Source organism: Bidens hawaiensis, unplaced genomic scaffold (genome assembly GCF_021521415.1).
Source record: "Bidens hawaiensis isolate Kalapana, Puna unplaced genomic scaffold, B.hawaiensis_p1.1 tig00013567_1, whole genome shotgun sequence".
Classification (NCBI taxonomy): domain Eukaryota; kingdom Viridiplantae; phylum Streptophyta; class Magnoliopsida; order Asterales; family Asteraceae; genus Bidens; species Bidens hawaiensis.
The window spans coordinates 167,970-240,058 of NW_027492151.1; the positions used below are offsets into that span (position 1 = coordinate 167,970).

General features: G+C 36.7%; 5 protein-coding genes and 1 pseudogene across 6 annotated transcripts; all 6 read left to right on the top strand.

The window, feature by feature from the left end:
• The first annotated feature begins 5,903 nt into the window (after nt 1-5,903).
• Nucleotides 5,904-11,144, top strand: LOC143544470 (DNA replication licensing factor MCM2-like; annotated as a pseudogene). The gene is made up of 15 exons (XR_013137257.1): nt 5,904-6,275; nt 6,581-6,759; nt 7,442-7,596; nt 7,689-7,875; nt 7,960-8,179; nt 8,268-8,616; nt 8,688-8,879; nt 8,988-9,160; nt 9,249-9,437; nt 9,529-9,645; nt 9,773-9,857; nt 9,957-10,109; nt 10,191-10,316; nt 10,399-10,821; nt 10,908-11,144. The product of XR_013137257.1 is annotated as a DNA replication licensing factor MCM2-like (transcript).
• Nucleotides 11,145-12,800: 1,656 nt separating this feature from the next.
• Nucleotides 12,801-15,163, top strand: LOC143544436 (uncharacterized). Its single transcript, XM_077036548.1, has 2 exons — nt 12,801-13,117; nt 14,623-15,163. The coding sequence occupies exons 1-2, from the start codon at nt 12,801-12,803 to the stop codon at nt 15,041-15,043; spliced, it is 738 nt and encodes a 245-aa protein (XP_076892663.1). The 3' UTR covers nt 15,044-15,163.
• Nucleotides 15,164-42,060: 26,897 nt separating this feature from the next.
• On the top strand, nt 42,061-43,637 carry LOC143544454 (xyloglucan endotransglucosylase protein 2-like). Its single transcript, XM_077036561.1, has 3 exons — nt 42,061-42,373; nt 42,903-43,096; nt 43,199-43,637. Exons 1-3 carry the CDS (start codon nt 42,083-42,085, stop codon nt 43,596-43,598), a joined length of 885 nt encoding a protein of 294 aa, XP_076892676.1. The 5' UTR covers nt 42,061-42,082; the 3' UTR covers nt 43,599-43,637.
• A 5,648-nt stretch (nt 43,638-49,285) lies between these two features.
• LOC143544438 (putative protein S-acyltransferase 7) lies at nt 49,286-55,169 on the top strand. Its single transcript, XM_077036549.1, has 6 exons — nt 49,286-49,338; nt 50,660-50,810; nt 52,614-52,796; nt 52,877-53,203; nt 54,052-54,285; nt 54,783-55,169. Exons 1-6 carry the CDS (start codon nt 49,286-49,288, stop codon nt 55,167-55,169), a joined length of 1,335 nt encoding a protein of 444 aa, XP_076892664.1.
• Nucleotides 55,170-58,527: 3,358 nt separating this feature from the next.
• Nucleotides 58,528-60,863, top strand: LOC143544462 (DEAD-box ATP-dependent RNA helicase 21-like). Its single transcript, XM_077036568.1, has one exon. It carries the CDS (start codon nt 58,553-58,555, stop codon nt 60,620-60,622), a length of 2,070 nt encoding a protein of 689 aa, XP_076892683.1. The 5' UTR covers nt 58,528-58,552; the 3' UTR covers nt 60,623-60,863.
• A 3,626-nt stretch (nt 60,864-64,489) lies between these two features.
• LOC143544468 (retinoblastoma-related protein-like) lies at nt 64,490-70,193 on the top strand. Its single transcript, XM_077036572.1, has 18 exons — nt 64,490-64,600; nt 64,698-64,802; nt 65,687-65,829; nt 65,921-66,017; nt 66,123-66,169; nt 66,269-66,467; nt 66,563-66,629; nt 66,705-66,884; nt 66,968-67,161; nt 67,249-68,092; nt 68,182-68,344; nt 68,449-68,521; nt 68,608-68,784; nt 68,878-69,000; nt 69,093-69,237; nt 69,663-69,775; nt 69,852-69,967; nt 70,040-70,193. The coding sequence occupies exons 1-18, from the start codon at nt 64,514-64,516 to the stop codon at nt 70,191-70,193; spliced, it is 3,027 nt and encodes a 1,008-aa protein (XP_076892687.1). The 5' UTR covers nt 64,490-64,513.
• Nucleotides 70,194-72,089: the final 1,896 nt, after the last annotated feature.

The window sequence follows — 72,089 nt, forward strand, 5'->3', positions numbered from 1 at the left end:
CTATCATGTGTTTGGTTGGTTAATATGTATTGGAATTGGAATTTTCTTCATTCTTTTTTTTTTTGTGAAGAACGAGGGAAACGGCGGAAACGTTTTAGTATTTCACATTTTTCGTTTTTGATTTATATTTTGAGTTATGATTTTTTTATTAATTTTTTCGAATTTTTTTTGGAGGGGTATTTACTTTCCATAACAATCCTTATAAAATAGGTTGGATTTTAAAATTCCACGAAATGTGGGATTTGATGGGATTTAGTTTCCATTCCCATTCTTTCATTTAATGAAATGAACATATCAATTCATAGGATTTACAATCCTATTCCTTAGAATTCCTACCAAATATTTGAAACGAACAGGACCTAATTGCCCCATTCCAGCCTCCAGAATGTTTAGTCCTTAAAAAACATCAATGTCTAATATTACCACCTATGATGATTGATGATTCTCTTATAGATTTTATTTACTGATAATTATAATTACTAATGTTTCAAATGACAAGATGTAATTGTAGCAACCGTTCATATAGAAAATTCGTTAAAAAAAGACTTTTAATAAGAATTACAATACATAAACAAAGAAAACAGTAAACCTGTAAATAAGAAAAAAAAACTTTTCAATAAGAATTACAATACATGAATGCAACTTATAAATTTATAAACAGGCTCTAAATTCCAAATCCTTAAATAACACAGTTTTAGACTTAGTGTAGCCTAGAGATGAAAAAAACACCGAACACGGAACTGGGCTTTTTATACCTGGCTTTTACAATCCGAACCCGTACCTGATGCTATCCGTAGGGTACGAATAAGGTATAAATTTGATACGATCCAAACGAGTAGAAAGAGAAGAAGCTAGGGAAGAAGAGGAAATTTTCTATTCAATTGGATAAAACGTGAATTACAAACTGGAACGGAATATAACAACCAAACAAGACAAGTACACAATTGACCCTCTAACTATTGACTAATACCAAACTAGTCCTTATTCTTTTAGTACTCAATTATTACACATCAATACTCCCTCCTTAAGCACGACTTGACCTCAAGGAGTAAATCTGGGAACCTCAACTGCAAGTCATCCATAAATTCCCAAGTAGCATCATCCATATCTTTACCCTGCCATTTAACCAACCCACTTAGAGTAGCCCGATGACCACGCTGCACCATCCTTCGATCAATGATCGCTTCAGGTAACAAATGGAACCGGGAATCAGCAGGAACAGGAACCACAGTAGTGGGAGGCCCAACAGCCGGTTTAAGAAGAGACACGTGGAAAACAGGATGGATCTTCACATCAGATGGCAGATCCAGTTTATAAGCAACCTTCCCAACCTTTTCAAGAATCAAATAGGGCCCAAAGTATTTTGGGAGTGAGCTTGGAATGCTTATGAAAACGACCAGTGCTCTACATATATGGTTGTAACTTCAAATAGGCCCAAGAACCAATCACCAGTTCCCTCTCACTTATATGTTTATCAGCTTGCTGCTTCATGCGGTTTTGAGCTTTTAACAAAGTAGCTCGCAACAGCTTGATAGTCTCTTCACGATCAGTCATAAGCTCATCAATAGATGCCACCAACGAATCTTTTGGAACATAAGGAACATGTAAGGGGGGTGGATACCCATACAAGGCCTGAAATGGTGTCATCTTTAAGGAAGAGTGAAAGGAGGTATTGTACCACCATTCTGCCAATGCCAACCATCTGGCCCAAGTACTTGGCCTATCCATCACCATACACCGAAGATACTCTTCAATACAACGATTAACTATTTCAGTTTGCCCGTCTGTTTGAGGGTGGAATGCAGTAGACAAAGCAACATTAACTCCTTGTAAAGCCATAAATTCCTTCCAGAACCCGCTGACAAAAATAGGATCTCTATCCGAAACTATACTCACTGGACAACCATGTAGTTTGTACACAGTGTCTAAGAAGAGTTGAGCTACATCCTTGGCAGAATAAGGATGACTCAAGGCAGCCAAATGACAATACTTGGTCAACCGATCCACCACTACAAATATAGTATCCTTGCCTTGCGACTTTGGTAAACCACCCACAAAATCCATGGAGATATCAGAGAATACCCACTTAGGAATAGGTAATGGTTGTAACAACCCTGAGTGACCTCCCAAAGCAGATTCATGAAACAACTGAACTATTTCCATCCTTAAAGCTTCCTGATTTCCCACCACCAATTTAGACTTCCTTTTAAGCAAGTGGCCATCCCAAGTGAAATGTTTAACATGTTCACCCCTTGCAAGCTTATCAACAATAGCTTGCATATCAATATCACCCACTAAGCTATCTTCCAACTTTTGTAATAACAAAGGCTCCAAGGTAGAAATAGTGATGTTGAATAGAGTTGACCCTTGCACTCTAGACAAGGCATCAACTACTAAGTTCTCCTTACCCTGTTTGTATAAAATTTCATAGTCGTAACACATTAGTTTGGCCAACCAAATGTGTTGTAAGGGTGTGGTGATCTTCTGATCCATAAGATACTTCAAGCTCTGCTGATCCGTTTTAATAATAAAACGACCTTTAGCAGAAGCATCAATCTAGATAACAAAAGTTTTGTCAAAATTTGGAAGACCAAGTACAGGTGCTGTAGATAGAGCCAACTTCAAACTATCAAATGCTTGTTGTGCTAACTCACTCCACTTGAAAGCATCCTTCTTAAGCAGATCGGTGAGTGGTCTAGCTATGGTTCCAAAGGCTTTTATGAACCTTCTATAATACCCAGCCAGGCCCAGAAAACCCCTGAGTTGTTTCAAATTTAGAGGTGGAGGCCAATTCACAACAGCCTCAGTCTTGTTTGGATCTGTACTTACCCCTGCACTGGAAATTATGTGTCCCAAATATTCAACTGCTTGGCCCCCAAACATACATTTAGAACTCTTAGCAAACAACTGATTGTCTTTTAACAGTTTCAAAACTTTCTCAAGATCCTTCTTATGTTGTTCCACATCATTGCTATAAACAAGGATGTCATCAAAGAACACTAAAACACATTTCCTTAAAAGTGGTTTGAACACATGATTCATCAGGGCTTGGAAGGTGGCAGGGGCGTTCGTAAAACCGAAAGGCATTACTAAAAATTCATAATGGCCCTCATGTGTTCGAAATGCTGTTTTATTAATATCATATTCACACATCCTCACTTGGTGATAACCGGATCTCAAATCCAACTTAGAGAAAATAGAGGAATCACCCAACTCATCTAAAAGCTCCTCTATTAAAGGTATTGGAAACTTATCCTTAACTGTCGCCTCATTCAGTCTCCTATAGTCAACACACATGCGCCATTGACCATCTTCTTTCTTAACAAGGACCACAGGGGGTTGCAAACTCACTACAACTATCCCTAATCACTCCTGCCTCTTTCAATTCCATCGTCATTTTTTCTATTATATCTTTTTGTAATGTGGGGGTAGCGGTAAGGCCTTTGACAAAATAGAATATGATTCCCCTCTTTCAAAGGAATCTCATGATCAAATGACCTAGAAGGTGGCAATGAAACAGGTAATGCAAACACATCTTCATACTTCTTAAGAATATAATCAAACACCTGTAACTGATCTGTTTGAAGTATCTTAGAGTTAGGGACAGAATGTTTATTAGGATCATGAATTAACTGCATACTGAATAATTGTGTTGAGGACAATTGTGCAGGCTTGTGCAACATTTTTCCCATAACTTCAGCAGTACACAGTGAAAATTTATTATTTTCTAATCCCTTAATCTCATAAACTTGCCCATTGATACTAAACTTCATAGTCATTTCATTAAAATTCCACAATATATCATTGAGCAATAGCAACCATTGAATTTCCAGAATCATATCATAGTTTTTCAAGGGAATGAGTAATACCTCAGCTGTATACCACTTACCTTGCATGCTCCATTGAAAATCGGGACATTTCTGGTTGCAACTCAACTGTTTACCATCAGCAATAGTCACATTCATACCCTTAACCTCTTGAATCTGACATTGCAATTTCTTTGCCAAATCAACATCAAGAAAGTTGTGAGTAGAGCCAGAATCAATGAGGATGTATAACTGCCTTGTTCCCATTGATCCTTGCACTCTCATTGTGGCAAATGAAGGAATACCCATAATAGCATTCAAAGATATCAATGGCTCTTGTTTCTCCTTTCCAACATCCTCCTCTTCATAATTACCATCCTCATCCACCTCAACTATAAACAACTGTTTCTTCTTACATCTATGTCCTGGTACAAATTTCTCGGTGCACCAAAAGCATTCACCCTTCTCTCTTTTCTGTTCCAACTCCTTACTAGATAACCTTCTAGTGTTACTATTAGAGCTACTGGAAGCAGGTGTAGCAGAACCTATAGCTTTCAATGGCAAAGGAGCATGTAATAGAGGTAATTTGCTAGAATTCTTAGGTCCCAATGCCTTAGAATCATTCCACTTATTACCACTAGAATAGCTAGGTTTATTTGACCAGCTCTTAAAATCAAAACTGCCAAGCTTATCAAACAGAGCAATCATATTCATGTTTTGAATTCTAGCTAAACCGAATGCTTCGTGTAAGGTCCTAGGCTTAAACATCTTAACCGAACACTTAATCTCTGGTTTTAAGCCTTTAATGAATAGACTAATAGCATATTCTTCTGGAATTGTTACCTTGTTGAGCAATCTATCAAAATTTGTACAGTAATCTTCAAGTTCACCATCCTGGTAAAGTGAAGCTAAATTCTCCATAGCATCCTCAAACATGGCGTTTGAGAACCTACTAGTTACAAATCTGGCATACTCTGGCCATGGGTACTCTGCCACTGTCCGACCGCTCGATCTCAAGTGTAACTGATGCCACTGTAATGCATCTCCATCCAAATGAATTACAGCATACCGGAGTTTTAGATTCTCAGGTGTTTCATCAATTGCGAAGAAGTGTTCACAACGATAGATCCATCCTTCAACATCGGTACCATCGAAACTAGGGAAATCGATCTTACCGAGCCTCATAGATCTGAAATTCGTCCTTTCCGCGTCGAATGATTGATTAACTCTGCTCGATGAGGCGTTGTTCAGAGTAGTCTGTTGCGAAGTCATTGCTATAATCACAGCAGTCAATTCCACTTGCTGCTTCATCATTGCTTCCATCATAGATCTTAGATCTAGAATTGCCTTGTCATGAGCCTTCAGTGTGGAAACAACTTCCTGATTCCGAGTCGACATAATCAACGGAACAAGCTCCGAGAACCGATAGCTCCGATACCACTGATACGATCCAAACGAGTAGAAAGAGAAGAAGCTAGGGAAGAAGAGGAAATTTTCTATTCAATTGGATAAAACGTGAATTACAAACTGGAACGGAATATAACAACCAAACAAGACAAGTACACAATTGACCCTCTAACTATTGACTAATACCAAACTAGTCCTTATTCTTTTAGTACTCAATTATTACACATCAAAATTTTACTACCAAAACCTGTACCGGGAACCAAATCCAATTTTTACCCGGTAATACCCAAAAACCGGAACCGGGGTTTTCAAGTACCCGATACCTGAAATTACCTGAGAAATACCCGGAAACTACCTCAAAAAAGTGCCACCTTTTAAAACCACAATCTATACCTAAAAAATATCAACAAAAAAAACGAAAAATACCCGAATATAAGGTTTTTTTTAATACCCGAAAATAAGGTATTCAAATACCAGGAACCGAATCCAACCAGGTATGGCCAATATCAATACCCTAAATCGGTTTCAAACCCGAAATCAGGTATTAGAAAAACCTGGTGTAGTGTAGCCCATTCGTTTGGGCCGTGTACCCATTAAACACCCACCTACTGGGCCCAATCTGATAAGGCTCCATCAACAATGGCGCGAAATATTCCCGCCAAAACTCCCAGTCGACCCAAACCCTAACTAAAAGGGGGAATCACACTCACTCATACTCATACTCTCACATCACTAACACAGAACAAGAGAAATGGCGGGAGAAGATGCCAGTGGAGCCAACAACAACAACAGCCGTTCGAACCAGTCTCCGTCATCGTCAGACCAAGGCGGAAACATAAACTCCAGCCAGTTCAACGGCAATCCGCCGTCCACACCGGACTCACCTACCTCCGCTGGATTCAACACGGATCAGCTTCCGTTCAACAGCCGCACGTCGGAAAACTACTCCGATTACGACGACGACGAGGCCGCCGTTGATCCGGATATCATTTACGACGAAGCTGAAGACGCTGGAGATGAAGAAGGCGAAGGCGAAGATCTGTTTGATGATAATTATATTAAGTAAGTTGCTGTTGATAGTTTTTATTTTTATTATTATTATTTTAAGTAAGTCGCTGTTAATAGTTTTATTATTATTATTATTATTATTATTATTGTAATAATAAAATTAATTATTATAATAAAATTAAGGAAGTTGCTGTTAATAGTTTTTATTATTATTATTATTATTATTATTATTATTATTATTATTATTGCTGCTAATAGTTTTTATTAATATTATTGTTATTATTTTTATTATTATTATTGTTATTATTATTATGTAGGCATGAAGAGTTATGTATTTTTTTTTTGTTTTTGTGATTTAGTGATTACCGGAGGATGGACGAGAATGATCAGTACGAATCGGCTGGGCTCGACAAGTCACTTGAGGACGATAGAGACATGGATCAAATTATGGCGGACCGGAATGCTGCGGAGATGGAGTTAGATGCTAGAGATGGTGTTGCTTCTCAAAGGTAACTGCCTCATTTGCTTCATGACCAAGGTCAGTTAATTTTTGTATCATCATGTTAACCAGATTGATTTAATTAGGACTGTGCACGGTTTGGTTATTAGCCGAAACCGAAGTCATCCCTTAATCAATTTTATTAAGGTATATATACATGAAATGGAGGTATAAATACATGAAATGGAGGCATGTTATATGAAATACAAGAAATGTAGGTATAACCAACTGTCGGTTGACTTAGTTTTTGATGAAGTGGTTTACGGCTAATTTTAGTTTGGTTTTGTTGGTTTTTGGTTCGGTTATTGCTCACTCCTAGATTTAATGGCTGCATCATTCACTTTAGTATATTAGTTGTAGCTTATTTGATTTTAGATATGGTTGATTGGTTTCAAAGTTTACTATGCCCTTTCATCTAGAAGTGGTAGAAAGAGGAATTAAGTGTGTTATGTGTAGCTTAGTTTGACTAATTGCTGATTTCTATGTAAGTGGAGTTGTATTACTTGTCAAACATGCTTTGAAAGTTTAGTATACTCTTTAGATGCATTTCAGATTATCTAATGCAAATATACAATGTTTTGATTATTGTTTTGTGCTTAGAAACTTTATTTTCATGTTGATTTGTATTCTTTATTACATTTAAAAAGTGGTAAAGCCCCAATGGTTTGTTAGTTTTAAAAAAATATATGATCAAACTGTGTTTTCATATCTGTGGTTACAGATACAGATGATGATAGCCACAGGCCTTCAAAAAGAACCAGAGCTAATTTCAGACCTCCTCCTAGTCCAGCATTTAGCAGTGGAGGTGGAGTTGGTGGCGGTGGAGGTGGTGATGACCCGCCCACAACTGATCAGACAGATGATGATCCATTTGAGGTAAAAGGTCTTACCTATTTCAGATTGTGTGTTTTATTCATCAAGCAGCAGCATTTCATCGTATAATTTGTCATTTGGCTTTATTTTTGTAGGATGATGATGATAATGATGAAGGTGAGTTTGAGATGTACAGTGTTCAGGGAACACTAAGAGAGTGGGTTACTCGAGACGAAGTGCGTCGTTTTATTGCCAAAAAGTTCAAGGAATTCATAGTCAATTTTGAAAACCCAAAGACCCATGATCATGAATATCTCAGACAAATTAATGAGATGGTTTCAGGTAAAGCGTCTCATTTTTGTTATATATTCAAACAAGCTCTCCTTTTGATGATTGTTACATGTAAAAATTTGTCCATTTTTGCAGCTAACAAGTGCAGCCTGGAGATTGATTATAAACAGTTTATCTTCACCCACCCAAATATTGCCATCTGGCTGGCAGATGCACCCCAGTCTGTTCTTGAGGTTATGGAGGAAGTTGCTAATAAAGTTGTGTTTAATATACATTCAAACTACAAAAGAAATCACCAGAAAATTTATGTCAGAGTTACCAACTTACCTGTTTATGACCAAATTCGCAACATAAGGTATCATCTTTTTCTTTATTACCTGGAAGCTGGTATGTTATTAACTAAAATACATGCATTTTGTAAAATGTTTTGCATTTTGTTTCAGGCAAATCCATTTAAACACTATGATTCGCGTAGGAGGTGTTGTGACCCGAAGATCTGGAGTTTTTTCTCAGTTACAGCAAGTGAAATATGACTGTAACAAATGCGGGACCATTTTGGGACCTTTTTTCCAAAACTCGTATTCAGAAGTGAAAGTCGGTTCATGCCTTGAAATTGATCTTATTCCAGCATTGTAACTTATACCCTTCCTGTGACAGACTATATACAGGAATTATCAGAAACTTACCCTTCAAGAAAGCCCTGGCATTGTTCCAGCTGGTAGATTGCCACGATACAAGGAAGTCATACTTTTGAATGATCTGATTGATTGTGCTCGCCCCGGGGAAGAGATAGTAATATTCTTTTCATTCGTTTCACTCATATCAGTAAACATATTAACATTTTATGTTCTTATTATTTCCAGGAAGTTACAGGAATCTACACAAACAACTTTGATTTATCACTGAATACCAAAAACGGGTTCCCTGTTTTTGCCACAGTTATTGAAGCAAACCATGTTACAAAGAAACACGACCTGTTTTCAGCCTATAAACTTACTCAAGAAGACAAAGAAGAAATTGAGAAGTTGTCTAAAGATCCACGTATTGGAGAACGGGTATGTTTTTAACTTTCTGTAAGCCTGTTTAAAAAAATTGTTAGAACATACATTCATGTCTGTTGGATAGCATCTCATTCAGTATGGATTATGTGTGAAAATGATCAGATTATCAAGTCAATTGCTCCATCAATCTATGGCCATGAAGATATAAAGACTGCAATAGCTCTTGCAATGTTTGGAGGTCAAGAGAAAAATGTTGAAGGGAAACATAGGCTGCGTGGAGACATTAATGTGCTGCTGTTAGGTGATCCTGGAACTGCAAAATCTCAGTTTCTTAAGTAAGTTTTTGTTATAATTTTTTTTCAATAGTCGAATTGTATAAAGGCCAATTTTAGTTTTAGTTTTCTTACGATTTCTGTTTTGAAGATATGTTGAAAAGACCGGCCAAAGGGCAGTTTACACAACTGGAAAAGGAGCTTCTGCTGTTGGTCTTACAGCAGCAGTGCACAAGGATCCAGTCACACGGGAGTGGACCCTTGAAGGTGGGGCTCTTGTTTTAGCTGACAAAGGGATATGTCTGATAGATGAGTTTGACAAAATGAATGATCAAGACAGGTAATTAAGTCTATCTGCTTGTTTACGTGATATGGATTTATTTTTAATGAAATATATATTATATCTAATTTGGTCTTTTGATCTTCATCAGGGTAAGTATCCATGAGGCTATGGAACAACAAAGTATAAGCATATCTAAAGCTGGAATTGTAACTTCTCTTCAAGCTCGATGCTCTGTTATTGCTGCAGCTAATCCAATTGGAGGAAGGTGAGTTCTAAACTAATATTAGTGAAATTGCATAATTATTCGAATATCTTATTTTGCTTTTTTACATTCATTGTTGTGAATGAATTCTAATACTTGGTAAATGTTTTTTTTTTAATTTTTTTTGCAGATATGATTCCTCTAAAAACTTCTCACAAAATGTTGAATTAACAGATCCAGTTGTTTCCAGATTCGATGTTCTCTGTGTTGTGAAGGTTATATCTAATTATCTATATCACTCAAGCTTCTTTTTTTATGTTTTTGTGTATTGCTGTAGACTGTAGTTAACATGGAAGAAAAACTGTTTAATGCAGGATGTGGTGGACCCTGTAATTGATGAGATGCTTGCAAAGTTTGTGGTTGATAGTCATTCCAAATCCATCCCAAAAGGTGCTAACTTGGATGACACGTCAATTAATAATTCTCAGGAAGATAATCTGGACACAGCCGCGTTAGCAGATCCTGAGGTATCTTAATCATTTTGTTAATACTCTTTGGTTGACTTTTGGATCCGGATGACAATTGATAGAATTTTATTTCCCTATCAGATACTTTCTCAAGACATGTTAAAGAAGTACCTTACGTACGCCAAGTTAAATGTATTCCCAAGGTTGAATGATGCTGATCTGGACAAACTCACTACAGTTTATGCTGAATTAAGAAGAGAATCATCGGTGAGTTTTGTAATAAAAACATTTTAGGTCAAGATAAAAGGTTGTACGCTTGTACTGTTTATTAACCAAGTGACGTGTGCAGCATGGACAAGGAGTTCTAATAGCTATAAGGCACATAAAATCAATGATCCGAATGTCGGAAGCTCATGCTCGAATGCATCTCAGGCAACATGTCACTCGAGAAGATGTTAACATGGCCATTCGTGTTATGCTCGAGTCGTTTATTTCAACTCAAAAATTTGGAGTGCAGAAGGCCCTTAAAAAGGTAATACGGAGCGTGGGTTTTTTTATATGCATTGGTTATGTAATCAAAGTTTTAAAATTTAAATTTTTAACGGTGCAGAGCTTTAAGTCATATATAATACACAAGAAGGATTACAATGAACTTGTGATGCATGTTCTGAATCAACTGAAGAAAGAAGCACTACGTTTTGAACAGATACTTCCAGGGTCTAGACAAGAGATTACACATGTTGATGTGAAAGTGGACGATTTGCAAAACAAGGTACTTGTAGTTTTTTTTGTATTAAATTATTTTTGAATATATAGTGAGGCTGTAGAATGCGTGACTGATTATGCGTGTGTTTGCAGTTGTTGGAATATGAAATTACTGATCTTAAACCATTCTTTACAAGCACGGAATTCATGGGCGGTAACTTAGAGTTGGATGAAGAAAGAGGTGTGATAAGGTGTCATCTTGTAAGATGATGAACCAAGTGATGTTTGTTTGGGACTTGGTGTTAATTTGACAATTGGAATTTGGAAGAAGCAATTTTACATTGTTGAAAACTGATGGTCTTTATGACAATTGTATCTTTTGTGATGCAGTAACTGTTTACATCACATGTCACATTTGTTGGTTTAGAAATAGATGTTTTTGATTTAATATTACATAGGGAAGCCACATCAGCATAAGATAACGTCTTAAAACCTCCGGTACGTATAGTCTTAGCAATATTACATATTTTTTAATTTCAAACTATATAAAATAAACTCTATTTTTCTTTCAAAGTAAATAAAATTGATAACCTACAACCCTTAAAATGTAAAAACTAACAAAATTTAAATTTACCGTTGGTGATCAGTTACTCAAAAAAACATGTTTACTTTGATTAAATGTTCCAGTATATATTTTATTGTGTTGTTTTATTATTTACATTATTATGTTTATTGAATAATAAATATTAAGTAAATAAGAAAATGGAGTAATAAATAAATTAGTTAAAATCATTACACTTGATTAAGGGAGGCTTTACTAAATTCATTTTTATTTATGTAACGCTAATATGACATTCTAACTATAAAATTAGTTAAAATCACTATACATAGTCTTATGCTTTACAGATGAATGCTTGGCTTAGATTATGCCTTAGAAATTAATAACTATATGTTTAGTACTTAAGTGTGATAAAGCTACAAGTAATTTTTTTTTCTTTTTAATTATTTGAAAATTTTCTTTTTTTTTCCTACAAGCAAAGAAAACATTAGAGCAATGCAAAAAGAGCAAATGAGAATAGATAATATTGTTTGTCTTACTTCGTCATGATGTATTTATACCGATACTCTATAAAGATAGGGTTTAGATGTCATTGTCATGAAAGTGGTGAGCGTAGAAAATAATTTTTTTGACACGTTGCCACATAGGCATAATCATAAATCGATCCCCATGCTATTAAGGCTTGTTGGGAATTGATATACCGTGGATGTTGGTTAATGATTCAAATCAAATCTTCTTATTTATTAAAATCATTTATAAATAAATACAAACAATTATCTTTACACATCCCTAAATTACCTTTTTTTTGTATAAAAGATATATTAAATGTAAAACATTTGATTAACTTAAAAGTTAAAAGCGCTGAGTTTCTTAAATTAGTCATTTAACAAGTGAGAGAGCGAACCTTGGAGCAACTGGTAAAGTTGTTGCTTGGGTTTAAACCATGGAAACAACCTCTTACATAAAAAAATAGTGTTGGGTAAGATTGCATACGGTATATCATGAAGCGATCCGACCTCTCCCGGAAACCTACGCAAACACGTGAGCCTAGTGCACCGAGTAGCTTTTAACATGTGCCAACTAAATAAAATAGAATAGATAATAGAGGTGCACAAAATACCCCGTTCCGTACCCGACCCGGAACCGGTTCCTACTCGTACCCTACACGCTGGTAGGACCTGGTATAGGATTTCTCCCCGAAGCCGTACCCGGAACCAAAACCGACCTGGACCCGGTGGAACCGAACTGGAAATACCCAGTCAAAACCCGTCAAATATCCGACTATACCCAAAACCGATTCCTGAAAATACCCGGTTTGTGCACCTCTAAATTAGATAGTGCAAGAACAATTGGGCCGTTTGTGCATCATTTAAGCCCACACAATGACACAACTACTGGGCTTTCAATTCAACCAGTTTCTACTTTCTTCCTTCATCTTCAATTCATCTACCAGCACAGTTGACTAGACTCCATTTCGTTGACCACACATGGCCAGTAGCCTGAACCTACTATTAACCGCCGCGGCGGTTGTCTTACTCGGTGTGGTTGCAGCGTTGAAGTTCAACGGTTCACCATCTGTAAACAAAGAATTAATCATCGAGTTCTTCAAGCACGTGTCCGATCGATTAGGTAATTGGGCGATTCCGGTGTACGTGGCGATCCACACCGTCTCAATTGCTCTGTGCCTTCCGTACGCAGTGTTCTTCGAAGCCGGTGCTTCGTTGTTATTCGGATTCATTCCGGCTTTGATTTCTGTCTTCTCGGCTAAAGTTCTCGGTGCTTCTCTCTCGTTTTGGATCGGAAGGTATATATTATTATTGTTATTGTTTATTCATGTAGTTATTAACAATTAAGTGTTTCTGTTAGTTAGTTTGTTGAATTAGTTGCAAATAAGTGTTTGATTTCAGTTCATTTTGCATAAAATTGGAGTTTCAGTTTGTATCCCTAAATCTATGCAGTCGATGTCATCGGTCCTTCGGTAAAATATCGGTAGGATATCAGTACTGATAATATTGACGGTATTGACCGAATATCACTGATATCATTGTTTTATGTCTTAATTATCAATTTTTAGTGTTCAATGTTAGTGTTTTAAGTCTTAAACAATCCTACTTGCCGCGATTGTTAGTGTTTTGCAAGTTGCAAAAGGTTAATTTCTTAGTGGTAGGAGATTGTGCTGAGTTGTTAGTGTTAAATTGCTATATATACGAATTTTATATGATATTAAAATTACCGGTATCGGAAATTTTTCTGCATTAACTGCTTAATCCTAAATTTTAGGTCATAATTATTAACAAAGCATGAATACTTAAATAGAAAGTTACTACTGAAATTTAAAACACAGATTATTGCTGTTTAAACCTTTGAATATTGAAATTTCAAAATGTTTCCAAAGTGTGGATGCATCTAAGATTTTTTTAGTAAGTATCAATGATTGTGGATTGTTGTGGATGAATTTTATACTGTTTTGTTTCTATTAGGGGCGAGCATATATCCGTTTGGTTCGGTTATTCCACTACACTGAAGCCGAAAATCAAAAATTAGGTTTTCGCAAAATCATTCACTGAAGCATATAACCGAAACCATTTCAGTTAGTTTGTCATTTTCGGCTCGGTTAATAACCAGGACCAATCTTGGGCTAAAATTTTTTGCTTAGACATGAAATGGAGTTAGTACACTAAAAAACCAATAACCGATCTTCGGTTAATTGGTTTTTCGGTTAGTTGGTTTTCCGTTAATTCGGTTCGGTTTTGGTTAACGGTTCATTTATTGCTCACCCCTAGCTTCTAGAATAGGTGCATGATAGAAAAAAAAGGAGCTAAATTTCTCTTGTAGTGTTCGTGTATAGATTTTGGAATTTTAACGAATATTTAATAATTAATAAATCTTTGATGCTTTTAAATATTGAAGTAAAGCTTCATGCTTATGAAGCAATAGTATACGCATGTATGCGAATGCGATATGCGTGAGATATCTTATAAGGGCAATCTAATATTTTTACAGGCTTCACTTAGATATAATTACCTTTACTAGGTGACTTGATCTTGGATAATTTGTGACTTGATCTTTGTTTTGTTTACTTTAAAATATTGCAGCCATATATGTGTTTTTTTTCTCATGTACATGAGCTTACATAGGGCTTATTTATCATTTTAATGTAACTGTAAACGTTTCTAACAAGAATAGAGCTGCTCGGATGCAAGAATCATAGCAACATTTATGCTTTGTGACAATAATGTTACTTTGTTTCTTAAAAATATTTTCTTTCTTTTTCTGTAATGATATTAATGATGTTGAGGTATCTTTCAGGCTTGTTTTCAGAAGCTCTAGTTCTGCGACACGGTGGGCACATGACAACAAATATTTTAATGTACTTTCCAAGGGAGTTGAACGTGACGGTTGGAAATTTGTTCTCCTGGCCCGTTTCTCACCCATACCATCATACATCATTAATTATGCATTGGCTGCTACAGATGTCCGGTTTTTAAAGGATTTTATGGCTCCAACTGTCATCGGCGGCTTGCCTATGATCTTACAAAACACGTCCATTGGTAGTCTTGCTGGTGCCGCTGTGGTTACCTCCACTGGGTCCGAGTCAAACAAGTCAAAGATCTGGTCTTATGTATTTCCCATATTGGGCATTTCATCTAGCATTCTTATTTCTTTGAGAATCAAAAAGTACTCATCCAGCATCTCAATTGATGATAAACCTGTTGACAGGACAAGATGACATGGTTAAGTAAATTATTGTTGTACTTGGATGTTCTTCAATCCTTAAAAACAGTTCAAAGTGGTAGTTGTATTTGTAACTTCTAAACTTTATGACTGCTGCCTTGTTGGCAGAGTGACATTATATGCATCTAAGCCAATGTTGTAAAAATAGATTTAAAAGTTATGAAAGTTATGTCGCCGAGACGGGTTTCTTTAACTCCGTTTAATTACTAAGAATCGATCAAAGGTGGTCAACCTCAGCTAGAATCGCATATGGGCGATGAATTCGGGCCGATTTTGACATAAAAGAAATAAAACGTAATTCGTATTTCTATAATATTAAAGTACAAATATCATTTTTTTAATTAATGATTTGCAATTTTTTAGAATAAGTTATTATTTAAATATGTATTTCTCTTCTTTATATTGATATTCACATATTTTTTTATAAATATTAATAAATTTATGATCTTTCACATATATGTAATATCCAATTTTTGTTTTTATACATATCATGTCCGAATACTCTCTGTGTACACCCAACTCTTCAGTCGACCGTATAGGATCCGTCTAGCGATTTTTGCAACCTTGATCTAAATATATTGAAAAGTCAACTAATGCAAGTAGAATAGGAAGGTGATTTATACACCAATATTTAATGCGAAAGGAGGGAAAAAAACATCTTTCACAAGTTAAAAAAACATCGTTTTCTCTCTACATACATAATTTTCTATCTACATACATAATTATAAATCCTTATGACATCATTTATCATTTTCTTTTCCATGTACTATTTAATGTTTAAATTCTTTATATTTAACATCAAGTCATCAAGTTAAATGCTCGGCCTTATAAACATCTTTAAAAAGTCAACTAATCTAAGTAAAATAGAACAAGTTGTTTTTAATTGTGGGAACCATCTTAAATATATATAAACGAAACCTTTAAAAGCTCTCTGGTTATCTCCCGCCTCCTCACAAGCCATCAGATTTTTCATTTGTAAATGGAGGTCTCTTATCGTTTGACCCGAATTCATATGTATGGGTCTCACCGAACCCAGATATTCATTAAACGGGTTATAATATCCCATTAAATTAAAAGTTAATCTCACCAAAGATTTGATATGCAAATCCCATAAAATAGGGTTTGGATATACTAAAAATTAATATCAGATTAAAAAAAGATATTATTTATAATTAAGAAATAATTTTATAGCAAAAAAAATACGCGGGTTATGGGTCTCACCAAACCCGAATAACTTTTAAACGGGTTATAATATCTCATTTATTTTTTAAACTTTTTTATCATGAAACCCTAATTTAATTTTCCAATATGGATTTAGTTACATTAACGATTATTTTTTCTTTTAAGCTTAACTTAAATGAAAAGTTTCACAAAATAATATCCAAATTACAGCAAATGAACATAAACGAACAATATAAAATTAAGTAGATAATTAACTCAATGTTTCATTCAAAAATGAACATAACCCAACATAAATAAATCAAAATAGGTTCAAGTATAATATTAACTTCTTATAATAAATAAACTAAAATCCAAAAAAATACATTCACAATATTATAAACGAAAAATGTAAGGCAATCCCCGTAATACGGGGAATAAAAACTGGTGTAATGTATATTATGAATACACATGTGTAATTAAAATTTATTACATGGGAAAAAAAATTCAAACCCAAATAATGGCTAATTATATTGTCTTGAGCTATTTTTCGCTAGACTTAAATTTACAATTTACTGGCCCACTAAAACTGTAAAAACCGATTACCCAAAACCATCATAACTTATCGGTTACAGCCATCGTTATTAACTGACATTTCGGTTATTATTATGGTTTTGGGCCAAAACCAACCTAAACCGACCAATACATACCCCTAACTACGTGTATTGTTACGCTATTTTATTATGTTAATTATTATTATTAAATATAACTAGAAAACCATTACGCCTATATATTTTGTCCCTGGTCCTACTTTCTAGTTATCACATTAATATTTTTAGTTTGGTGGGTTGCACAAGGGCATAGTAACATGGACTTAAGTTCAGGATGAAACCTAATAATGGATTAGGTGTTCATTAGTATCGTGGGTGATGTGATCTATCCTTACCCTATTCGATAGAGGTGCACAAATCGGATTTTTCAAATACCCGGCTCGGGTATGATTGAGTATTGGAAAATCGGATATTGTCAATACCTAGGTCGGGTTCGGGTCCGGTCATTCTCTCTAAAACCATACCATATTTTCGGGTTCGGTCGGGTATCGGACTAGGTATTCTAAAACTGTGTATTTGAATTCCCTATTTTCGCGTATCGAAAAAAACCTATTTTTGGGTTTTTTTGGGATTTTTTCAGATTTTTTTCGGGTATAGATTTGATTTTTAAGGGGTTACAATTTTTAGGGGTATTTTCGGGTATTTTTCGGCTAATTTCGGGTATAGATCGGGTTGAAAAACCCGGTTTCGGGTATTGGAAAAACCCGGTTCCGGGTATGGAACCGGTTCCGATTTTTGGGTATTACCGGGTATAAATCGGGTCCGGTTCCGGGTACGGGTTTTGGTACTGATATGCATACCCTATCCGTACCCTACGGGTAGGGTCGGGTACGAGTTCGGATACAGTAGAAACTCTATAAAATAATACACTTGGGACCACCAAAATTTATTAATTAAAAGAGTTATTAATTAATCGATAAATTAATATTTTATTAATTTATAGTAGAATGTTCTGACCCACCCAGAAGAAAATGTAGTTGCACAGTTGTTGACTGATGAATAAATTATTGAAAGCGTTATTGGAATTAATAAATATGATATAAATGAAGAAGATGATGAAAGTTCTACAATGGAGCCCCCTTCGCGAAACGAAGCTATTAAAGCGGCAATCACATTGAACAATTTCTTGTTGAGTTGTGAGAAAACAACACCAGAAGTTCTTACCATGCTAAGGAAAATTAGAGACGAGATTCAAGGGGAAATTCATTTCAACAAAAAACAAAAGACAATTGAGTCATTTTTCAATAAACCTTTATAAATCATTCATGTAATATGCTATATATAAGGAATTATTAATTTATATTTTATATGGGGTCTAAAGAAATTATCAAAAATGTATTATCTTATAATTTTAGCGAATTTTTAATTTAGCACCCTATCCCCGAGTCGGAACCGGCAAAAAATATTATCTTAGAGAGTTTATTAAATAATCGAGTATTGATTTATCGAGTTTCTACTGTATTAAAAATCCGGGTATAAAAAACAAGCTCCAAGTATTTTTCAGAGCTAGTTCCAGATTTAAGTTTTTTGTGCACCTCTACTGCTCGGGTGCTACATTGTGCTTTCTGACGATGCGAAAAGATTGCTTTTACTATGTGTGTGTAATAGTAACTTCACCAAATTTAAGAATCAAAAGTGTTTTAGATTAAAACTAAAAAAAGAATATAATAATAACAAATAATTTAATGAAATTTAATAAAATAACTTTTTACATAAAAATGAAAAATAATTATAAATTATCCGATTGGCTGATTTTAGACTTTTTAAATACACACACAAAAAAATGAAACTTAACATACAAAACATGCAAGTGAAGAGAAAAATCCGTGCGATGACAAAGTCGTGGTTATTGTGAATAAAGTAATTACATTATATCAAATACGAGTAGAAACCACAACTACACTATTTAAATATGAAGTGTGTCGTAATTATTATTATTATTATTATTATTATTATTATTATTATTGTTTTGTATTTTGTTATAGCGGAAAAATAAGTACTTTACAAAAATTTAACTACTATATTAAAGCAATACATAGTTTTTATATTGCATTTAACTAAGCTATTTATATAGGATTCCACCTTAAAACCGTTTAAAATTATAATTTACACATAATAAGTTATTTAATTTTAATACTATTACCATTTATATAATTAGGGTTAAGTCATAATAGGAAGTATACTTTTTGTAGGAAAGATAAGAAGTAATCTTGTCCATTAATTTTGAATATGGATGGTTGAGATTAGTTTAGGGGGAGATCAAGTGTGAACACAAGGTAAAAGACGTAAAATGAATAACATATCTGTTGACTTTCTCTCTCCACATGCAAGGCACATATCAAATTCCCTCATCATTTTAAAACGTCCATAACTTTTTTTTACGACATTTTATTGAAAAACAAATTCACCATAATAACGAGTGTCTTTTTATCTTTTATATGAGTATCATATTGTAATATAAAAATTAAAAAAAATTAGTGGGTTTTCTACAAATTGTGTGTTTACCGAATTGTGTTTTACAAAAGTGTGTTATACAATAGTATTTTTTATTGTGTTTTTTTTTTCATTGTGTTTTTTCCATTGTGTTATTTACATTGTGTCATACAATTGTGTTTTTATCATTGTGTTTTTGTTTCATAGTGTATTTTTCCATTGTGTTTTTTTTATTGTGTTTTTCATAGTGCTTTTTCGGGCTTTTACGGCGAGGTGGTGGCGGTGGGTGACGGTTGTGGTGGCGGTGGGCGGTGGAGTGGTGGCGGTTGTAAGAGATGAGTGAATATGTAATTGGGTTTTATGTAAGTGGGTTTTTGAAATTAATTTAAGTGGGTTTTGAGATTAAAATAAGTGGGTTTTGATATTAAAGTATTAGATTAAAATACCCTCCTTCCTAGCCTTCTTAGGAAAATCAAACTTCTTATTTGAACCTAATCCTATATATTTATTAACAAAGTTGTAAATATAACTTTAAATGTTGTATTAAATAAGGCTTTTATATATTTATAAATTATAAAATTTTATTTATAATTATTTATGTCTTATGAATCCATAAGGTGCTATTATGTCTATTATTAAATTTAACTTTTTTTTGTGTTTTTTAACCATCCGTATATTACACGGGCTATACCTAATATACAAATAAACAATTATGCTATTGTAACTTAATTACAATTATACCATCACGTGTCTTTTCTCTTTCACCACGTATGTTTGTATAATTGTATGTTAAACCTATTTATAGATAAGTATGGTTTAAGGTAGGAGGGTGATGATTGTTATTAAAAATAATTAATAAAAATGAAATTTTTTTAAGTAAAAAAGTTTATGAGGATAATAGATGTCGGCAGATACAGAAGAAGTTAAAAAGTGAGATTTGATTTGGAGATATCCATCCAGACAGACATGGAAAGGGCAATATCATGTTACATGGGTTGGATGCGTGAATCTTTGAATCAACCAAACTTTGTTTTATTTCTGGTGGGGAAATAATAATAAAGCATATTATTATTTGGAATAATAAAGAAATAATATAGTTTTCCATTTTTCAACGAGATTCCGTGATGTTTATTTTTGTTAAAGGTGAACTTGAGATACGATGTGACAGAACCCATAAATATCCATCCTTATACTATTGTTAATACTTGCATTAATCGGCTCACACAGCAGATTAAGATTATTAAATGTTATTAATGTTAACCACTTAGGGCAAATAAAGACAACTAACTTTCAACAAACTGGTGGAAGAAAGTTTGTTTATTACATAAACGAATGTGAACAAAGAATTTTGTATTTTTTAGATTAACTAAATGAACAAACACGGTGAGAGGTCATGTTCGTTCAATTGAGTTTGTGAATGTTCGATTTCAACAAACTATTTCGTTTATTAAGTGAACGAATGTGAACAGAGAATTTTGTATTATTTAGATTAACTAAATGAACAAACACGATGAGAGGTCGTGCTCGTTCAAATGAGTTTTTGAATGTTCGATAATGTGTTCGTTTGCGCCCGCTTATATTTGTAAATATTTGTTTGTTTATATTTGTTCATTAAAAGTTTTTAATATTTTTTAGTGACTTTTATAATCTTATCATAGATTTAAGCAAGTTATTAACTATAAGGCAAATATATATGAGTTTGATGTGATATTTATATGTAAAGATTAACATATGAATGAAAATGTTAAAAAAAATTAAACATAAAAATAACTCCAACACAAACTTGGTAGCCATACCTTTGACACTTACCATTATCCACTTATTAGTTAGTCAAATCAAATAAAAAATTGTTTGTCGGATTGGAATTTATAGGTAATTTTTCAAATATGCATACACACACCAAACTTCATATATAAAGATTTCAATTTTGATTGAATACGGATTAATCGACGACTGGTTAGTGGGTACCGACCGGTAATTAATTGGAGATTAATCGACGTCTAAGTGAGATTTTTATAACCATAAATATGCATAAATATTTGAGAGGCCTAGATAACTCTTTTATGGTTAACTAGGTTATAACCCGTGTAATACATTGGCCGGTAATAAAACAAAAACAAATTAATATAATAGAAAAAATAATTACAAATATTTTCAATTCTTGACGTAAAGTTACAGCTTACATACCTTTCCCATCAAAAAGTACTATTAACTGATATAGATCATGATTTTAGTTGGCATAAATGTCTTTTTAACATACGTATATATCAAACCGATTACCAATTAATCATCAAATGCAAAATTGTTCAAGATTTTGTCTTTTATAGTAAATCCATGACATTGATAGCCTTTCACCTACCAAAGTCAATAGGGTAAAAAGTTAGCATTGACTAAAAGAGTCAATTCATCTAGCAAAGTCAAAATAACCATAAAGACAATTGTGACTTATTTATTTATTTTACCTAAAAGACGAATTTCACCTTGAGAGTGTTACCGATATCAGCATGTGCATATGCTAATGAATCCATATAGGGATGCTTGAAAGTGGCTCCCACTTCACCTTTGATACATATTAATTATACATAAAAAAGAGTCATAGCATGTTACAAACTAATTAAAAGTCTTGCAATGGATCAAAACAATTAACATATCTTAATAATAATGATATATTTCTCAAACCAAGTGGTACCAAAAAAAGAAGCAGTTGCTAGTGCACAACCGTTTGGATTGTCAACAAAAGATTCCTCACAATTGGAACAACCTTTCCTTACCTATGTATTATTTAATAACAACATTGCTTAACTATTTAATCGATTAGAGTGAATTTAATTGTTTACGAATATGTCACATTGGTCAGTTTAGTTCAATAAGATATGATGATCTTTATATCAATGGAACAACTAAAATATATACCTGCTCAAGTAAATCACATAAAGATATAAATGATCCAACTGTAATGCTAACATATACATGCATTGCCCGGTTGACCCGCTAGCTAAATCAAAGCTGATAAGACTAAAATCTCTACATTCACTATAAGAGAAAAAGAAAAAAGCAACCCATTCCTTAATAAACAGGTTAACAATGTTACTTCCATCAAAACTCAACCAAACTTGTTATTAAATAAAACTCATAATATGACAAATACTCGTTTAAAATAAACTCCTATTTACCCATTTTATTATATTTGTAGTTAACTTCCAAAATAATATGATTATCAAGTCAAATAAAGTAATACAAATTACAACGATTCAAAATACTTAAATTTCATTACGATGCATTTTATTAAATAGAATATGTAAAAAAAAACATTTTATTGTAAATGCTACCTTGTTGGTGTACATTGAGAACGCTTTTCATTATTCAAATTGAGAACATCAAAAAGCTGAAATGACCTAAAATTCAAGTAACATAAATGTTAGTTATATTAGGCTACTGACTTTTTACTGAAATTAAATCATAAAAGCTATACGGAATGAATTGTCACATATGGAATACAAAATATTACCATGTAGCACCAACTCAAAGAAAACTCAAAATGACCTACAAATTGGAATGTCTGTATTTTGTCAAATTATCAATAATATTTCATCACGATGTCCATAAAGAAAACTCAAACTGACCAAGAAATATAGTATAAATGCTTTATATAGTGAAACTGTGATCAACAATAGACAAAAACCAAGCAAAAATAAGTGAAAACAAATATTGAATCTAAAGTTGAAACATTTCATATTCAAGGAGCACCCATGAAGCAAATATCAAACATCAAATAAATTGAGGGAATTCTTATTAACAAAGAAGGCATGTGGTTACGAACATACCTTTTAGATGTTCGATTTGGTTGACGAAATCCGCCAGTTTCATAATATAATGTTCAATTTGGTTATCAATCAAATAAGGCTTTAATGACATAAATATAATGCTATTACCTGGAGATTGTTATTCAAAAACTATTCGAATAGCTTTAGATTGCAGACGAACCTAACCTGAAAAATCGATTTAAGGTCTTAAATCTTGGAAAAAAAAACGATCGATAATAAAAAAACTATTACGTGGAGATTGATATTCAAATCGATTATGAAGACTTTATATTGCGGACGAACTGATCATGAAATTTTGATTTAGGTTCCTACTGAATAAGAGATGGAGGCTAGCCCAAGATCCATATAGAAAACCCTATTGGGTTACTGCCTTATTGGTAAAAGAGCGTGTTTTTGAATTTGAAGGATTCAAATTACATGTAGAAAGAGTGGAAAGTCATGTGTTAAAATACAACATTTTTTGTGAAAAATTAATTACAAAAATTAGAAATTGCTATGTGACACTTTCAAAACTTCTTGTTAAATGAAAAAAAAAAAAGGAAAGTTGTTTAAAAACCACTCATTTATTAGATAGGTAGATAGATGTGGTGTTCTGTATGGAATATGGATATTTTCGTGTTCTCATAAGAAAAACATCAGTAGCACTTGGTTTGGTAAAATATGAAATAACAACAAAATAAAATACCCAAACCTTTACCATAATACCGTTTTCTGTTAATAGTTTATTGTTAAGAGATTCTACCCAAATGGGATTTTTTTTTTATTCCATAAAACTAAGGGGCCTTGCCTAACGTGTCAGAAATCACAAGTAGATATTTTCAAATAAAAAACAGTGCAAAAATAATTTGACAAACTTATAAAAATGTACATTTTTAGAAAACCTAGGAAAAAAAATAAAATATTACATTTTTAGTAAATTCCAAATTCTATCCACGTATTATGTGTCAACTTGCTTAGTTACTTAATAGACTTTTAAAAAAAAATTGTTTGCAGTATTGGTCTAAAATTATTGAACATTTAATGTTTGGGACATGATTGTTTTTTTGGATTTTTCACTGTTTCTTCATAAATTTTTATAAAGAAAAGGAATATTAAACAATTCTTTCATTAAAATCTTAATCGTTTGAAATTGAGTTATATATATATAAATAGTATAGCAACATTGTAATTTACTGATTTTTTACATGTATCCAATTACTTAATCTTCTTTTTTCACTTCACATCCTGCTTTGTTTCTTCAAACTCTTACATCTTCTAAATTGCAATATTAATCCTATACTTGGTCGGATGCTCTGATAAAGTCTACAACTAGTTATTTTATTTTCCTAATACACAACATATCATTTAAAGTTTCAAGAAGCAACAATAATATCGAGTCTTAATATTATACATAACCTCACATCGTTTCTGAGATATGATGGATTATTTTATGTGTTAAATGAGTTTCATAAAATCACCCATGATGTTGTAAGTATAACCTTGGTGCTACATATTTTGCTACATATGATGCTTCATTAGCGCATAAAGCGAGGCCCAAGATCTTTAAGCCTTCACAAACCTAACACTTTCTGTGAATCTTTAATTCACTTTCATAAATGTTGTTATAAATACGAAATCTAGTTAACATCCTAACATTTCATGTACGATGTGTCGGTCGATGAGATTTATATTCAATTTTAAAATTAATATGTAGCATACATCGAAGAGTTTTTGGATCTCAAATTTCGTCTTAATCTCATCAACAATTTTATATGATTATGTTACCACCAAAAAGTCAATATCCCCTTTGTTATTTTAAAATTAATATTTTTTTTGAACGACCAATCAAGAATTTATATAAATTACGAAACGCCGACCTAGCAAGATGCTAGGCCGAGGAAAACACCAAAACACCTACAAAGTCAACAATCAAAATACATCGAAATTAAATACTCTCCACCTCTCCCACGTAATGTCCAACTTGTTAGACCTATTACAAATCCACAAGAAACTTAGTGCTTTTATTTCACAAAGTATGTTATTGACGCTCGCCTCCTTCCTTTCGAAGACCACCATATTTCTCGTTTTCCATAGGCACCACACCAACGTTAAACAAACCGCATGGAACAACTTAGCTTTCCGTTTGGGCAATCGGTAATGTTTGTGAAGCTCTAAAATGTCACGAATGGATAAAGCAAAGAACGGTGGGACCTTACACCAATTGGCGATACAATGCCGAACCGCTTGAGCAAATCTACATGATATAAAAATATGTTCCGTCGTTTCCTCCGCCTCGCCACATACCGGGCACCACATAGAAGCAACCACCACGTTTCTACGAGCCATCTCTCTTTTATATATTCATTTTGATAAAAATTAATATTTTAACTCTACTTCTAATTTTGAAAAGTTTATTACTTGGAGTTGTCCTTAAATCAGTTAAATGGAAGGGAATATAAAGAGAATATACCAACAACGATTTTATTTTCAATCTAGGGTTTGGTCTAACCCCTTTGACCTCCATGAAAAAAACTCACTATATTGGTTGAAATATGGTCAACAAGTACTCAAGTAGTTTACATAGAAGATGGTCCCTATGCTATGAACACGAGTAAATATTAAAGCTAAAGTCTTCTTATTGGTTTGTACTTGGTTTGATGGGATATGTTATTGGTACACCTTTTGGTTATCCACACACCCTACATACGATTGTATAGGGGTTATACGATCGTATGGAACCCACTTGAAAGAGGGTGTGTATAAGTCAAAAGGTGTGTGGATAACCCGAGCCTTGATTAATTAACAATACACAAACGCATTTGGGTTTTTGTATTCTACCCATTTTTGGAACACATGATATATATACACCTATTACATACATATATTAGTTTATAAAATATTTTTATTTGCGTTTTAATATTTAATACACCTATACATATAATGTTTAAATAAAAAGATTTTTATCAATCGAGTCATTAAATTTATAAAAGGTAGCATCTGAATCATTTGACATGTTTCTGAAACTTACCTATTAAAATGCTTCATTTACCATTAAGACTTGTTTTTTTAGTGAAACAAACACACTGTATCACTGACCGATTAAGATGCAGTCTCTCAACGGAATCATTAGTAGGCTACTGAACAGCCCCTAAGTTATAATCTATCACATTAGTTAAAATGTTATGAAGATTAAGATAAGCTTGATGAAAATACTAGTAATTGTTACTTGGTATAAGTTTATGGATAACATCACAATATGTAATGTATTATTTTCTTAATTGCAAATTTGCGATTACCTTAACTGCAATTTATTTTTTAAGAGATAAAATGTCTGTAGTTTGCGAATCATATTTGTAGACCATGCAGAAGAAGAGGTGGATTAAATGTTTGTAGTCTCTAATAAGAAAGGTGTTTGTTTTATTTTAACTTATGCAAACTGCAAAAATAAACTAAAATTTAAACAAAGCGATTTTTTAACCTTAAACGAGTCTTTTAACATTGAAATTAAACCTAGGTCTTTTCAGTATGAGTTATCAAAAACTTTAGAAATTGATTTTAACTTTCAAATACACTAAAACCTAACGATTAATTTCAATCTCATCACGAGAAAAATTTTAGCTGATAAAAAATTCAAAGGTTGTTAATTTCACTTACAATTAATGTCGAAGTTCGGAAGAGACGGCATGTTGTGGCAGTGGCGGAAAGCAGTGAGGCCGAGAGGTAGCGAAGCATGATACAATAAGTTTATGCCTCGAGTGTTGGATTTCAATCGGTGGAGTAGGTGCTATGGAAGGGCGACACTAGTGGAGGAGAGAGGGCTGGTGGCTAAAGTTGAGAGACCGTAAAGAAGAACGATGATTTATGATCGTAAAGAAGAACGATGATTTATGATGTTAAAAAGGATAAAAATAGGATGGGCGGGACCCATACTAAGAAAGGTCCGTGCATATGTTTTTGAATGAAACGTTTATGAGAAAACAAATATTTTGTAAAAGCTTATGCCTACGTGTCTATGTGGCGCAGATTGAAGAGCTCCCACGAAACTTTTTTTGGCTAAACAAACACCACATTAGTATCGGACTTTACTTATGCGGCTTGCATTGCAGCATAATAGGATTTATATTTAAAAGTAGTATGGGAGAAAAGGTTATAGTAAACAAAATATAAATAATCGTAGCTATACCTTATTGGCAAATAATAGTTCTAATTTTAAATTTGGCTGGTGGCAGTACCAACTAAAGGGATATTTGTTTTTAACAGACCGTGGATGTTAACTCTGTTGGTGATTTGCTGACGTGGACCTTCTTCTCCGATCGCATCAGCAAATTACTAACAAATACACATTTAGTTGAGATCGTCACCAGCCAAGTTTAAAATTTAGACAATTATTAGCCAATAGAATAATATTTGGGATTATTTAAAACCAATATTTATTATTATTAGTATATATCATAAATTGTGAGATAATAATGCAATGTGACTGTCAAGTGTCAACTAATCACTTTTACGTGATCAAGTATTCAAGTGGTTTCCAAATTAGCAAATGGCTCAAATATGATAAAAGAATAAGACACAAACCTAATAAATTGAAACAACATTTCAAACAGAATAATTTATGTAAAATTTTTTTTTAATATTTATAGAACATTTTATTTTTAATACATCTTAGCGGTTTTTTATTTTTTAATAATAAAAAACCAATATTAACAAAAGTATATTATTTGCCTATAACTAATAGCGTCAAAGAAATTAAGTTAGTTGATCAATTCTAACATTTTATTTTAAATTAAAAGTAATATTAAAACACATCCTGCTGTTAAAAAAAAAAATAAAAAATAAATAAATAAATGTTAAAACACATCCAAGTGATCAAGTCAAAGTTTTTGACTCTTTAAGTCAAATTTGTTTCATTTCTTTTCTTTACCAAACAAACTACCTACTCTCTTTCCTCTGTCCTTCCATAATATTAAATATTTTTATCCACATTTAATAATTGCATATTGAATATACTAAAGTTGTTGCATAATCTGTTTATTATAATATATAGTAAAACATTTCATCAATAATAAACTTTACAAAATCATGGGTAAAGGCCGATAAAGTTAAGTCTTTCCCCTAATGACGGACGAATGGAGGCATGTGATATATGATATTTCATTATTTCTTTTACTTGTTTCTCGCTTTTTTATATATTCTGTCTCATATAAGTCGTTTCACATCTATAAATATTTTTTTAAATTTGACAATATTTATAAAAACATGCGTTCAAAATTGTCGATCTTTGTGTACACATGCATTTAGATTGGTGGATCCTTTGTAGGCGACCATGTTGCTCCTAGTAAATTGACGTTTAGATGCCAATCAACAAGTTCTATATCGATGAACTAGATAGTGTGCGTGTAGTCTCACTCGTAGTACATATGATGATTCGACAAACATTATCTTAGTAGTATTTGTGATATTAGGGAAGACTAAATACAAAAACTTAACTTTAAACATAACCGCAACAAGCTCATAAACACGTATACATATTGCTTTAGGTTTAACAATTAACAGTCTAGTCTCTCTTTGGTATTTCAACAAAAATTTGATAAACTTTTATAAACTATCAACTATCTACACCTCTGTCATGAATTTAAAATTGGTTCAGAAATAAAAGTTGTCCATATTATTATGGATAAAAGAAGTTAAAAAAGTGTTTGATATATATCAATCAGTGTTTGAAGAGGTAGGTCCCAGCAGAGACCAGTTGGTCCCGCAAGACTCACCTTGAATAGGGACGTCTGCGCAAAGGCCATCTGCTCCCGCAGGACCCACCATGCTCATAGAATCTTACGCGCAGTACGCAAGCTGTACACGCAGGGAAAGCCTCCCAATGGTGAAGTACCCCGCCTGTTCCCGCAGTTGCGGATACAAGCCATCAGGGAAGGCTACCCGCAGACAGCAGGGCTACACGCACAAGGCAATAGCTACTTCAGTAGTCACATGAAGGAATGAGCAAGGCGGGAACAATCCCGCCAAAATGAGCCAGTCCGTATGATTCTGAAAGATCTTTTGTACTATACCTACCAAGGTATGGATAGGACAGACGATCTGACCAGAACAACCCATGAGCTAATCACAGGGTGACAGCTCACCGACAACAGTACGAGGAGGAGCACCCTCTAGTACTGTTTGTCACTATTAGCCGCTGCCTACTCACCAACTCTTACTGAGGAGCGTGCGTAGCCTACAGTTGGTAGAATAGTGTTACTGTTGGCCGTAACCTATTCACCAACCAGCATGGCCTGCGTATAATCCACAGTAAGTGGGACGTGCATAATCTACAGTTGGTGGAATAGTGCAGCCGACTTTGTTACTGTTGGCCGTAACCTATCCACCAACCAGTATGGCCTGTGCATAATCCACTGTTGGTAGAACAGGAATACTGTTCAGCCGGCTGTACCTTCTAGGAAACCTACCTTCGGCTATAAATACTCCAACTTCTTGGAATGGTAAGATCATCTGCTATCCAGTTATCTAGCAATCTCTTAATATACTCTTATATTCAGAGCAATCTAGTCTGATTCTCACGCCGGAGGGTGGTCACAAGGAGGAACCCCCCCCTTCTCAGTGACGAGCTTACGGTGTTTGTTTTGCAGGTCTCCGGAAGAACAGCCTTCTCAGCTAGATCTCATCCGTGGGAAACATTACTTAAACCCCAGATTATCTATAATCTGTCCAGGGTTCACTTAGTGTTTCTTCATTGGCGCCATCCGTGCATAAAAGCTAGAACTATTTTAGTTTTTTCACAATTTCTGAAGAAATGGTTAACGTTACTCCGGTCCAAAGGCCAGTAACCGACCAAGAAACCCCGGTAACAACCCCAGCAACTGGGGGGAATACCGGCGGTTATACAATCCTTACGAACACTACCCCGACTACCAAAGCCGGGGCAAGTGCAGTAAATATTCCACTGGGGTTCACCGACACCCAGTTGGAAAAACGAAGGGCCCCTCGCCAAACACTAGATCAAGTGAAGGCGTGGGCCGAAGCACGGCAAAGAGAATTCCAAGCCGAATTGGATGAACGCTTGCGTTCAGCTCAACAGGCTGACGAATTCGGCAGTACTCGCCAACACCTCAATATGAGCAGTGACGGCGAGTACTCAGATGACGAGTTGGAGTCCGATACCGACGCAAACCCTCGCCATAAGGCGAAAGGGAAGCGTAAGGAAACGGACGTCCAACCAAAAAGGAATTTTGGGGAAGCTTTTAAACCAATCACGGAGAGAAACCCGCGTGACTTCTCCAAAACCTTTAGACCAACTGCTACAAATGCAGGAAAGTCAAAATTCGCAAGGGACATTGCGGAAGCAATCGCCCCGAGAAGTGCCAAACAGATGTCCAACATTAGCACTTATGATGGTCTATCCGACCCAGACGACCATTTGAACAGGTTCATTGCGGGGGCTACCGTCAGCAACTGGACGGAACCCACGTGGTGCTACATGTTCCAGATGACTCTGGTCGGAGCGGCCAGGGCATGGTTCGATCTTTTACCGATCCACCACATATATGACTGGGCGGACTTTCAGAACAAGTTCAGCCAGCACTTTAGCCAACAGAGGAAGTACACTGAAGAGCAGTGGACGATCCTCAACTGCGTAAGAGAGGAGGATGAATCTTTACTAGACTTCATCACCCGCTTCAACTCCAAAAAGCTAAGTCTCGGCAACATAAGTGAGGATCTGGTTCGCGCCGCCTTCATCCAAGGCGCCGAATACCCAGAACTTATCCGCACATTGACGGGTAAGGATGGCATGCCATCAACTTGGGATGCCATCATGACGGCGGCAAAGCGCTTTGCCGAGACGGAAAAGCAACTGGGAAGGGATCTTCCCCAGAGTACACACCTCTACACGCAGAGGACAAGGGAGAACAACGTTAGGACCGCCCGGCAGAACAAAAAGAGGAGGCTAGGTATTTGGCAGTCAAGGGTAAACTTTGACACCTCATCCAGCTCTCGCCCTCTTGTTGGCGGAAGAGACAACACACACCCTTCAAACCGAAAACACCGGTGGACGCCACTCACGAAGAGCGTCACGGAGATATTTGCCACGGAAAAATTGCCATGGCCAAAAGCCCCATTGATCCGGCAGAAACCTAATGCGGATCAAAGCAAGTCCTGTGATTTCCACGGGACAAAGGGTCATGGTACTGAAGAGTGCACATCCTTGAAAGACATTGTTGAAGCATTTGTCAAGGATGGACGACTTGCACATCTCGTGGCATCAATCAGGAAGGGAGGAAGGAATGACAACCGGTACAGAGGTAACGGACGAAAGCCCGTCGACATCAGCATCAACATGGTTCATGGCAAGGTCGGAGGAAGAAAAAGACGAATGACAGAACCATGCGCGTGGAAGGAAGCTGAGGTGCGCTTCCCGCGAGTGCCAGGAGGCCCCAGCAAAGAAGGCCCCATCGTCATCAAAAGCCAGCTGGGGCATTACATCACTTCCCGCACTCTTGTTGACAACGGCGCTTCGTCAACAGTGATGTACAGGCAGTTCTTTGACAAGCTGGATGATGAAGACAAAGAACGCCTGGAAACGGTCTACGCTTCAATGGAAGGGTTTGACGGCAGTACAGAAACCCCCCTGGGTATCCTATCTTTCCCCGTCACTCTTACAGATGGAAAACACTCCCGCACAGAGGATGTGGACTTTGTCGTGATGAGGAAGCCACACCACACGTACGACATCCTCTTCGGGAGAGACGGGATGGCAAGATTCAACGCCGTGGTATCTTCAGTCCACGGCATGATGGGATGGCCAACAGCTGAGGGTGTGGCGATGATCACTGGCATTCCCCAGGTATGCATCGCATCTGTCTCATCTAAACCCAAACCAAAGATGGCTAAACCAACCATCACCGAACCGGAAAAATGGGCCTTCAATGGCAAATACCCCGACCAGGCCGTTACCATTGGACCAACAATCGTTGATCCCACCCGCACCCTACTCAAACGCTTACTGCAGAAAAACGCTGACATCTTTGCGTGGGCACCAGCTGACATGACTGGTGTACCTCGAAGTAAGGCGGAGCATAAGCTCAAGTGCGATCCGGCTGTCACGCCAGTCGTACAAAAGCGCAGAGTAATGGGGCCTGAACAAACTAACGCGTGTAGAACCCAAGTCAAGGAACTCCTTGACGCAGGCATCATACGCATTAGTAGATATCAAACATGGGTTGCAAATCCCGTAATGGTACCGAAGAATGACAAACAATGGCGCATGTGCATAGATTTCAAAGATTTGAACAAAGCATGCCCCAAAGATTGTTATCCGTTACCAGAAATTGATCTTAAGGTGGATTCGTTGGCACCATTTCGCCTTAAATGCTTCCTGGATGCGTATAAGGGGTACCATCAAATCCACATGGCCGTAGATGACCAGGACAAAACCGCATTTCGGACGCCCGATGGTACATTTTGTTATAAAATGATGCCATTCGGACTTAAGAATGCAGGGTCCACATACCAACGACTGATGGACAAAGAGTTTCATGCCCAAATCGGGAGAAACTTGGAAGTCTATATGGATGATTTGGTCATCAAAAGCCCCGAGCCAGAAGCGATGTTGAAAGACATTGAAGAAACTTTCAACACGCTTAGAAAGATAAACATGAAGCTCAACCCGAGCAAGTGTTCATTTGGGATGGAAGAAGGGAAGTTCTTGGGAGTCATTGTTACTAAAGATGGCTTCAGAGCGAACCCTGAAAAGGTCGAAGCCATTGTTAAAATGGAATCACCTACCACCATCAAACAGGCTCAGACACTGAATGGACGACTAGTCGCACTTAATCGCTTTTTGGCAAACCATGCGGATAGGTCGTTTCCTTTCGTGTCAACATTGAGAAACTGCTTAAAGAAAACGCACTTCCGCTGGACACCAGAAGCGGAAGCAGCTTTTCAGGAGATTCGGTCACGCCTGATCGAACTCCCAACACTTACAGCACCACAAGCGGGAGAGGAGTTAATCCTATACCTTTCCGCAACAGATAGAGCAACCGGGGCAGTCCTACTAATAGAACGAAAAGGCATCCAGATGCCAATCTATTATGTTAGCCGTGTACTAACAGACGTAGAAACCCGATACTCTACCCTCGAAAAATTGGTCTTAGCACTTATACACGCTTCACGCAGGTTAAGACGATATTTCCAGGGCCACCCAATCACCATTCTCACCAACTTCAAACTCTCAAACGTTCTAGGCAAACCCGAATTATCGGGACGTCTAGCCAAATGGGCAATTGAATTGGGAGAATATGCAATTAAGTACAAGCCAAGACCAGCCATAAAAGGCCAGGTCCTGGCCGATTTTATTGCAGAAGTCCCCGCTTCGCGGGAGAAAGAGTGCCAGGAGGAGGCTCAACCCTCTCCAGCACAGGACATCAATGATGTCTGGCGACTCTACACTGATGGAGCAGCCAATAACGAGGGTTCAGGCGCAGGGTTAAAATTAACCAACCCAGCAGGCCAAGAATATACTTACGCTATTCGGTTGGATTTTCCAAGTACGAATAACGAAGCCGAATATGAAGCATTCTTGGCCGGTTTGAGAATTGCGCGTAAAATGGGAGTGAAAAACTTGGAAGCCCACGTGGATTCCATGCTGGTGGCCAACCAAATAAATGGGACATACACGGCTGTGAACGACACAATGGCCCTGTACCTCGCCCAGGCAAAAATCCTTATGTTTGATTTTAGTGATTGTAAAGTCATACACGTCAAGCGCAGCGAAAACAAATCTGCGGATGCGTTAAGCAAGCTTGCGTCACTAGCCTTCACCCACTTGGGAAAGGACATCCGCATTGAACTCCTCGAAGCACCATCAGTCCCGCAGAAGGAAATTTGTGTCATCCAAACCGGTACAGAAACGTGGATGACACCAATAATAAATTACCTTGCAGCAGGAACACTACTAGAGTCAAAAACACAGGCAAGAAAACTACGCTGTAAAGCACTGAATTATCAGCTCGTCAACGACATCCTTTACAGACGTAACTTTCTTGGCCCACTCTTGAGATGCGTGGACAACCAAGATGCCGACTACCTCCTAAGGGAAGTACACGAAGGCATCTGTGGAGTACACGCAGGTCCTCGCGCTGTTGTAGCCAAGCTAAACAACGCGGGATACTTTTGGCCGGGGATGCATACGGATGCACTGGCATACATCAGAAAATGCAAGTCTTGCCAACTTTACGCACCCAACACGCACCGCCCGAAGAATGAACTGGTTCCAGTCACTTCTTCATGGCCATTTCAGAAGTGGGCCATCGATGTGACAGGCCCATTTCCTACAGCAGCAGGAAATGTTCAGTTCCTAGTGGTAGCCATCGACTACTTCACCAAGTGGATAGAAGCAAAACCTTTAGCCCAAACAACCGCGAAGCATATCAAAAAATTTATTTGGGAATTTATTATTTGTCGTTTTGGACTTCCACAGAATTTGGTGAGCGATAACGGCACCAACTTTGCTGACAAGAAGCTACAACAGTGGCTAAAAGAACTTCAAATTACCCACACCTTTACCTCAGTGGCACACCCGCAAGGTAATGGTGAGGTGGAAAGAGCAAACAAGAGCATCGTCGATGGCATAAAGAAAAGACTTTTGGAACACAGATCCGGCTGGGTGGACGAGCTTCCGCACGTCCTTTGGGCAAACAGAACGCTGAAGAAGGCCAGTACGGGAGAAACCCCGTTCAGCCTCACTTATGGCACTGAAGCCATGGTCCCGGTCGAAATTGGTCTACCCTCGCCAAGGGTCCTGATTCAGCCAGAAGACAATGATGCGGAAAGACGGTTGGATCTTATGCTAACCGAGGAACGCAGAGACTTAGCCGCAGTGCGTGAAGAGAACTACAAACGACAAATGCAAAAGTACTACAACACGCGGGTAAAACTCTGCAACTTCAAGATAGGAGACTACATACTGCGTAACAACGAGGCTTCAAACCAAGAGCGCCCGGGAAAGCTGGCCCCGGTTTGGGAAGGGCCATACATTATCAAAGAAGTCCTGGGAAAGGGCGCATACCGGCTCGAAAGGCTCGATGGCACTCCCATCCCAAGAACATGGAATGGAGCTCAATTACGCAAATGTTATATGTAGATCAATTCCAAAACTTGTAAAGGCCTAGAGCCACTTCTAATGGAAATGATTCTCCTTTCATAATGTGTTTACCTTTATCCTTATGAACTTCCCACTGGTGACGGTATTTACCGCATAAACGGGGAGAAGTAAGTCGTTACGTGTGGAAGGCGGCAAAACCCGCATAAACACAACGTTAAAAATATGGGAAACCTACACGCAGGTATGATGTAAGTAAAGTTTAGCCATCCTTGTAAGTGCAAGTGACGGTCTTACCCGCACAATCACAAACAACGAAGCAAAACTTCAACCTATCATCTACCACGTTCAAAGGTTATCCTAAAAAAAAAAAAAAAAAAAAAAAAAAAAAAAAAAAAAAAAAGATAAGGAAAACCTACACGCAGGTCAGATAAGGGTAAAGTTTTGCCATCCTACTAAGTGCAAGTGACGGTACTACTCGCACAATCACGAAAGAGGAAGCAAAACTTCACGCCTATTATCAACCACGTTTAAAAGTTAACTTATCCTCAAAGGATGAGGAAAACCTACACGCAGGTCAGATAAGGGTAAAGTTTTGCCATCCTACTAAGTGCAAGTGACGGTTCTACCCGCACAATCACGAAAGAGGAAGCAAAACTTCACACCTATTATCAACTACGTTCAAAGGTTAACTTATCCTCAAAAGATGAGGAAAACCTACACGCAGGTCAGATGAAGGTTAAAGTTTAGCCATCCTACTAAGTGCAAGTGACGGTTCTACCCGCACAATCACGAAAGAGGAAGCAAAACTTTAACCCATTATCAACCACGTTCAACAGGTTAACTTATTCTAAACACTTGGAAAATTGCTAATTTAAACTAAGTATGCAAGTCATAAGTTTATAAAGCAAGGAACCCAAAGAAAGAAATAACAATCTTATACGCAAAAAGATTTATATTTCACAAATAAATTATTACAAGAGTGGCCGGGTAACTACCCGCCTACGAAAAGAAAAATAAATACATCCGTACAAGACTATCCTAGCAATGGGAAGGGATCTTCGGGATCAAGCTTCAGGGCCGCTTCCACTTGGACCCGCTCCATCAGAGGAACGGGGCGGTTTAAGGAAAGCTTTAATGATAGCAAACCCATCATCAGCAGCAGCTACTTGGTTCACCTTCTCCACCACCGGATGCGGGAAGGCGGCGTATTGATTTACTGCTTGGTCATATATGGCTTCGGTATCTACATTGTACAAAGGGAAGTTGGATGGCGGGACGCCTTTCTCAACAAACCCTAGACCAAGCAGGAAACCGACCCGTTCCCCATCCTCGTGAGAAGCGTTGAGGGCTGCGCTCATTGCATCATCATAAGATGTCTCTGAGAAGACCCGATGCACAACCTACATAAGAAAATATACAAGTGTCAACACCCTAATTACAAAGATAAGCGTGAAGACATGAAGATAGACATACCTGAGACAACGCTTCTCGAAGAAGCCATTCCTTGGCAACCAGAGCTTCTTTAAGGGCGGCTTGAGCTTGGGTGCAGGCGCGTTCGGCTTCGCTTTTGTTAAGTTTGGCAAGTAGCACTTCCTTTGCGGCAGCCTCTTCGACGCCCTTAAGCTTCCGCTCGGTGTGATCAAGCACGCCCCTCTGGTCCAGGATCTCTTGAAGTTTCTTGGCATCCTCCATCGCCAAGGCATCATGAGCACGTTGGAGAGCCTCCAATTTGGCCTTGAGCACCTCGTTCTCCACGCGTAAAGGCTCAGCAACGGCTTCAGCCTTGGTGGCCCTCTCGGTTGCGTTCCTCGCAGTCTCCATAGCCAGCCGAAGCTGTTCGTTAACAGCTTGGGCAGCCTTGGAGCGGGCCTCGAGTCGCGTTTGAACCTCAACCGAGAGGGCCTTGAAGGCCTTCTCCTTCTCCGCAGCAGCTGCGGCCAACTTTTGGTTCTCCTCCCGAAGAGCCCGCGCTTGAGATACTTCCTTGGCGCGAGCTGCTTTTAACTTGTCGTTTTCACGACAAAGCAGCTCGACGCGCGGCTGCATCCGGGCTTGGAGAACCCGAAGCTCATTGGTTAGCCTACCCTCCTGGTAGCTAGCCATGGCTTCCCCCAACGCACCATGGGGAGCAGCGTGGCGAGCCCATTCCACGCACTCCACAGGGGTACGAAGGGTTGTTCCTCGGCGTATGTTCCATCGCGGAACATACACTTCATTGGAATCCGAAACTGCAGAAAACAAAAAGCAGTTAGGAAAAGATGAAAAAATATATAAGTGATAAAGGGCCAAAGGAACCCTACACACCTGTAGGGTCAATTACAGGCCGATAGCCGCCGAACCCATCACCGGAACCCAATGGAAATCCATCCAAGAGGTCAGGCAGATGGGAAGGTGGCGGAAAGATGCGAGAAGCCCCACGCGTACCTGAGGGACCGGCCGTCGTTGCCGGGGGCATAGTAGCAGCCGCCGCCGCGGTCGCTGCCGCAGAATCCGCGGCAAAGGTAACCGCCGGCTCTGTGAAGGATGCTGTAAAAATTGCACTCACAGCCGGCGGTGACGTCATCTCGGCTGGAACAGTCGGCTCAGAATGAGCAACTGAACCAGCGGAAGCAGGCGCAGGCGCCTGGGTCGACGCCTCAGGTAGGCTGACCAAGCCTACCGTCATTGGCGGAGAGGTAGTACTCGGCCCCTCACCCTGGAATGCGCCAACATCCACACCTGCGTAAAGAAGAAAGGTGTTAAAAGACTTGGAAGATTACATTACGAAGATAAAAGCCAAGAGTTGTACTTACGGGTTTTCTTAAGCTTGAACGTACGGACGGGCGGGGACGAACCCGATGGAGCCGGTCTCTTGATGCCGGTCACCGTCGTCGTCATTGGTTCTCCGGAGGTAACAGTCGTAGCCTCCGGAACAGTGGTCTTCTCACCACCGGGGTTCCCCGCCACCTCTTCACTATCTGACTCAGTGTCAGATAGGAGCACTGGATCGGCTGTGGAGGCCGCCTTCTCCTTCCCTTTCCCGCCGGCAGCCCTCTTCTTCCGCACTAACGGAGGACCATCTGCGGATTCCTCAGAAGAAGACAGGTCAGGAATTCCAGCAGCGGGTACAGCACTGAGGGGGGGGAGGAGAGAATAACGCCTTACCTGGCCGCCGGTGGCTCAGGATCTCGTGGCCCAGCGGATAGACCTCCACAAACCGATCCGCTGTTTGCTCCAGGATGGGCAACTCATTCTCGTCAAGAGCACGAGTACCCACCCACACGGGATCGTCAGCTTCCCGCGGGTACAGGAGCGACTCCAAATTGTTCCCCTCTGAAAGAAAAGAAACAGTTAGAAGACAAACTCATATCAGCAAGAAAGACAAGACATACCATAAGGAGTAGAGTTCAAACCGTATTCGAGAAGGATGGGAACCTGAGACGCCTCCTTCCATACCCGGCTCATCCCCAACATCACCATCCCGGACTCCGCAAACCGGTAAACCGGAGATTGGACCCGGGATATCTTTGCAAACCATTCCGCCTCCTGGTAGTTGGTGGCGTGGTGGCTCGGAATGGCTTGGCCATTTTTAAACTTCATGGCAATGGGGACGGCGCGGGCAGAAATGTAGAAGAACTCCCGCTTCCACGATCGGAGACTGCGCTCGGTCGCGCAAATCTTCAAACCCTTGATCCGGGTTGTCAGGGTGTACCACCCCTGGATGCACCTCAAAGTATAGAAGGTCATCAGGCGGTCCACATAGGGCTCAACACCCAATATCCGGCACACCCACTCGAAGTGGCGAATCTTCGCGATCGCCATTGGGTGCAGCTCGGTCAGATGAACACCGAGCCTTTCGAGGACACGGTAAACAAACTTTGTCAATGGAAACCTAAGGTTCCCATAAACAAAGAATGCAGCATATACCCCGATCTTGCCACTGGGGGCATCGTACACGGTCTGATGGGGTTCAGGAAACTCAGGTTCGAGAGGATCGAGCATGAACTTCCTAACAACATACCGGTACTGATCGCCGGGCAGAGCACACTGGCACTCGCCAGCAGTACTCCTGTCATCGGTGGTAGACTCGAGATCATGTGAAGACATCTTGCAGAAAGAAAGCGATTTCGGGAAAATGCTTGCCTGAAAAGGGGAGTATTTGCCGGAAATCGCTAAGAAGAAGAAGAGAAGGGTGAAGGTGTGAATTAAAAAGGACCCTCTCCCCCTTTATATACTAATCGCAATTAATGCGGTGAATTTAATGCGGAGGAGAGAGAAATCGAGGGTGCAATGAAACTATGACGCGTGGCAAAAGGCAAGCTGGCAACAGCTGTAAAAAGGACGCGTGCCAGAAATTTCGCGGCCACGCGCCCGAAAAATCGCGCCCACGCGCCTGAAAAAGCGTCTGGAATGACCATGTACTGTCACGTCACCATAACTTCCTGCACGTCCTGACACAGTCAGAAGAAACCGTCGCATGACGTTTCAGATGTTTGGACTGTTCTTATCCTCACCAACCTTTCAAATTTCAAAATTCAAAATTCAAAAAGATTCAAAAGTAAGCGGGAAAATACCTCTTACCTTGGCAACCAAGTAACCATAAGACGGATACGGGTACAGTGTTAAAACCCTTCACATACCTAGCACCCGCAGGGAATTGAAGCCAAGAATACCCCGGCAACAAAGTAACTATAAGGCGGGTGCGGGTACAGTGTTAAAGCAAAACCCTTCACATACCTAGCACCCGCAGGGAATTGACGCCAGGGGTACCTTGAAAGTAAAGTAACCGTAAGACGAGCGCGGGTACAGTGTTAAGGCAAAACCCTTCACATACCTAGCGCTCCGCAGGGAATTGAAACCAAGAAGGATCTTCTGGGCAATGCTTGCGGAAACGGAAATAACATCCCCGCATAGCGGGAACGTCGAGAACTACATTGTTTGAGGCTCCAGGATGGAATTGGTGGTTTAAACATAATTGATCACTATGTTCAAAACCACTAAAACCTCAAGGAGAATCCACACAAGTGAGACTCAACGCTCCTGACTTGCGAGAAGGTTACATACCTACCCGCATCATACCCAAAGATCAAGCAAAAAAATCGGGAATTTTTGCAAGTGACATTAGGAAACCCGCGGGAAGAATCCCCACGGAGAACCTTAAAACTAAAAACCCTTTTCAAAACCCCTTGCTTAAAGTCCAAAAGTTCACCTCACTTTATTAAACATTCATGAGAAGAACATTGGACTGGGGAGACTTAAAGAGGTAGGTCCCAGCAGAGACCAGTTGGTCCCGCAAGACTCACCTTGAATAGGGACGTCTGCGCAAAGGCCATCTGCTCCCGCAGGACCCACCATGCTCATAGAATCTTACGCGCAGTACGCAAGCTGTACACGCAGGGAAAGCCTCCCAATGGTGAAGTACCCCGCCTGTTCCCGCAGTTGCGGATACAAGCCATCAGGGAAGGCTACCCGCAGACAGCAGGGCTACACGCACAAGGCAATAGCTACTTCAGTAGTCACATGAAGGAATGAGCAAGGCGGGAACAATCCCGCCAAAATGAGCCAGTCCGTATGATTCTGAAAGATCTTTTGTACTATACCTACCAAGGTATGGATAGGACAGACGATCTGACCAGAACAACCCATGAGCTAATCACAGGGTGACAGCTCACCGACAACAGTACGAGGAGGAGCACCCTCTAGTACTGTTTGTCACTATTAGCCGCTGCCTACTCACCAACTCTTACTGAGGAGCGTGCGTAGCCTACAGTTGGTAGAATAGTGTTACTGTTGGCCGTAACCTATTCACCAACCAGCATGGCCTGCGTATAATCCACAGTAAGTGGGACGTGCATAATCTACAGTTGGTGGAATAGTGCAGCCGACTTTGTTACTGTTGGCCGTAACCTATCCACCAACCAGTATGGCCTGTGCATAATCCACTGTTGGTAGAACAGGAATACTGTTCAGCCGGCTGTACCTTCTAGGAAACCTACCTTCGGCTATAAATACTCCAACTTCTTGGAATGGTAAGATCATCTGCTATCCAGTTATCTAGCAATCTCTTAATATACTCTTATATTCAGAGCAATCTAGTCTGATTCTCACGCCGGAGGGTGGTCACAAGGAGGAACCCCCCCTTCTCAGTGACGAGCTTACGGTGTTTGTTTTGCAGGTCTCCTGAAGAACAGCCTTCTCAGCTAGATCTCATCCGTGGGAAACATTACTTAAACCCCAGATTATCTATAATCTGTCCAGGGTTCACTTAGTGTTTCTTCAGTGTTCATATCAGCTCTCACTAGTAATGTGTATCAAGAAACAGGTAATCCAATAAATATGGCTTCTGATAGACATAGCTGGCTTTAAACTGTTGCCTCCTGTATGTTTAATTATTACTCTCTTGTCTTGTCTCATACTATCACCATCTTCATCTTCATCTCCAATAATCCCTATATAAACACACCCCAAGCCTCCATTATCCACATCCCATCTTCAAAGGTAACTAAACCTGCCTTCTTTAATATTTAATCAATATACCTATGCAGTCGATATCACTGATACTTCAGTAATATATCGGTTATCGGTCCATTGGCGATATATAAGTCAGAATATCGGTACCGATAATATCAACGGTATTGATCGATATTGGACTAATATTTGACCGATATTCCTGATATCATTGTTTTAAGTCTTAAATACCAACTTTTAGTGATCAATATTATTGCTTTAAGTCTTAATCAATTCTTGCTTGCTACGATTATTAGTGTTTTGCAATTTGCAAGAGGTTAATTTTTTAATGGTAGAAGACTATACTGAATTATTAGTGTTAAATTGCTATATATATGAATTTTACATGATATTAAAATTACCGATATCGGTCCTTGACCGATATCCAATATTTTTCCGTATTAACTGCTTAGTACTTGCAGAGAAACAAGATGGGAGGAGGACATTTGGCTTTGATGCATGTGTTGGTGTTGGCATTGGCTGGTTTTGCCGTTGGAGCGCCTCCGAGGAAGCCGATAGACGTGCCGTTCGGGCGGAACTATGTGCCCACATGGGCGTTTGATCATATCAAATACTTCAATGGTGGTTCGGAGATACAGTTGGTGTTAGATAAGTACACCGGGACAGGGTTCCAGTCTAAGGGGTCTTACCTTTTTGGGCATTTTAGTATGCAGATTAAGATGGTTCCTGGAGACTCTGCTGGCACTGTCACCGCCTTTTATGTATGTTCTCATTTCTCCACTTCCTATGTCTTGAGTTAAAACTTGGGGCTAGTTATACACATAACGTGTGATATCTTTATACACATGGTTTCAAATGTTGTCTAGGTCGGATGACTGTTTTGACCAAAATTTTTAAAGTTTTACTGTTTATGATCGAAATGGCCGTACAAATATTTACCAATAATTTTTTATTTTAATTTTAAGTTTGACCCCCTACCGTTTGATATCTTTATACAGGCCGGACGGCTGTTTTGACCAAAATTTTCAAAATTTTATTGTTTATGGTCGAAATGGCTGTACAAATATTTGTCGACGGCTATTCTGACCAATGATTTTTTAAGTTTGACCCCCTATGGTAAAATGACCTTCCAGATATTGTTCGAATGGCTATTCTGAGTTTCTAACAAATAATTTTTAAAGTTTGACTTTTTAGTCAAAACAGTCGTCTAAGTGTTTTGTGGACGATGGTGTAGCTATAGCATGACCTCTAGTTTACTAAAATGAGTGTTGTTTTCAATCAAAATGACAGCTATCATCACAAAACTCCGAGCATGACGAGATCGACTTTGAGTTCTTGGGGAACCGGACCGGGCAGCCGTACATTTTGCAAACCAACGTGTTCACTGGCGGCAAAGGCGACCGGGAGCAACGTATCTATTTATGGTTTGACCCCACGCAAGCTTTCCACTCTTACTCTGTCCTCTGGAATACGTACCAAATTGTGTAAGTTTTAATTTTAAATGGCAGCTATATTATAAAAAACTATCTAGTAAGCAGCTAAATAAGATGATTTATCAAACACAAATTGACCCATAAAAAACGCAGGTTTTCTGTGGACGATGCACCAATCAGGGTGTTCAAGAACAGCAAAGATCTAGGAGTCAGATTCCCATTCAACCAACCAATGAAAATTTACTCGAGTTTATGGAACGCTGACGATTGGGCAACAAGGGGTGGATTGGAAAAGACCGATTGGTCAAAGGCACCATTTGTGGCCGCATACAAAGGGTTCCACGTGGACGGGTGTGAGTCATCGGTAAACGCAAACTTTTGTGCAACCCAAGGCAAAAGGTGGTGGGACCAAAGGGAGTTTCAAGATCTCGACGCCTACCAATGGCGTCGTCTTCAATGGGTGCGTCAGAAGTACACCATTTACAACTACTGCACTGACCGGAGAAGGTTTCCGGTCATGGCACCCGAGTGCAAACGCGACCGTGACGTTTGAACACATAGTGGATTGATTTAACTCCATATGTTCCATTTAATCTGCATCCTTTTGTTTGTTATAATATGTGTGTTTCTAAAGAGAGGATGGGATTTAATGATGTATAGCTATATGTGTATCATCATCCTGTGTTGTCACTTGTCATTGTATTCTTTGTTATAATTTATTATTGAATTACATTGTGATGTTATATATTTATTATATGAATATAATGTGTGGTGAAATTGAATTTTGTTTTAGTCTATGAGTCAAATAGTTATGATAAGGAGCTTGAAAACAATTGATAAAGATGTTGAATTAAGAGAATCTTGTCACAAATAAAACAATTTTGACTAATTTGCATATGCACGTTCTATTTTTTTGTCTTACTTTATGACTTTTTGTCGTAAAGATTGTATGTTCACTCCATTTTCTAGCTGTGAAATGAAGAAGACTACTACTATATTTTTAAAAAGTTAAAAATTGACCGAATGTTTTAAATGGAAGTAAACACGTATTGTCGGTCAATTTTAGATTAATATGTTTGTATAAAAGGTAAAGGAATATATTATTTTCTTTATACTTAAAAAAGATTTAAGTAAGATGGTTTTTAAATTGCTCGTATACACGACACATGATTGAACTTAATCTTAAAATCTATCGACCATTAAAGAAAGTGTATGTTGGTTTTTATTAATCACAACTATCGTTTTTTGATCACTACCGGTCCCAGCTAACGAATTGGTTGCTGACGGTCCCAACTTTTAACGTATTTATTCCTAACAGTTCGCGACTAACAGAAACCTAGCGTCGTTAGTTTTAGGTCGCCAGAAAAACGTTTTTGGCCGGAAAACTCAACATTTTCGTCCCAAACATCTTCGTAACTTTGTGTCAGACCTTTAGGAACCTTTTTTCTAGTAAAAGCCTCAATTATTGAGGTTGTCGGAAGCCCTAGAACCATCGTCAGAATTGGTTAATGGTGATCAAGTGGTGGTAGTTGGTTGGCGGTGAGTCAACTGGTGGTGGTTGCGGTGATCAGGTAGTGTTTTCCGGCAACAAATTTAACTTTTCCGGCCAAAAACGTTTTCCGACAACCTGAAACTGACGGCGTTAGGATTCTGTTAGTCGTGGACTATTAGGAACAAATAAGTTAAAAGTTGGGACCGTCAATAGTCAATTCATTAGTTGAGACCAGCAATGACCAAATGACAATAGTTGGAATTAATAAAAACCAATAAATAAATAAAAAGACATAAAATAATGTGACGTATATGATTTCGATTATTTTCTTAGTCTAAGGACAAAAGGTTAGGTTTGTTATATACATATATGTCGAAAACTATTATTTAGTCTACAAAATATTACATTTATTATGCATGGTATAATCTAACTCATTCACGCTTGATAACACCCATACGACATACCCGTGAGTTAGTACTTAGTAGCTTATCATTAAACATATTAAGTGTGTTAACACCTAACATTGTTTATTATGACTTATGTACCTAAATAACCTAACTAATACAAACCCTTTAATACATAACAAAGCCCCTTAAGGCCCACATATAATAAGTTATTAAAATGACTTAATACAACTTAATTTAACTCATTTACACGTAACAAAGGTCATTAAGGCCCATAAGAGTGAGTTATTGGAAGCATCACCAAACATATGCCATTACCACACAACGTAACTTGATATAACACAAAATGACTTTGTAACCTAAAAAGATTCAAACCCATAGAAACATGCACGATCGGCTAATCTGAGACTTAAATGGTTCGATTCTCAGTTTGAAATTTCGACCTTAACATAGAAAACTTGGAACCGGTCAATTTGTAAAAGGCTTAAGCGGTTATGTACACCCCGAACCGTCAAATTCGTCTAATATCAAATAAAATGAACACAACATAGTTACCCGTCAAACCTATGAACCCATGTAATAGACCCGTCCCGCACGGTCCATGTAACGGGTTCGATATTGTAGCTTTCACAGGTAGGCCTGTAAATGAACCGAACGTTCGGTGAACTGTTCGTGAACACCGTTCGACGGAAAGTTTGTTTATTTAATAAATGAACGAACATGATCAAAAACTTTGTGTTCGTTTAATTAAACAAACGAACATGAACACCTATTCCGTTCGTTCATTTATGCTTATGAACGTTTGTTTATGTCTGTTTATTTATGTCTATTTATATATTAAGAGAAAATAATTAAATATTACCTGGATGATTCATCTACTTAAAGATTTTATATTTGTTAATTTGTGTTCATTCAAGTGTTTTCATCTATGTTTGTTTGTGTTCATTCACTGTCACACCCCGACTAGCACAATGCGGAAGCGTAAAAAGAGAATGTAACAGACACCTCTAGTATCAACACATTGTTTATAAAGAAACATCACAAACTAACTTACAATATATTACATTTCATTGTTCTATCATTGTTTTACAGTCTAGGTGATACAAACCAAACTAGTTTGTTAACTATACGATCTTACTACTAACGCCCTTGCTTCTATTCACATAGCATCAACCACACACCTTGGGCAAGTAACAGATCACCAAATCATTCCGATTTAGGTACGCCTTAAAAGCAGTTTAAAACGAGTCAACTACTAGAGTTGGTGAGTTTCACGAGTTTCAAGAAAACAGTTATGAATATTCACAAGTTAACACTTGTAATCATGATATAAATATGTATGTATGTAAATGATGTAATTATGCTAAGCTACAGTGAAGCCTTGACTGTTTGTGCTGCGTACATCCATTTCCCACGCTCAATCAACCACTGTGGCTCCCTTTCCGCCCACAACATGCCCCGGTAGCTATGTCTAACGCTACATAGCCTGTATATATAAATATGGTCATGTGCAAACGGGGTAAAGTCTCAGCAATACATGTCGGCTCCGCTTGGGTTTGTCAAACCAATAGTACTATTCACAAGCCACCGGCTCGAAGTTAATCACTGTGATCGTGGGGACTTCGTGTGTTAGCACTTAGATAATTCACATCAATACATGTTTCAGGTATGTATATGTAATCAAACATGCTTTTCACCCCAAAATTTCGTAAAACAGTTTAGAAGTGGGGTCATGAAACTCACTGTTTAGTAGATAATCAGTAGCACGTCGGTTCGAGGTTTGTGTAACTTGTAATCACGGTTTCCTATAATCAATATTATAATAATATTAATATTTTAATATTATTATAATCTCAATACTAAACTAGGCTGTATAACTAATATGGGTATAGCTGAAACGCCCAGAAAGTGGCAATAGGCTTAGGTTGTGATGTTGTTCAATGTCTAATACTTAAAACCGAACTTGGCTCAGATTCCCGTTTTCCCAGCTAGGACAAGTTGTTCGTTTACGCGTTCAGAAAACAGTTATGGGAAAATGTATTGGTTAATAAAATGATTAAATTATAAAGAATGATCACATACTGGGGTCCCAGATTAGCCACGGGGCCCGTTTCCGTTTATTCAGTTTGATTTAAGAAGAAACGCGCACAATCTATCCGGATTGTCCAGGTTTCTCATAGAAAAATTCGTTTTTACTTAATTAATCCAAAAATATGATTTTTGATCACTCTTGGTGTTTTGATATTCCCGCAGGTTCGTTAATCGCGAACTTGCCGGTTTTTATAAAAACTGAATTTGTTTAATCTTCAAATTAGCATAATTAATTAACCGTTAATCATTAAATTATGAAAATTTAGCCACTTATCAATTAAAATATTTATATTTTTATAAAAATATTTCTGGAATTATTTACTGATTTATTAATTTATAAAAATTCATTTTATCAGCTATATTTCACCTGAAAATCGTCCGTTTATCCTAAACAATTTACAAAAATTCCACAAAAATTCCTGAATACTCAAATTACGTCCCAAAACAACATGTATCATTTCCAGAATGTAAAACGCTCGTACAATATTCTTTTCGGCCCAAATTCAGCTATAAAAATTCACACGAACGCATATGCACAAAACACGTTTAGACTTCTCCAAATGATCCCAAAATTCATATGTGATCAAAATATATTAAATCTTAGTTCCCAGAAAAATTTCATAATATTTGAAGCATTTTAACAATTTTTCCCCATTAAACGTCATAATTCGGTAATAAATTCGCCAAATATTCTCGGATGGTAGAAAAATTACCAAATTTGAACAGGGACTCAATGACATGGTCCCTGATGTCCCTGAAAAATTTCAAGGCCTAATAATATGCACATCACAACCTTAACCTAAACAGCCCGTAAGCGAGTGTTTCGGCATTACCTTAGCGGTTTTGGTTCGTTTCCGCCTTTCTAATCAACTTTTCAAGCTCTTGTGCTCCTATTTAGGCTAGATAAAAGTCCTATATCACAAACCAAGCAAATTTTCATCAACATAACAACCCTTAACTTAGGGTTTCGGCTAGTGCACAAAAACGAACTTTTGAATCGTAAAAATGCCGTTTCAACCCTTTAATCCGTGTTTATGGCCAAAAAAACAATCAAACCAGGTTCCTTACCATTTTTATGATCAAAACAGGTTTATGGACCATTTTTAGGGTTTTTACATGGTTAGGAATGATTTTTGCTAATTAAAACATGTTTATATGGTATTAATCAAGGTTAAACAAGTGTAAAAGTAGCTTATTTAAGTTGTTTACCTTAGGGTTTGAAGGGTTTCCTGATGAAGAAAGATTTTTCCAGAATTTGCTTGTGGATGAATGTGTAAAAATATCTTAGAACTAGTTTATATGTGAAAGAAATCAAAAGGGGGGGTTCCATCATTGCGGCCGGAAGGTTGCTTGGGCCCCCTTGGGTCCATTTTGGCCCAAATAACTGATTCTAAATGCCCAAAAACGAAAAGCCCAGTCCAAATTTAGTTCGAGTTCGGTTTTTGGCTCAAAAAACTTATAGGGTGTGTTAAACAATGCGAAAACGACTGTTTTTCGGCTAGTTTTGAGTAAAATTATAAAAACATACTATATGTTTGTAAAAATCAAAAATATTTTCACGGATCGCTTAAAACATTTCAAATAAGTGTTTGGTAAGTCTTTTTCGGCTTAACGGATGATACAATGCTTGGTTTGTAACTATCTTTCGCGTTTAAATATATAGCGGGTAGTTAAACGAGCATGTTTTCGTTTAACTTGTTTGCTATCGAACTAAGGCCATATTACTAATATTTTAGCTTATATTAGACGTATATCACTTATAGATGGCCTCCCGGGATATCTGGGTCATAACCCGACCCGTTCGGTTAATCGTTCGTTTGTTACACAAAAAACGTTTATTTGCTTAATCGGTAAATTCGTACTGAGGTGTACCTTGTTTTGGCTCAAATGTCACATTTACATTTGTTCATATATGTTCATTTATGTTTGCTTATCTTTGTTCAATTATGTTCGTTTTGATTTAAATAAACGAACATAAATGCTCATTGTTTTAAATAAACAAACATAAACATAAATATTTGTTCGATTAAATGTTCCTTTTCGTTTAAAGTTAAATGAACGAACATAAACATGCCCTTGTTCGTGTTCATTCGATTCGTTTATAGGCTTTTATTATTCACATTAATGAATACATCGACCTCAAGCTCTAAGTTTTGTTGATTTTATTTGTGTTCGTGAACACATCCGTTTCCTTAATGAACATACACTAACATAAAATCCGTTCGTGAACCCATTATTTTTTAATAAGCCAACATGAATAAGGACTTGTTCGTGTTTGCTCGATTCATTTACAGGCCTATTCACAGGTATGGGCGGGTCCGGGTTCGGTCCAGTTTTGACCCATTGCACACCCTTACATGCATATAATATTCATGAGTATTTTTATATTAGAGATTTTTACATATTTTTTCTTATTTAATACCCTTAATTAAATATTTCTCCACACCTAAACAAGCAATTACATATTTCCCCTTTTATATCAAATTACCAAATTACCCGTATCTCTTACCATTAATAAATTAATTAAAAAACAAGTTATATTAGTAATTATAGAGTTAAACCCACACCATCAAATCATCTTCTTCAACCTACTTTCGACAAGCTTCTGACCATCTTATCACCGCCATAAATGAATACCACCACTTTTTCCCTCCGAATCCGCCGTCTCATGTAAACTTTTTTTTATTATACTTGAGTTATTTTTGTTGGTACAAAAAATTTAAATCCAAAACTTTTTTATATTGACTAGTGATTAAAAAGTTCGATGCCAATTGGTTTATTAGTGTTCGATATGTTCGTCTTTACATCGACTCGGTCTGAATTAAACTTGAGGAGATACGTAATTAATGTTTTAAGGAATGGGATATATATAAATACTTATTTAGTTATGTCATTAAGGGTAAAATAGTCATTTAATTAATTAATTTTAATGAAATGAGGAGATATGCATGTAATTGATTTTTAAGTGATTGGTAAATATATAATAAGGTAAGTTAACAAGGGGATATATATAAATGCGGCTTTAAAAAATATTATACAGCATTAATTTTTTTAAGAAGCCCCTAGTTTAAACAGTCAAACAAAAACCATTTTGGTCAATCTAACGGTTTCTTAAAATTATAGTTATGGGTTCAATCTTGAAATTTATTAAAACCACTTAGACCGGATCTAATAATTACGGTTTAGACAAACAAATTAAAGAGATTGTTTCTGTTTCTTGAACCTAAACAAATTCTTGATAATTAAACATTGAAACAATGCAATACAAGGGGAGGAAGGAAGGAAGATAAACTGATATATAGAGAGAGCAGTATCGTATATACATTGCAGGGTGTATATACGATATATATAATCAATCCCTTTTTATTTAATCTGCCTGATCTTTAACAATAATATTAATAATAATATTAATATAATCTTGGGTTGTTGCTTTGTTTCCTTGGCCCCATTTCCCTTTCTTCATTAAGAAAAGGTTTGTGTATATATATATATATATATATATATATATATATATATATATATATATATATGTATATATGTTTGTGATCATGATCAATGCATGCATTGCATGCATGATCGAGAATGTTACGTACTTACGTTTGTTTATGTTTATGTTTTGGTTTTTAGGATATTTGGGGCAGGAAGGAAGCATTGCAACGCCATTATGATCAAACAAAGAAGCAGTCTTCTTCCTCCTCCTCGCGGATTATCAGAAAGGCAAATCACCTATCACGACGTCCCTTCACTCCGTCTCTACCAAGTCTGGAAAGGAAACAATGTATCTATCGTTCCTTTTTCTTTATTTTTATCGCAACCTGGATATATAATTTTGTGACAAATCATCCAAATGATGCATGTTTGTTAGGTTAGATTCATGATTTAACAATAATCATGAATTTGCAATAATCAGTTATGTGTGTTTGGCAAATTATGATTTATGATTATTACTTCACTATACTCATACACTAGATTTCATTACAAGGCGGTCATTTAGATGGGGCGGGGATGGACGATCGCTTAGCGCCCATTCCGGTTGGGGGTCTAAATTTTTTTTAGAGTGAACTGTGGTTTTTGTCCCTATGGTTTGTCCAAATCTGCGGTTTTAGTCCAATAGTTTTAAATTTGTGATTTTCGTCCTTGTGGTTTTATTTCACTTGCAATTAAACCCGAATTCATTAACCCTGTTAAGTCTGGTTGTTAAACCCATCAGCGTGCCCCTCACGTGAGGGGCAGTTTTGTCATTTTTCTCACCAAATAAACTCCGGTCCTAATTCGCACGCCCCCTCACGTGAGGGGCTGGGGTGTGTTTGGGGGAAAAGGGCAACACTGCCTCTCACGTGAAGGGCACGCTGATGGGTTTAACGACCAGACTTAACAGGATTAGTGAATTCGGGTTTAATTGCAAGTGAAATGAAACCACAGGGACGGAAATCGCAAATTTGAAACTACTGGACTAAAACCGCAGATTTGAACAAACCACAGGGACGAAAATCACAGTTTACTCTTTCCTTTGAAGTAATAACCTTTTTACAATAAACAATTAAACCCACAAAACCTTTTTAAACCCACAAAATTTTTTTAACCCAATTATCATTGATCTATTAAAAAGTTGTATATATAAAGGCCCCCATTTTTAGTACTCGTTTGGGGCACTTGATATCTTAGAGACGACTTTGATCGATTATATGTGACTTAAGACCCAATATTATCTCACTCATAGAAAAGCTGTTGGTGGGGTGGTCAGGAGGTTACATTTTTCCGAGTTTAAAAGACAGGATGCTTCCGTAGAGACCCTTGCTCCAATTTTATTTTATATTTTTTTACTGTAAAGTATAGTATATATAACCCTTAGAAAGGATAGCAAAATAGAAAATAACAGATACCACTACAAATAGCTAAGAGAATTAGAGCTTACAATCATACAAGATTACAAGAGTACTAATAATGCAGGATGTAAAGTGCTAACATACAATGATAAGTGAAGTATAGTATCTACAAATACAAGAGCAAAAGATATACACAAGAAGCACTAACATCTTAGCTAAGGGTGGCAATTGTGGCCCATGGGTCGAATGGGTTGTAATAAAATGTATATAATGGGTCAGAATGGGAAGCTAAAAAAAGAAAATGATTAAAATGGGTCAAAACGGGTTGAGATTTCTTGAGTTTTTTTTTAATGGAACGAGAAAAACGGAGGAAACTTTTTAGTTTTTTTACTTTTTCAGTTTTTGATTTAAATTTCGAGTTATGATTTTTTAATTATTTTTTTATATTGTAGTGAGGGGGTTTCTGAAATCTCAACCCATTTTGACCCATTTCAAAAACCCCTTATTAAAATATTCAAAAATAATAATTAAAAAAATCATAATTCGAAATATAAATCAAAAACTAAAAAGTTAAAAAAAAAATCTCAAGAAATGTCAACCCGTTTTGACCCATTTCAATCCTTTTCTTTTTTTAGCTTGACCCATTATATACAGTTTATTACAATCCATTCAACTCATGGGTCACATTTGCCACCCCTAATCTTAGCTATACGTGTTACGGGCCAGATTAATATTTATTTACTGTTTTCTTGCAGATCTTTGTGTTACGGGGCAGATTAATATTTGGACCTGATGCAGGGTCTCTTTACCTTACAATCTGCCTCATTGTGGTTCCAGTAATCTTGTTTTGCTCTTTGGTTTCTCAAAGTCTTGTGAATTACTTCCCAGATAATACAGGCCTTGTTTTAGTAGCTATTCCTGCTGTCTTCACTTTATATGTAACTTTTTTTTAACTTCTATTTTATATATTTTTGGTTTATGAAAACTTATTGATGTTTGTTAAACTTAAACACTGCAGATTGTTATCCTTATCTTTATTGTTTCTGCAACTGATCCTGGAATTATTCCCCGAAGTCCACCGTCTCCCGAGGTAGATGATGATTGGGATGCATCTAATAGCATGCGTAGCGACTGGGCTGGAGGACAAAGTGGCAGGTATCTACCAAGTGGTAGATATCTAGCACCTACTAAAAGTGTTAATGTTAACGGAACGGTGGTTAGGGTCAAGTATTGTCAAACTTGCTTGCTTTATCGCCCACCAAGATGCTCGCATTGCTCTGTATGCAACAACTGTGTTGACCGGTTTGACCATCATTGCCCGTGGGTTGGACAATGCATTGGCAAGGTATGTTATATTGTTATGTACTAGTCATGTTTTCCTGCTCACTTTTATTAATAAATTATAATTTTGATCATATTTACAAGTGATACAAATTTCGATCAAGAAAAGAGTGTTTTGAATTTTGATGTTTGTTTTGACCATCATAGCGGGTCATTTTGAGAAACGTCAGTTTGGTTCGGGTCAGGATGGGTTTTGGCAAAAATTGGTACGGCCCAAAATGGGCCGTTTAAGAAAATGTTTGAAATATTGCAGATCACTGCAAAATTAGCACCAAAATGTAAAAGATCACCGACACCTATACCTGGCGAAATGGGCAGGTTGGAACTTGGAACGGGTCAGCACATACCGTTTTAGAAAGTGGTCATTTTGGTTCAGCGTAACGGGTTTTGACTAAAATGTGTATGGGTCAGAACTGGTCGATTTAAAATTTTTTGAAGCAACCACATACAAAGACCGGAAAACGTTTGACTATCTTCCATATCACAAGTGTAGTTAACAAAGTTTTATAATTTATATCATATTAATATGTTGAGAAGTTGAGATGACCTGTACTGCCACTTCAAAATGATTTGTTTTTAGTGAATATCAATTATCAAGCCATCCAAAAACAAAGAATTTGGATGTAAAGTTGTAAGTAAAGAATCAAACCATCCAAAATGATATATTTTTAATCCATAAATTCATCCAGAAAATAGTGTTTTGATATGCATTTTGTTACATCCGAACATAAATAACCAATATTGATATAGAAACGGTTACTTTCCGTTATGCAAAGTTCCTTCTTATGCTCATATTATTACCATAACTTAAAACTGAAAAGTTACCTAACTGCACCAACTTGTTCATTTCAGAGGAATTACAGATGCTTTTTCATGTTTGTATCCTCAACCGCATTCTTGTGCCTATATGTTTTCTGCATGTGTTGGATAAACATCATCATGACCATGCAAGAAAACAGTTCAACTATCTGGGAAGCCATGATAAAATCCCCTGCATCCGGAATCCTTATTACCTACACTTTCACGGTTCAATGGTTCGTTGGCGGCCTCTCTGCATTTCATCTTTATTTGATCATCACAAATCAGGTACCCTTAACGCTTAACTTCATTCTTCACATGTTCATAATTATAGAAACACGATCAAATACATTTTATTCTTAACATGAAAATAGTAAGAACCAATTTGCTGTTATTATTAGGTTTACTTTTATAGGTGTTTGCTGTTATTTTTTGTTCGTGTTTGCTAATTTTCAATTATGAGACGTTATAAGTATTTGCTGATTTATATTTTGTTGTTATTGTTATATTTTTCCTTTTGCTGTTATAAGTTTTTGTTGGTATTTGCTGTTATTATTTTGTTCTTGATTTTGATTCTTTTGTTGTAATTTTTAGGTTTTTTTTTGTTATCATAAATCATTGTTTATGTAGATCGGTATTGTAGTTGGTATTGTTTCTTACGTTCTCATTTTTTTATAAATTAGTATTATTTCCTACGTTCTCATGTTAAGATTAAAATGTACATGAACCTTCCCCCATAATTATAATCTATTAATCCAAACACTAAAGTTATCATTTTTACGCAGACTACTTACGAAAACTTCAGAAACCGATACGAGAGAAGGAGAAATCCCTTCAAAAAAGGATGCTTTCAGAATGTAAAAGAAGCCCTCTTCTCTAAAATACCACCTTCACAGAACGACTTTCGTGCGTTTATAAAGCCTGAAATGTATGCCCATTACAATAGTTCAAAGTACTTTGGGTACGCGTTCAGCATGAATTTTTCTAAAAAAAGCTATGGCACCGAGAGCTCTGTTGATGAAAATGATCAGCTTGATCTTGAAAGATGTGAGTCGGGTGCGTTGGACCGGTCAAATAAGTGGGCTGCTGCGCATGATTTGCACAGACTGGCATCAAAGTTTATTACAGAAAGTGCAGCAAGAGATAAGGAAAAGAGGACCTCAGGATTATGAAACTGAAAGCAGTTGGTGTCAATAGAATGGGGAGTGTATAGAATAGGTGTTGGGAGGATGGATTGTGTTTGTTTTTATTCGTTATTGATTTTATTTAGTTGGATGCGGTAAAATGTGAAGATAACGTCGTTTGTGCGACTAGTTGTTGGGGTCCGACGTTTGCCAATGTAAATGATCTTTTAAAGTCGGTAATCTTTAAACACGAACATAATCGTTGCAGAAGAAAAACGAGTTGTGGTCTGAAAAGTTCGACTAACTTTAGTATATTTTACACACATTTTGGTAGGTTCACATGTGAAACTTGCATATTTTAAACACAATAAACACAAAGAGCTTTACTAAAATAGATTTTGATTAATGTTAGAATAAAAATGGCATGCTTTTACCTTCTTAGAGGTTTAATCCTTAAAACTATTTTCACAGTTATTGAGCACTTACACTTCTTAGAGCTCTACTAAGTTTACTGGACCGTGACGGCAATATCTCGTCGTCTCATACTGTTGTTGCCCAAATCCGCATGGGTATGTCACATGTGTTTGGAGTAGCGGATCGCACTAGGCATGTAAAGCAGGTTGTCTTGGATTGTTCTCATAACACCAAACACCATTAGCGGGTGTCGCTGTGACCATCCTCTGTCGTGAAAATAAATATTTTAATTAAAAAGGGGCTTAAAGGTGAGTAGGTGTTGAGGATTAAGGAATGAAGCTTTTTCTCTGGAAATGCATTGGTGCATTTAATGATCTTCATCGTGGCGTTGTGGCTTGTTATGCTTCTTTGGATCACGTCTGGATTATTATTGGTTATATGTTTTATCCTAGGTCGGTACCTTAGACGGGGATTTTCACACGCCTAAGATGTCTTATTGACGACTTTATATGTATTGCAACAGATGTGATGAACGCTTGGTTATGATTTGAAAAATTTTTATATTAGAAAAATAATCCCTGGACTAACATCTATGGGACGGTCTGGAGTGGGCCGGTTATCGTGTTCGGAACAACACGTTTTCCACCCTTACCAAATATCCAAGGGGCGGTGCTGTTGATATCTTTAGCATTGTTCTCCATTCTATTGAAACTCCAGAAGTTGAGTTGTGATTAGACCACTACTTGTTTCTTCTTTTTAGTCAAGGCCTTTTTTGAAGAGTGGGTTATCAATTCACTTTTTTTATATAATTTCACTAGCTGCTTATTATTATTATTATTATTATATAATGTAACCTTTAACAATAATTATAATTAGGTTTAGAGTTTATGTAATCATTTATCTATACTATATATAATATAGAAGTGATGGGCAAATTAAGTCGGTGGATTTAAAAGATTTGTAATTATTTAAGCATATAGTACAACTTCAAAGAGGGGCAACATGTTCATTATAACACAAATATTACTTGTCTCTTATCTTTTTATTAAGATAGTTACAATTTTAGTCCCACTACTTTAGTTAACTTTTTGTAAATTTAAAGAATAGTTACAAATTTAATCTCTATCTTTTACCTATATACTCTTTTTAATTTCACTTTTAACCCAGCTTCCCCCACGATTTTTAAACGGTCTTAACTTTTTCGTACGTTAATACTTTTTTTAAAAAAATTGCACCATAAAAACGAGCGTTTTATTCTCTTTAATTTGAGTATTTGCCATAGGTTGTCTAAATTATAAAAATAGCATTTTATGTATAGGTTTTGTGGTCGGATTTTAATGGTTTGAATTAAACTGTGAGCCAAATCATTAGTAATCTGAAACCAGACTATTGAAAATTGAAACCAACCAAACTAAAGCATTTATTCATTACCAATGATTTGGTTCCGATTTGGCTTGCACTTCAATAATAAATTGAGTTTAAAATAAGAATTATTAATCTACATATAGCAACAAACAGTTTCAGGGTTTCAAATAGAACAATAAACATGGTCGGTTACTATTCCAACATTCATTAATTCAATCAATCATTTATTCCAACAATAAACGTGGTCGGTTACATATAGCAACAAGAATTATCTATCGATTACTATTCCAACATTCATTAATTCCAGAGATTATATATAACTAATTATTCAATCAATCGTTTTTTCGTGGTCGGTTCATCAATCGACCGGATATTCATTCCATCAATCGAACTGCTATTTAGACTCTTTCGATAGAATTATATGATTTGTCATTTATTTAAGTCAAAATTTGAAAATTGTATTTTTTTAGCATATATATGTTTATAATAGCAATGGAATGAATAAATGACAAATCACATAATTTGTCACAAGAACAGGATGGTTGCAGAATGAATATCGTGTGCCGGAAGCTTACATAAATGACAAATCACATAATCATGTTCTTGTGACAAATCACATAAATGACCGGTTTTGGGTTGATTCTTGGGCCACACCACAACCGCTCAAAGTCCAGTTCCTTCTGTCGAACGTCACAAGAACAGGATGGTTGCGGAATGCTTTAACAGGCAAAACCGATCATGGGTTTGGAAGTAGAAAAAGTGAAACTTAAATGTTAATGAAACAGTGGAATTCACATATTTGAACAAATCTTTTAAGGCAAGTTGAGCTTTCGGAAATTAGTGACAAATGGGTTTGGCTTGGGGACCCTTCGGGCACGTTCACGGTGGCTTCCATGAAGACAGCCTTGTTTAAAGTCTATGGTCTTTCCGATTCCTTTGTGTTACCTTGGAACAATTGGGTGCCAAAGAAATTAAATATTTTCATGTGAAGGCAGAAATGGACAGATTAGCTACTAAAGAGACCATTTTTTTTAGAAGCATACCTGTTGATTCGATTGCCTGTGGTTTGTGTGGTGAAGGTGTTGAAACCTCCTGCCACTTTTTTACTTCGTACCCCCTAGCAATGGCAGTTTGGGATGCTATTAGCTCTTGCGTCGGACACTTCCAATCTATGCTTACTCTATTCGGGACCTTCTTAATCTTCACACCACGACCATGTTGTGTTACAAAAAAAAAGTTCTGTATAAAAATAGATCGTCCTTTAAATCTTTGTCTTGGAATGATTGGTGTAATTTTTTTTAAGTGTATTTTGTTGGTTTGGCCTCTAGCGTCTTACTAGTTGTGTCTTTTTAACGAAAGTTGCCGTTAGAAAAAAAAAGAAAAATATATATATATGTTGCTTTAAGTTTTCTAAGTCAAAACTCGAAACTCGATTAACCCGTACTCGCAACCAAATAACGCGAACCTGAATAATTCGGGGGAGATTAGGGTCAAAACTCAAATCTAACCATACATTATCATCATCATCATCAGAAACCCCCAAATCACATTCAACATCAACATCCAAACCCTAGGCTCACCATTCTCCATCTCCTGCACTGCAATCAACCAATCCAACCTACAATTGAATCACCTGAAGCTTCAATTACACCATGAAACGCTCCACCGACGACCTCGGTGAAAAACTACAGTCCAAAAAACCCGTATTCCTCACTAAAGCCGAGCGTGAACAACTTGCCCTAAAACGCCGTCAAGAAGAATTCGATGAACAAAAACGCCGATCTCAACAACAGCTTCACGAATCCTCATCTTCCAAACCTCCGCCGCCGTCCACCGCCGCCGACGACCGTCACCACCACCGTGACCGTGACCGTAGAGACCGTGACCGAGAACGAGATTCTGAAAGACGGAACCGAGATAGAGAGCGTGATGAGGAGCATAAGGCGAGGGAGAGAGCGAGATTAGAGAAGCTTGCGGAGCGAGAACGCGAGAAGGAGCTCGAGGCGATCAAGGAGCAGTATCTCGGGTCGAAGAAGCCGAAGAAGCGAGTGATTAAGCCGAGTGAGAAGTTTCGGTTTTCGTTCGATTGGGAGAACACGGAGGACACGTCGAGGGATATGAATGTGCTGTATCAGAACCCACACGAGGCGCGGTTGTTGTTCGGGAGAGGGTTTCGAGCCGGGATGGATCGTCGGGAGCAGAAGAAGCTTGCGGCGAAGAACGAGAAGGAGTTGAGGGATGAGATTAGGAAGAAGGATGGGATTGAGGAGAGGCCGGAGGAAGCGGCTGCGCAGAGGCTGAAGGACGAGGCGGCGGAGATGTACGATACGTTTGATATGAGAGTTGATCGGCATTGGTCGGAGAAGAAGCTGGAAGAGATGACTGAGAGGGATTGGAGGATATTTAGAGAGGATTTTAATATTTCGTATAAGGGTTCGAGAATTCCTAGACCGATGAGGAGTTGGGTCGAGAGTAAGTTGAGCTCGGAGCTCTTGAAAGCTGTGGAACGGGCCGGGTACAAGACCCCGTCGCCTATTCAAATGGCTGCGATTCCGCTTGGTCTGCAACAACGAGATGTCATCGGTGTTGCAGAAACAGGTTCGGGTAAAACTGCTGCTTTTGTTCTTCCTATGTTGACTTACATAACCAGACTGCCTCCGATTAGTGAGGAGAATGAAGCGGAGGGTCCGTATGCGGTTGTCATGGCGCCCACTCGAGAACTTGCGCAGCAGATTGAAGAAGAAACGGTTAAGTTCGCTCATTATTTAGGCATTAAAGTTGTTTCTATCGTCGGTGGACAGTCGATTGAAGAGCAAGGGTTTAAGATTAGACAAGGGTGTGAGGTTGTTATTGCTACTCCTGGGCGTCTTATTGATTGTTTAGAAAGGCGTTATGCGGTTTTAAACCAGTGTAACTATGTTGTTCTTGATGAAGCGGATCGTATGATTGATATGGGATTTGAACCACAAGTTGTTGGTGTTCTTGATGCAATGCCGTCAAGTAACTTTAAACCCGAAAATGAAGATGAGGAGCTTGACGAGAAAAGAATATACAGAACAACTTATATGTTTAGTGCAACTATGCCTCCGGCTGTTGAGAGATTAGCTCGAAAGTACTTAAGAAACCCTGTTGTTGTAACCATTGGAACTGCAGGAAAAGCAACTGATCTGATTACACAGCATGTTATCATGGTCAAAGAATCTGAGAAAATGCCGATGTTACAGAAACTGCTGGATGATTTAGGTGACAAAACCGCCATTGTGTTCATAAACACTAAAAAGTCTGCTGATTTTGTATCGAAAACATTGGAAAAAGCTGGGTACCGTGTGACAACTTTACACGGTGGCAAGTCACAGGAACAAAGAGAGATCAGTCTTGAAGGTTTCAGGACTAAAAGGTTTAATGTTTTGGTTGCTACTGATGTTGCGGGGCGTGGTATTGATATACCAGATGTGGCTCATGTTATTAACTGTGATATGTCTGGTAGTATTGAAATGTATACGCATCGTATAGGGCGTACGGGTCGGGCTGGGAAGACAGGTACAGCTACTACATTCTTGACTTTACATGATACTGATGTGTTTTATGATCTGAAACAGATGCTCATACAGAGCAATAGTCCTGTTCCACCTGAACTTGCTAGACATGAGGCCTCTAAGTTCAAACCTGGTTCAATTCCTGATAGGCCACCAAGGCGTAACGATACAGTTTTTGCACATTGATTGTGTTGTGTAAGATGGCTTATTGCATTGGGATTTTGATGTTGGGTTTGCTTACTGTAGCAGAAATTGAGGTTTTGAGTATTTTCTGAGATTTTATAAACCCTAGGTTGGTATGTTTTCTTTATCATGCATGAATTTTTAGTACATTTTTAATTCAGTTTGCTTCATTTTGTATGTTGATTAACTGTTTCATATGATTTTGAGATTTTGAAGATATATGAAAAACTAATGAAGAAGAAAATAGGTAGAACAAAAATATGGCCTAGAGAGCATGAAATTGTAGATGCCTAAGTTAGTTTGTATCATGCAGCCATGCTTCCTTATAAAAGGATGCCTTTATGATGCTATGTGGTAGCCTCTTAATGGTCAGAAAGAGACTACCTCTTAATGGTTAAGAGGTAGCCTTAAATCTGAATGTATAAAAGGCAATCATTAAGAGGTAACCTCTTAATCATTCAGACTAGGTTGTCTCTTAACCATTAAGAGGTAGTCACTTAATAACCATTAAGGGGCCACCAAACAGCCCAAACAATTGCAAATTTTCATATGTATATTGAGAAAATTAATAGCACAGTCAAGAAGACTGAATCTAAAAAACTATTTAGTAAAGAATGATCAGCATTGAATCGAACAGTAGGGTTGTGACCCTAAACTTTGAAACCAATCAAACTGTAAGGGGGCTGGTTAAAACCCAGTTTCAGATTGGTCAAACCTGATCATTTCCCCTAAAAATTGGGTTGAAACCTGAACCGGTTTAACAAAAATATCAGGTTCAACCGAATGGCCTACTTGGTTTCAACCCGACTTTTGCGCACCTGGCTGGCGGCCACACTTCATGATTCTATTTCATTTAGAGCAATCCAAGCTCAATCTAAAATATCTTTCTTTTACATCACTGATCACTTGGTAAAATTAATTAAATCATTGTAAAAATGTACCATTTACTTCATATGTTTGTTATTGAACGCCCTTTTGTTTCTCGCTTTCTAAATCATTCAGAATGTTGTCGCCTTTATCGCTTGAATCAGCATCCCCTTTTCACTTTTGATTGTTGCTTAACAAATCACTAGCCGGACCAAACCAACCATAAGATGATAGTATAACCGACCAAACCATTCTCACAACATCACAATTAACCATAAGATGCAAAATGTTTTCCAGCCCAGCTCCACACAAAACACAATTCAAATCATCAAAATGAATTCCTCAAACAGATTGTGTTGATTTCGTTGCTATTTCATCCAGAAGTAACCTCCAAATAAAACAATTTATTTTTAGCGGAACCCATTTATGCCAAAATTGATGTTTACGACCACGTGTCTCCAATTATTAATTTCCCATCTTAAACATTTGACTACAAATTGACTATTGCGCTCGTCCAAACCTCTCCACAACCATTGATCCGACTCGTCTGAAATGCAAGGCGGTAATCGTTTTGACCCATAATGAGTGTTTATCATTTATGTATCTAAACCACCACTTGGCCAATATGGCCGTATTTTCCCCATGTTAACTACCAACTCTTAGGCCGCCTCGATTCTTATCAAGAATTATTTTTTGCCATGAGATCCGACTAACTTTTTCTCTTTCCAAACTATCTACCCGAAAGAACCCTCTTCTTTTGCTTTCTAATTGTTTTAACACCTTTGCGGAGAGTTAAACAAAGAGAATAAATTATAAAACCCAAGCTTCCAAGTTTTGACATCATTTTTCTTCTATTTTAAACTTTCTTATATACGTCTTCTTGCAATCATTTGTGTTATGCATATACATAAACATTGTTAGAATATCATATGTTAACTGTTACAAAAGTGAGTTATATTCAACTAGCAATTATACCAGATTAAACAGGGATGGTGCATTTATATTTATAAAAGTAAAATAAAAAAACCCCCAAAAAACCAAATATACTAAGTTACTAACCATTGAAAAAGGTAATTACTTATGACTAAAAGTCTCATTTCGAATGAGGCATGCCGGTCCTTGAGATATCGGATGTCATGTGTGACTTGTAAAATTGGACCCCAGTTTGAGACTTCCTTAATAAAACAATTTGGTATGAGTTGTTGAAAGTTGAAAGTTAACATGTTACCAACACAAATGCTAAAAAATTCAGTGTGTGTAAAAAATCCAAATAAAACAAACGCATTTAAAATAGGAGGACAAAGCATGTATTGATGATCTATAAAACATCTAGGTCCACTATCTAGACATTCAAGACCATGGATTCAAGTCATATAGGATCAAGTTATTTGTACGTGCGTTAGCTTTTGTTAGAATTCATTGACTGATTCTATACGAGTCATATGATCCTATACGACTTCAAAAAAGGTTATGGTTTAAACGACTCGTTTTCCAATGAAAATTTTCCTACAACTATTTTTGTTAATTGTATTTATGTTTATTGGAAACTAACCCTTTCATGAATTCAAAAAAAGGTTATGGTTTAAACGACTCATTTTCCAACAGAAAATTTCCTAAAACTATTTTTGTTAATTGTGTTTATGCTTGTAGGAAACTGCCTCTTTTCTAAGGGGAAAATGCTATAAAATAGCAACAAAGTTTCAAAAATGTCCTAGTTACATCAGTTATGCAGATTTTCTTCAAATTGGGTCACTAAACTTCAAATCGAGCATTACCAGTTTTTTTGTGCATCAAGAAAGCAATGGAGGAGAAGATTTGAGGGCCGAGATTTATAATATATGTAGTTCTATTTAAAAATAATAATAAAAAAACGTTTATTATATTTAAATACAAAAATAAAAAATAAAATCCAGGTCAACATATAACAAAAAATATAAAAAGATTTACTATGTGAAACAAATAAGAAACATTCTAAAAAAGAATGTTAAAAACTAAAATTTAAATAAAATATGAAGCTGACTGACTTAATTGAAATAATTTTAAACTTTAGTGATTTAATTGAAACATTTTTAAAACTTAATTACTATTATATGAAATATTCCATATTCTAAGCTATGTTCATGCCTATTTTATTTGTTTAATCTTGTGACGGGTCGTATAATTAACAGAAGATATTGTACCATTTCAAATATTTATGCAAATCAACTAATTACCGGAATATTGTAGCGCTTCAAATAATATCTAGCCATTTATCCCTACAATTCCTATAAAAGCCGATCAATAACATGCCTAATATCCATCTACAATGTCAGACACAAAAAAGTCATATGAGTTGTATAAACCTACACGACTCATAAGAAAAACGTTCAAAAAGTAAGACCCGGAAAATATAAATATATTCCGAATTCAATATTTTTAATTCCCTTTATTACTCTAGCCCCTAGGATTCCAACCCCAACTTAGAAACAATCCGGTACGACGCAACCCACCGTAACAACCATGCACCCGCACCGCATGTGATTTTCCCTCGTAAAAGATACCGGTTTTGGCGGTAAAACTATTGTCCCATCTGACGTGTCAAACGCTCATTGGCTGCCCACCCAACATAGCCATCATGCCATGTCATGTTTGTTGTTTTTCCCGCGCTACCGTACCGCCGGATCCCCAAAAGCAGAGGGAAAATAAAAGATAGGGTTTTTATTTCACAAATTAATAATAATAATAATAATAATAATAATAATAATAATAATAATAATAATAATAATATTGCATACATACAGCTGCAGCAGCTGCCGTTTGTTTCTGGGTATTCGAAAGCTAGGGTTTTTATAGATCTGTTCGATTCAATTCGATTCGATTGGATTGGATTAGACCCAATTGGGTTATTAGGGTTCTGGGTATTGAAGATCTTGGTTAATTATTAGTGGGTTTTTGTTTTCCTGAATTATAAAGGTCTAATTTGTTAGATCTGTTAGTTCGTTAGGGTTTTGGTTGCGAGATTTGCGTGAATCGATTTGACTGATTCAGATGGAGGATTTGAAGCCGTTAAATCCTACCGTTGAAGCTGGAGCTACTAATACTAATATTGAAGCTCGGTTTAAAGACTTCTGCAAGGTTTGTTTTTTATTTTATTAATTTGGGTTATTGATTTTGTTTGATATAATTTCAAGATTTGTTTTTTATTTTTATATATGTATATATGTCTCTTCAGGGGAAATTAAGAATGGATGATAAGGAAGTAGATGAAGCTATGCAGTTGTTTAATCAAAGCAAGCATATGTTATTGACAAATGCTTCTACTCTTGGAAGTTGGACGGTATTGCCCTTCAAAATTATGTTTTTTTTATTTATATACTTGTTGTTTGCTATGGACTTATGGTTATGAATAGATGTTATTCTTGTTTTTTTATTAGTAACTATATAATTAGTTAGGGTTTTTTTTATCTGATTTGTAAATTTATGTTTTACATTATCTTATTAAACAAATTATGATAAATTTTATATATTTTTTGGTTTTTATTGTAATTACATCTGGAAGTTGAGTGTCAAAAGGTGATGCTAATAATGATGATGAAATATAATTTCATCTATTTTAGAGTCTTGTTGTTGGTTATGCTTCTGGGAAGATATTATTCTTGTTTTTTTTGTTATGAATAAAAAATTGCTGGCACTTTTTATCTGATTTGTAAATAATGCTTTACATAATCTTTTTAAAGAAATTATAACAAATTTCATATTGTTTTTTGTTTTTTTTTGTAATTACATATAAAAATTGAGTGTCATAAGGTGATGCTAGTAATAGTAATGATAATGTAATTTTATAAAGCTTGATGGCAATCTTGATTGCTTCTTGAATGGATATTATGTTTTTTAGAGTCTTGTAGTTTGTTATGCTTATTAAAAGATATTATCCTTGTTTTTTTTACAAGAATCAAACAAATAAATAGGGCTTTTTAGTCTGATTTGTAATATAATGTTTTATGCCATTTTTTAAACAAGCGATAACGAATTTCACATGTTTCTTAGTTATTATTGTAATTACATCTCAGAATTGCGTATTAATGAAATTTTACAAGGCTAGATAGGAATCTTGGTTGTTTCCTGAAGGGATTAAATGAACATTTATATCTAACTTTCGAATTGAGGGAACATCTATTTTTTTTAAGTTGCTGACGTTAACTTTTGTATTTATTTGATCAGCCCGAGGAAGCGCAGCACTACTGGTTTGCATTTATTTTGTTCTCTTTGAAAAGATTAAGCCAGAAAGATGCCACAGAAGATGCTGCTAATACTAATGATAATGGCTTCAACTTGTGTCAAATACTCAGAGTGGCAAAACTGAAGTATGTTGTGATTGAACATTTGAACTGAGTGAATTGTTTCTGTGAGCTTTTTACATTTGCTGAGCAAATTATCATTTTTTTTTTGTGTCAGTTATGTGGATTTCTTCAAAGAACTACCGCAATTTGTGGTCAAGGCCGGTCCTGTATTAAGCAATATTTATGGTTCCGATTGGGAAACTCGACTTCAGGTATGACTAAAATTATGTGACTTGTGGAATTGCAAGTGGTGTCTATTTGGCTCTGTTCTTGATTTTGTATTAAGTTTTCTGGTTCTTTTTTAATTTTTTAATCAGGCAAAAGAGTTGCAGGCTAATTTTGTGCATCTCACCCTTTTAAGCAAGTGAGTACCTTCATTCTTTTGTTCTATATTGTTATTTGTTAATGCAAAGTTTTATGGATATACAGTTTGTAATATGTCTTTATTTATTTATAATTTTAGGTACTATAAACGGGCATTTCATACGCTTTTTCTAGCAAGCCCTGATCTTGCCGATGGTCAGTCAGTTGCCGCCAACTCTCAAGGTTACATGTCCAGCTGTCATCGTTTCGGATGGCTGTTATTTTTAGCGCTGCGAGTCCATGCGTTCAGTCGTAACAAGGACTTGGTCACTTGCACTAATGGAATAGTCTCTATTCTGGTTTGTGACACTTAACTGCTACATATAAACTAATCATTATTAAGTTATATCATTGAAGTTAACTATCTTTTTAACATTTTTGGAACCTGTGACAGGCAATTTTGATTATTCATGTCCCAGCTCACTTCAGAAAGATTTCGATTAATGACACTTCGCGCTTTGGTAACCATTTCATCATTTACCTTAATTTATTTTAATGTATGCTTTTATTTACCTTGACTTTGTTATAACTTGCAGTTAAAAAGGATGATAAAGGTGTTGACCTACTTGCATCACTGTGCGTCATGTACGAGACATCAGAAGAAGAATTAAGAAAATTAATGGTCAAAGCCAATGACGTAGTGGCAGAAATTTTGAAGAAAAAACCTTGCTTGGCATCCGAATGTAAAAATGGAAACTTGGACAATATCGACACAGGTTTTGTTTAAAATACTTTGAAATTATGTCATTGGTTTTATTTATTAATATGTAGTAAAAAAGTTACATGATTACAAATGCAGATGGTTTAACGTATTTTGAAGATTTATTAGAGGAGTCATCTTTGTCCTCCGGTTTGAAAGTTTTAGAAGAAGATTACAATAAAGCGATATGTCAAGAAGGTGAAATAGATGAAAAACTATTCATTAATGATGAGGAAAGTTTACTTGGTTCAAGCAGCTTGTCCGGTGGTGCAATTAATATGAGTGGTAATAAGGTATATATTATTACTATATTAGTGCTAAACTACAAATTACTAACATGTAAATTGTAAAATACTTATCAGTGGTTTGACTTTTTGTAGAGGAAGTTTGACTTAATGACGTCCCCAACAAAGACAATAACGAGCCCGCTTTCGCCGTACAGATCTCCATCAAAGATTAAAGGCACACCTGTCAGTACAGCAATGACCACTGCAAAATGGCTGCGGACAATCGTGTCTCCACTTCTATCAAAACCGTCAATTGAGCTTGAACGGTTCTTGTCATCATGTGACAAGGATGTAACTGCTGATGTCGTCAAGCGGGCCCGTATAATACTAGAAGCTATCTTTCCCAGCAGTGGAATCGGGGACCGAAATGCAATTTCAAGCATGCAGAGCACAAACTTAATGGATAATATTTGGGCAGAACAACGCAGACTAGAAGCGTTGAAGTTATACTATCGTGTTTTACAAGCAATGTGTACTGCAGAGTCCCAGATACTAAACGGGAATAATTTAACCTCGTTGTTAACGAACGAACGGTTTCATAGGTGTATGCTTGCGTGTTCGGCGGAACTTGTACTCGCCACTCATAAAACAGTTACTATGTTGTTTCCAGCTGTTTTGGAAAGAACAGGAATAACTGCTTTTGATCTTAGTAAAGTTATAGAAAGTTTCATTAGGCACGAAGAATCCCTTCCTCGTGAATTAAGGCGACATTTGAATTCGTTAGAAGAACGGCTTCTAGAAAGTATGGTTTGGGAAAAAGGCTCTTCGTTGTACAACTCTTTGACAGTTGCAAGACCCGTGCTTTCTGCAGAAATTAACCGCCGTGGGCTGTTAGCGGACCCCATGCCATCTTTGGATGCAATTGGACTTCAAAGTAATATGACTTGTGGAGGGTTGCCACCTGTACCTTCTTTGCAGAAACGTGACAGCTCACCAGGTAAACGGTTGTTTGATACTTTTAAAACATTCCATTCATGCGGATATAATTAATTATATGAGTTAACGCATTCAAGCACGTATTTTTAGGTAAGAGTAACATCCTTTTATCACCAAAAAGGGTTTGCACCGAGTATCGAAGCGTTTTGGTTGAACGGAATTCGTTCGCGTCACCAGTTAAAGATCGTCTTTTGGGCATTAATAATCTTAAATCAAAGATATTATCACCTGCTTTGCAGTCCGCATTCGCCAGGTAAGAATTTATGTGTAAAACCTTGTAACTCATTTTTAATAGAAGCTCAGACTATTATTAAATTAACGTAATTCTTGAATTAACATTTTTTCACTTTTTTGCAGTCCAAATAGGCCAAATCCAGCTGGCAGGGGCGAAACATGTGCAGAGACATCTGTTAATTTGTTCTTTAGCAAGGTAAAAAATCTTTTAACTTGTACAAGAAGCTATCTTTACTAATGATTAATAATTGATACTGATTTTTTTTTGTTAACTGTGACCAGATTGTGAAGTTAGCTGCTGTTAGAATCAACGGGATGGTTGAAAGGCTGCAACTGTCACAAGAAATACGAGAAAGGGTGTACTGTCTTTTCCAGCAGATTCTGAGTCAGCGAACGTCTCTGTTCTTCAACCGCCATATTGACCAGATCATCCTGTGTTGTTTCTATGGAGTTGCAAAGGTTTACTGTTACACACACGTCGCAACTCAGTATCAATGTTTAGTAATTAATCGTTACTAATTAATGGTATATTATTACGGTCATAAACTGCAGATCTCGCAACTGAGCTTAACTTTCAAAGAAATCATCTTCAACTACAGAAAGCAGCCACATTGTAAACCTCAAGTTTTTCGTGCCGTGTTTGTTGATGACAGGTCATCATCTCGCCACAACGGGGTATCGCCGCTTATCTTTGCCTCGCCATTCCAGTTTTTGAATATCTTTTTTTGGTTACTTAAAAATTTTTATTTTTTTATTTTTGGCGACAGAAAACAGGGCAGAATCATGTTGATATAATTATGTTTTACAATGAAATATTCATTCCTTCTGTGAAGCCATTGTTGGTAGAGCTTGCTCCCACCGGAGTTGCTAAAACCACTAATCAGGTTTCGGAAACAAACAATCATGATGAAGGTAATATGTTTGTACCTTTATCTTATAATATTACTAGTTTGAGACCCGTCTACTATACGGGTAGCTCTTGAAAATACAATATTTAATAAATAGTCGATATACAAGAAACAATAAACCTATTAAATACTATTAATACACAGTCGTTGTACAATAGTCTTTATCACAACTTTAAAGTAAAAGATTATTAAATATTAAATATTTGAAAAAAAAATAGGAAGTAAATATTAAATTAACATATTTTGAAGCATAAATTTTAAGAATGGTAAATATTATTTTACAATTATAAATTTGTGAAAATTGTGAGGTTTAATGCGGGAGTGACAAGTGGCAAAACTTGTAGCTTTTTATTAGAGAGTATAGATATAGATATAGATTCGATTCATATTATATATGCATTTTGTAACGCATTGACTGTGTTCTTTTAGGTCAATGCCCTGGCTCACCCAAGGTATCTCTATTCCCGACCCTACCTGATATGTCTCCGAAGAAAGTATCTGCAGTGCATAACGTATATGTCTCTCCGTTGCGGTCAACAAAGGTAATGTACTTTCACAATATATTTAGTTAAGGTACAGTTTTTATAAACATTAATATGATAATAATTACGTGTTCAGATGGATGCTTTAATATCGCATGGATCTAAAAGCTATTATGCGTGTGTCGGGGAGAGCACACATGCGTACCAGAGCCCGTCTAAGGATCTTACTGCCATCAACAATCGCCTGAATGGGTATGTAATCAAAAGCAAAGTTTTTTGTTCGATAAAAGCTAAAACCGTTACTAATCTTTTTTTTTTTTTTAGTGAGGGTGGGTTCGGCACAAAGAAGGTGAGAGCGTCGCTTAATTTTGATGAAGTTGACGTTGGGATGGTGAGCGACTCGGTGGTGGCTAACAGTCTTATTCTTCAAAACGGGAAAGGTGGGAGTTCGTCAAGTGGTCGGGTGAAGACGGAATGAGGGGTGTGTGTGTGCGTGTGTATATAGAGTCGAGGGCGAACGAGCGGACTGGCTTTGATTTGATTTGGGAATGGGAATGGGAATGGGAATGGGGATGGGGATGGAATGAGCGGTGAAGTTACTGTACAGTAGCCGCCACTAACCTCAATCATCTGTCTTGTCTTTGTTGGATTTGCAGTTTGGCTTTTTAACTTTAATAATTTCATTTTCCTATTATGATGTTGCAAGCTTTGCTTTCTCAAACGCCAATTTAGGACGCATTCGTTTCACAGAATTTGTGAGAATTCAAAGAAATTGGAATTAGATATTAGATGTTTTAAGTTCAAGTTTTGTGTTACATGCAGCTAGTAAAAGTTACTTAAATGTAAATTTATGAAAGTCTCCTTTCACTTACAAATATTTTTTTCGAAGTGTAAAATTTACCTTAAATAGCTTAGGATTGGGTTGATTAAGTGGAGCTTGAGGTACTGAGTCATAATATAGAGCTCAACTGCAGCATATTATTATTATTATTATTATTATTATTATGCATCCTAATCGATTGATGTTTCTAGTCTTATGCGCATCAATTTGATTAATTAAATCATTAAATTTTGATCAACTTGAAGATGTTGATGTTCAATGATGTTTGATTTTGACTTTGGTTTTGAATTTTGATATTTCGTAGTTGAGCTCTGATTGGGGTTAAAAAATGCGTGTGAGCAAATTAGTTTTAGGTTATTAACGTTTACGTCACCATGTAAGTAGTTTCAAATTGGAATTGAAATCGGTGCTGTAGGAAGTCACGTATATGACCATTGTTGTATAGTAACTCCAATATAAATTAGACAATTCTTGAACAAAAATCCTTTTTTTTTTAATTTATTTCATCTATTCCATGATCGGAACGGGGGAGGCTACACGTTACACCATGATTTTGAATCAGAAGAGAGATTTCAAGAAATGACAGATTTATTCGCTCTATTAATAACCGAGCCGGATCTGGTGTGAGAGGGACACTCATGGGTACTACCCATGCACCGACCAATCCTACAGCGTCATCTTATTTCTACCATCAAGTACACACAAATCACTGGTAGCACTTTCCCATAAGTACCTTAGAACTGTTTTGATTTTTTTAAAATTTAAAATAAATTAAACAATTAAATGTAAATAAACTTTAAAATTTCACTAAAATTAAAAATATTACATAATTGAAAGTCGAAAAAATAAAATATGGCAATTCAAGCAAAAAAAATGCGAGATCATTAGGAATCGGAATCGTTCGGCGGTATGAATATCATGAGATAATCCTTTCAAAAAATAGCCATTAAGAGTTTGAGTAAATAAAAATGATGAAGATTTGAGTAAGTAAAAATGTTGAAAAGTTTGTGTGAATAAAAAATGATAAATGATTGGTAGTATTTATGTGTAAGTAATGAATTATTAATTCATTTTTATGATCCAACGGTCAAAATTGAAGCTCTTCTATGTGGTAAATGTTTGCCCAAACATGTTACCCACATGAGGTGATGGTGATGTTACCATATGGTTTAGAAGCCTTTTACCCTATCAATGCATATGCCCTCTCTCCTCTAATAAATAAAAATAATAGTTGTGTCACCTAACACTTAATTGTTTCATTTTTATGCCAAGTGACATCCTTATTATTTAATTTTGGAACTCCTAATTATCTAACTAGAACAATAAATTATAAACCTGCCATACTTCCTTTTTCTACCATATTAATTGATTCAAGCAATGTATTTCAATCTTAAACGTTTTTGTATTTGAAATTGGGCAGACCATTTCTAAATTCGAGCACACTAGGCTCATTTTAATTTGGTGTTAATACTTGACCGTTAGACATATAAAAATATAATTGTTACTCACTTTCCTTTATTTTAAAATAGAAAA

Excerpts from the sequence above, each read along its gene's own strand:
- LOC143544468 (XM_077036572.1), top strand. The coding sequence starts at position 64,514 with ATGGAGGATTTGAAGCCGTTAAATCCTACCGTTGAAGCTGGAGCTACT. Across the intron at positions 66,170-66,268 it reads CATCTCACCCTTTTAAGCAA|GTACTATAAACGGGCATTTC; the intron begins GTGAGTACCTTC and ends TTATAATTTTAG. Across the intron at positions 69,001-69,092 it reads CATCATCTCGCCACAACGGG|AAAACAGGGCAGAATCATGT; the intron begins GTATCGCCGCTT and ends TTTTGGCGACAG.
- LOC143544438 (XM_077036549.1), top strand. The coding sequence starts at position 49,286 with ATGAATAAGGACTTGTTCGTGTTTGCTCGATTCATTTACAGGCCTATT. Across the intron at positions 50,811-52,613 it reads AAGTCTGGAAAGGAAACAAT|ATCTTTGTGTTACGGGGCAG; the intron begins GTATCTATCGTT and ends GTTTTCTTGCAG. Across the intron at positions 53,204-54,051 it reads TTGGACAATGCATTGGCAAG|AGGAATTACAGATGCTTTTT; the intron begins GTATGTTATATT and ends TGTTCATTTCAG.
- LOC143544454 (XM_077036561.1), top strand. The coding sequence starts at position 42,083 with ATGGGAGGAGGACATTTGGCTTTGATGCATGTGTTGGTGTTGGCATTG. Across the intron at positions 42,374-42,902 it reads GCACTGTCACCGCCTTTTAT|CTATCATCACAAAACTCCGA; the intron begins GTATGTTCTCAT and ends TCAAAATGACAG. Across the intron at positions 43,097-43,198 it reads TGGAATACGTACCAAATTGT|GTTTTCTGTGGACGATGCAC; the intron begins GTAAGTTTTAAT and ends TAAAAAACGCAG.
- LOC143544462 (XM_077036568.1), top strand. The coding sequence starts at position 58,553 with ATGAAACGCTCCACCGACGACCTCGGTGAAAAACTACAGTCCAAAAAA.
- LOC143544436 (XM_077036548.1), top strand. The coding sequence starts at position 12,801 with ATGGCCAGTAGCCTGAACCTACTATTAACCGCCGCGGCGGTTGTCTTA. Across the intron at positions 13,118-14,622 it reads CTCTCGTTTTGGATCGGAAG|GCTTGTTTTCAGAAGCTCTA; the intron begins GTATATATTATT and ends GGTATCTTTCAG.